The 68083-nt window shown below is 44.1% G+C and overlaps 1 protein-coding gene across 1 annotated transcript; it reads left to right on the top strand.

Annotated features, from left to right (window-relative positions):
- Positions 1 to 15295: 15295 nt before the first annotated feature.
- Positions 15296 to 54004, top strand: LOC144104945 (venom metalloproteinase antarease TserMP_A-like). Its single transcript, XM_077638176.1, has 13 exons — positions 15296 to 15379; positions 22264 to 22436; positions 22612 to 22704; positions 29306 to 29444; positions 36299 to 36441; positions 38325 to 38399; positions 38481 to 38608; positions 38697 to 38746; positions 41243 to 41351; positions 42651 to 42818; positions 46507 to 46645; positions 50034 to 50147; positions 53921 to 54004. Exons 1-13 carry the CDS (start codon positions 15334 to 15336, stop codon positions 53996 to 53998), a joined length of 1455 nt encoding a protein of 484 aa, XP_077494302.1. The 5' UTR covers positions 15296 to 15333; the 3' UTR covers positions 53999 to 54004.
- The last annotated feature ends 14079 nt before the right edge of the window (positions 54005 to 68083 follow it).

The following is a 68083-nucleotide window of genomic DNA, read 5'->3' as shown; positions in this document are numbered from 1 at the left end:
ATACGGGCGCCTTAGCGTTTTTCCTCCATAAAAACGCAGCCGCCGCGGTCGGGTTCGAACCCGGGAACTCCGGATCAGCAGTCGAGCGCCCTACCCACTGAGCCACCGCGGCGGGCTCACTAGTTCACTAGTTCAATAAAAATATACAAAATATGAGACAGAATGATGTATGTATTACCAAGGTACTGGTATTGGTTAATCAGAAACATGTGCCTGAACATGGCCTGAATTGCGAGGGAAATATTGGGCTTACCCTGTGCCCTTAATTCACAAGTTTAAAGCCGTCTCCTCAAGTATAAACCAAGGTGTTTGTCCCCTAACTTGCCTGTTTTAATCGCCCCGTTTTGTTCTGACAAACTTGACAACAGCGGGGACCTGACTATTATTTTATTCTTCTTTAAAATGCGTTGTATGTGACCAGGCAGCATGCCTGTATTGTGACTGCATTGTGACTGAAAGTCGCTTCGCATCGTGCCCCTCCCCCTCCGTTGATTTTGATTTTTTTATATGCATTTTTTTTCTTGCACCACTCTGTTTTCGCACGTGTGCGCTGCGCATTTTTCTGTACCTCGTAACTTCGACAAGTGTCTATGTCCCCTTTGTATTTTACGTCACCCCTGATTACATATCTTAGCGCTTTTGCGATTGCATGGCTTTGCCGAATTTTAGCTTTTTTATATCATCGTCATTGGTGCAGATAATGATAACGTCGCCATATAAATTTAAGAGACTGCCCGCAGCTCAGTTTCTTCAGACGACGCCGGTCAATGGCTGAAAGGTCAAGAAAGGTACGAGTGTTTCTTCACCATGCCTGCCATGGACTGGTTTGGCTGGGTTGGGAATTGAAGGCTTTCAGCGAGAAATCTATATACGCGTATTTTTGGCCGTTGCGAAGGAAATGATAATTGAAAGAAAATAGCAATAAAAAAGCGTAGCACGGAAAGAATGCTTCCAAATGAACGTACGTACTCTACATGAAGGTACTTTTCTTAGTAATCCAATACAAATATAAGTAGTATATACAGCATAGAACCTCTCTCAGAGAATGGAAGAGCTTTTTCAAGATTGATTAGAGCTTCCTGATTAGAGCAGCCGCGGAGGGGGCGAGTGCGAGGGGCCGGGAGAGGAGCACCGACATTTCAGCGTGAAAAAGTGACGAGAGGAGAGGGAAAGGCGCGAAGGCGCGGAAATTCAAATTTTGACTGCAGATAACTCAGCTTCTACAAAATGCATCTAAAAAATTCTTGCTGGAGGATATTTGTGAAGCGTCGTTCTTTAGCCTCCTAGGCACATTGCAGCTTTGTTGAAACCCCCTTTCACAGCCCCTTTAATCCCATAAGCCGCTAGCTTGTCTATGAGGGCATCGTGATTAATAGTGTCAAAAGCCTTAGTAAAATCAAGGAACACAGAACCGACGTAGTTACCTTTAACTATTTCTAACTTGCATTTGTCGATAATGTAAGCCAAAGCAAAGTCAGCGGATTAACCTTGCCGGAGTCCTAATTGCTTCGCACTGAGCATGTTAAATTTTTGTACATAATTAGTCCGCTTAAATGAATCACTTTCTCCGTGACTTTACTGAAAAATGGAAGGATAGAGATGGGCCTGTAATTAATAATAAGATTTCTACCACCTTTCCTGAAAACAGACACGACTTTACTTCTCTTTAACTGTGTGGGAATGGCACCAGATTCAAATATAAGTTAATTATATGGGTGAGGACAACAGCAATGGCACCCGCAATTGCTTTCATATCGCCCATACTTGATCTCAATGTTGGAGAGCCAAAGTCTAGTCAGGAAATGTCTATCGTATGTGCCACGATGCCGCAGTTTAAAGTAAACGAAAAGAGCAAAGTGGTGCAATGAATGGCAAATGTCACTGAACTCAGTAAAATCAGTCTGTATGACAATCACAAGGAAGAAAGTGTCCCTGAGCTATACTTACAGTATCGGTCCACACGAACTAAAAAGGGTTACAGAATATAAATACTTAGGATTATTTTCACTCCGGATTTGAGGTGGGAAACGAATATCAATGAAGTATGTAGCAAGGCTAATGAAGTTCTGTGGGGACTCAGGCGCAGACTGTATAATGCAACTCCTGAAGGGAAAACCATAGCCTATAAGATGCTAATAAGGCCAATTATTGAATATTATAAAATAATATGGGGCCCACACACTGCAACTAATCGACATAAATTGAACAGGATTCAACGACTGGCTTCAAGATACATATTTAATAAATACCACCGCGTGCACTCTCCTACTGAACTATGCAGGCGTGCAAATATTCCCCCCTTAGAACTAAAGACGAAGTTTGACCGATTGGAACTTTTATTTCTAATTATTCATAACCAGATTAAAATTAACTTACCTGAATTGTGAGTAATTTCACCAGATCAACGCTCCAGTCATCGGCACAGTTTATACATACAGCCACTTACACGGAATGATACCTTAAAATACAGGCTTTTTTTTTCAAGGGCGATTAAAGAATGGAACGAACTACCAGACTTAGTTGCCATATCTTCATCTGTCAGTGCTTTTACTGCTGGTTTAGAGGCTCTCATCTTCCCTGATATGAATGCGTCTTAGTATGTAAATTCTGTTTCTGATGCGCATCACAGGAACGTATTTTTGCCTTTGTTCACTGCATGTCACTTTTATAGATACCGCCACTGTTTTGCATTGTTGTTGTGTTTTGCACTGTTGTCGACTTGAAGCAAGACTTGCTATCTTTTCTTTGTTGTATTTTTTTCCACTCCTGTAAAGGCCCTTACTTGTGTTGACAGTATGAACAAACAAAACAAACCATGCTATTTCTCATCAACAAGAAATGAGCAGGCTTTGCACGTTTTTAAAATTTTCTCCGGAGTATATTGTCAACCTGCAAAATTGACTTTTGTAACATAATTACTGCACCGCCAAGAAAATACTTTACTTGATGTTTAATATGTCAAACCAATAGCAGCAACGAGCATCCAATTTCACTTCCAGCATGCTAAGAAAACATCAAGCCCAGACAATTGTAAGTGAAATCTGAAACGCTCCCAGTAGCAATTAGGGGACCGCTGTGTATCATGTACAATGTGAGGTCGATGCCAAGACCAGTTCTCTATGTATTCAGATGCAGGAAAAAAACTAGTAAATTTAATCGCGTTTGAGAGAACTGAAATGATTCGGATCTGCTCTAGGCTTCATGCACTGAGTGATCCGGTTCAACAATTCTTTCAGACTTCTCCTCAGGCAAATGTCAATGCTCTACTTGTGAGCGGACACTCAGCACGTAAATGAGTAGCCAAAGGGCAAAAATCTTAGTGAAGATGTTAGTTGCCTTTGTCATTTTCCTCCGGCCTGTGCACATCACGGGTACAGTCACGACTTTGACACAGCCCTTGTCGCTAAAGTGTCTGCACTGACTTTTTATTCGTGTGAGCATTCGAAACTATTTTTCTTTAGTGACGTCGTATAATTGGTTATCTTGGCGCAGGTATTACATTGAAGATTTGCTGATTTTGCATTTAAACTTATGTATAAAGTGCCGCAATTTAGCACTTGACAAGTCCAACAGCTTCCCTCAATTTAATCAGCTTCCTTGCTTTACCGTTGAGCAAAAGCTGTGTTTTAGAACTTAGCGTGCACCTTGCGGAGTGAAAAGCGCTCTGAGTATAGTAGGTTTTAATATAGAAGGTGTCAATAATAAAATAAGTTTTTCACGAGGGCAAAGACAGGACAAGAATACTGCACATTTTGCTATGAGTTCTTGCATTTACCAAAAAGATCAGCTACTGAAAACACTGAAATATGTGGTGTATTGACTTCAAAAAATAAAACCGTTTTAACCATACAAAATACAGCGAAAATATTGAATCAGTGACACAATGGATACCAGCTTTCCTGTGGTATCCATTCCCCTGGTCTGGTATTCGGCATATTTCGGGCCAAATGCTTGGGAAATCGGTTTTCGACCTCACAATGCCATTACACTCTTTGTCTGCAGATGCTCTTGCGCCATAAAAATACATCATCATCGTCATCATAAAATATTAATGAATTGTCACTTGAGGCATGAGTGGGTGCGCTTGCTATTGCCCATATGCAACGACATCGGCTCTTCTTGTAGATTTGCTCGGTGTAAATCGTATTGAAAAGATGCTAACCTCGTCATCACTCGGAAAATGGATGAAGATCAATAGCTTATCTTACATGACGAAAGCCAAAGGTCAAACCGACGGTCAAAGCCAAACCGACGAGCATGGCGGAGATTTTGGCTAAAGTTTTGCTGTTGATTTCTTGCAACTTAAGTGTCATTAATTAATAGCTTCAATATCAGTAGTAAGAAAACAGAAGTAAAAACAACCACATGCCGCGTGTGCCATCCGATCCGAGATCTCTATATTTCGCGTCCACTGCTCTACCAGTTGAGCTGAGGAGATGGCTGTCCAATCTTCTGATTTCGAGGGTAGTTATGCTCAGTGAAACCGAACCCAGACACTGTTCACCAGCGCCACGCTGGCCCAAAGCAAACGACGGAGCACTTATTAGCGCGAGCAAAACGTCGGAACGTGATCGTACCATGAGAGCGGAAACGCTGCGAGAACATTCATATGCTACTTATGGAATCAAGACTGCCAGATTCTAAGCCCTCCTTAAGCTATTGAGCAGCCAAGGGAAGGGAAAATAGGTGCCTGTTATGAGAAACACGGTAGATGCCAAGTCACCGAAACCAAGGAGCATAGGGGTTGGTTTGCGTGGGGTAGCACTTATAGTGGCCATTCCCAGCATTTAGCCGTTGTGTGTTTCTCTCTTGGTCTGTCTGTCTGTCTGCCTGTCTGTCCGTCCGTCCGTCCGTCCGTCTGTCCGTCCGTCCGTCCGTCCGTCCGTCCGTCCGTCCGTCCGTCCGTCCGTCCGTCCGTCTGTCTGTCTGTCTGTCTGTCTGTCTGTCTGTCTGTCTGTCTGTCTGTCTGTCTGTCTGTCTGTCTGCCTGTCTCTATCTATCTATCTATCTATCTATCTATCTATCTATCTATCTATCTATCTATCTATCTATCTATCTATCTATCTATCTATCTATCTATCTATCTATCTATCTATCTATCTATCTATCTATCTATCTATCTATCTATCTATCTATCTATCTATCTATCTATCTATCTATCTATCTATCTATCTATCTATCTATCTATCTATCTATCTATCTATCTATCTATCTATCTATCTATCTATCTATCTATCTATCTATCTATCTATCTATCTATCTATCTATCTATCTATCTATCTATCTATCTATCTATCTATCTATCTATCTATCTATCTATCTATCTATCTATCTATCTATCTATCTATCTATCTATCTATCTATCTATCTATCTATCTATCTATCTATCTATCTATCTATCTATCTATCTATCTATCTATCTATCTATCTATCTATCTATCTATCTATCTATCTATCTATCTATCTATCTATCTATCTATCTATCTATCTATCTATCTATCTATCTATCTATCTATCTATCTATCTATCTATCTATCTATCTATCTATCTATCTATCTATCTATCTATCTATCTATCTATCTATCTATCTATCTATCTATCTATCTATCTATCTATCTATCTATCTATCTATCTATCTATCTATCTATCTATCTATCTATCTATCTATCTATCTATCTATCTATCATCTATCTATCTATCTATCTATCTATCTATCTATCTATCTATCTATCTATCTATCTATCTATCTATCTATCTATCTATCTATCTATCTATCTATCTATCTATCTATCTATCTATCTATCTATCTATCTATCTGTCTATCTGTCTATCTGTCTATCTATCTATCTATCTGTCTATCTATCTATCTATCTATCTATCTATCTATCTATCTATCTATCTATCTATCTATCTATCTATCTATCTATCTATCTATCTATCTATCTATCTATCTATCTATCTATCTATCTATCTATCTATCTATCTATCTATCTATCTATCTATCTATCTATCTATCTATCTATCTGTCTGTCTGTCTGTCTGTCTGTCTGTCTGTCTGTCTGTCTGTCTGTCTGTCTGTCTGTCTGTCTGTCTGTCTGTCTGTCTGTCTGTGTTCGTCTGTCTGTCTGAAGCAAGTTTTGTGCCAGCCTGCACAGCTGGCCACCGAGTGGTGGGCCAGCAAACCTTTATATAAAACAGCGAACCATCTCTTCTTCCTGGCTGTGTTGAGCAGACGATTAAGTGCTGATCTGCCTATTCTGTTCGCGCCCAATTGTGATATGAATGAGAGGCCTTTAAGGTATAAAAGAAAATAAGTGGTCGACAAATTGAATTTCCTCTCAGTAATGTTTTGCTTAAAATTCCTATGCAGTCTATACAGAAGACAGATGACAAAAGATCTGATCGGGACGTTGTTTTCAGTATCGATGTATTGGCAGCCTTATCTCTCCATTGTAGACAACAGTGTATTAAAGCGGATGCAATGAATGTGTTCAAGCGGCCGCAAAGACTATTTCTTAAACTTCATACGATAACATTACCAGTCAAAACGTAGCTTCGGGCAAAAGGGACATTTTTTCTATTGTCTCTGAACTGTGACTTGTGTCAGCAGCCATAAACTATTGATAATTTCTTCGTGTTTTTTGGGACATTCTTCAACGAACTGTCAAAAATTACAAATTTCTTAGTGTTTTTTGGGACATTCTTCAACGAACTGTCAAAAATTACATTAAGATTGCTTGCTATGCTGTAAGATTTTTGCCTACAATAGAAGGTCCTAAGGTGCCACGTGCTCTTGTAGTACTCATGGGACTGTTCATCTTGTGGAATAGCCGCACGAGAGATCTCCACGCAGAGTCGCCACGTTCATCGAAGTCTCTATTGAGAGAGCAGTGTGCAATGGTGCGCGCGGTATATGCTGCGCAGGATCGACCTGCGGCCTGGCGGCTTTACCGCGATGTCTGCGTGTACCTCCCGGATATTTGATGTGCGGGCAAAGTGAGAGCAGGATGCTGATGAAATTTTGCACAACGGGTTGCGGGACGCAATCTGGTTAAGTCGGACTTCAAGGCTCTCGGTGGAGTGTACTTTCTTGCAACAAAGAAAGAAAGGAGCCTTCGTAGCGCATTTTGCGCTTGCTTGCCTCGAAGTCTGAAACACCTGTGTCCGATTGCACGTATCTCCAGAAGTTTTTTTTTTCAGAATCTCTGCGACAATGCCAGATACGCTGACACCGGCTTCTCTGCAACATGAGGTCCTTAACGCTATCGCGTTAAAATGGAGCAAGCTGTCCTCTAGCGCACTTCCTTTTATAAAATGGAATGTGCTAGAGGAGATACCATTCCGGCTTTACTCTTTTCTCTTCAGAGCGCAGCGCGCCGCACCAGTCGAGTCGCTAGCCGGCCTTTCCGTGCACCCGACCGCTCGTCCCGGCTGGAACACATTAAAGACTTCGTGCTACGAGAAGTACGTGAACTCTCGGTTCTGTCATCCCACTCCGGGCGATGTCCATACCTGGCGCCCGACCTTCGCTATGTGATCAGCGAACAAGTAGCTGAGGGCCTTCCATCAGTTCCTCCGCTCGCACTAGGACAGCCGCCCGCACCTGTCGCTACGCCCCTGACCTACGCTGCCACCGTCACACGGCCCAGGCCGCCTAGCTACCGCCCAACCTATGCTCCTCCTCCAGCGCCTGTGCCTCAAACTCCTCAAGCTTCTACGCCGTTTTTTCCGACCACCTCGACAATTCGGCAATCTCTTGCTTATAGCTAACAATTGGCCTATTTATTCCTTCTCAGGACTGCCTGCTCATGTGGCACAGCTTTTCCGTCGTCATAGGCCAGTATCCCAAGTTGCCGGTTTCTGGCCTCCTCCAAGTGAATACTAAACGCCAGCCGAGCCGCTGCAGAGTCGCCCTCATTCACCTGATCACCCTACCTTCTCCACTCGGCGCTCAACTTTTCCGCGTCGCCGCGACCTTGCTCCCATCCGTCGGCGCCCGGATCTTTCGCAAGACGAAAACCAGATGCCACAGTTCGTTAACCGAGAACTGCTCCATCAGCGAAATGTCAAAGGCCTCATTTATCTCCCGCAAATATGATCGCAGTTTCCGTTGAGGGTGTTTCTGTTCTGGCGCTTTTCGACATCGTATGTGCTGTTTCTTCCACGGCTGCATACTTTTGCTTCTCCTCGCGAAAAGTAACGACCCACTTTCTGGATTCTCGTTGCGCACAGCAAGTGCGCAGGCTATTGTGCCGTTAGCGACGTGTACGGCTCGCGTCGTTATACAGGAAATACTCTACGTAACTGTATTCATCACTTCGCCAACCTGGTGCATTGAAGTTAGCTTCGGTTGGGACTTCCTATCGTGCCATAAAACAGTCATTGATTGTGCTCTTTGTGAACTCGAGTTCTTTGCACTCAGCGGTTCCACGTCGACGGATGCCCATTGTGCTGCTTCTGCCAAAGCCGTCGTTGCCGAAGACACTGACCGGCCTGCGTGCTCTTCTGTTCTTGTGCCCATCACTTCTTACCTTCTTCGCGACGGCAACGTACTTTTTACACCATCGCCCCTTTTTATGGCCCGTAAGTACCTGCACATAGCTTACACCGTACTCACCCCTTTAGTTGGCCTTACCGCGTTGTTTGTGACCAATCTATGTACATATGCCTCCGCTGTGCGTTCTGTTGAGTGCATCGGCACCATCCAGCTCATTCATTTCATTCTCTCCATCCGCCGCGGTGGCTGAGTGGTTACGGCGCTCGGCTGCTGGCCCGAAAGACGCGGGTTCGATCCCGGCCGCGGTGGTCGAATTTCGATGGAGGCGAAATTCTAGAGGCCCGTGTGCTGTGCGATGTCAGTGCACGTTAAAGAACCCCAGGTGGTCAAAATTTCCGGAGCCCTTCACTACGGCGTCTCTCATAGCCTGAGTCGCTTTGGGACGTTAAACCCCCATAAACCAAACCAAACCAAATCATTTCATTCTCTATCGCAAGGAGAACGCCGATTCACCGTACCTCGACGTAGGTGCTTTCAGTGCGCCGATTCCTGCTCACGACACTTCGCATCGAGATGTTTTCCTTACCTCTATCTACGTCTCTCTTTCTGCACCACAACGCACTCAACTTTTCGCGCTGCTTCATCAATTAGTTCTTCCTTTAATTCACACCAACCGCCCAGAACATCGACACCGATGAGCATGCCCCTTTGCTTTGGCGCCCATACTGTGTCTCCGACACTGAGCGCCACGTTATTCAAGCGCAGTTTGACACCTTGCTTCAGAGTGGCGGGCTTCAGGCCTCACACATTCCATGGGCCTCACCCATGGTACTAGCGAAGAAGAAAGGTAGCTCTATTTGTTTCTGCATTGATTACCGCCGCCTGAATAAGATTACGCGAAAGTATGTTTACCCTCCTCTGCGCATTGATAATAATCTCGACTGCCCTCAAGGAGAGGAACTCTTCTCTTCTCTCGATTTGCGCTCTAGGTACTGGCAGGTCCCCATGACAGCCGAAGATCGACCTAAAAGTGCATTTGTGACCCCTGATAGTCTTTCTGAATTTAACATCATTCCTTTAGACCTCGGTAATGCTCCGACTACTTTCGAGCGCTTGAAGGACAATTCTGCTCGGCCTTTACTGGAAGTCGTGCCTCTGTTATCTGGATGATGTCGTGATCTTTTTCCCAACATTGTAACTCATCTGTCTTGGCTGAAGCACTTAACCTGCCTTGTTGACGCGGTCTTCAGCTGAACTTAAATATGTGTCCATTTCCTGCTCGTGAACTGACAAATTTAGGCCACGTTGTGTCAAAGGAAGGTGTTCGTACGGACACCGTCAAACTTCGTGCAGTGACAGCGTTTGCAAAACTCTCTTCCATGAATGAACTTCAACTGCCTCTCTTCCTATTTTCGACGTTATATTCGCAAATCTGCCGCCATTTTTGCCCCTTTAACTCAACTTCTCGGCCGCAACTTGGATGTTTCGAGTTGGTCGCCTGCATGGAACAACGCCTGCAACACCTTGCGCAGTCACCTCATGGCGTCACCCATCTTGCTCCACTTCGATACGGAACCTCCACCGAAGTGCCCTAGGACGTCAGTGGCATTGGCACCAGCGCTGTGCTCGCCCAGCGCAAGTCTGTATTCGAGGAATATGTAGTTGCTTACGCCAGCCGCTCCATCACGAAAGCCGTATTCAGCTACTCCGTGACGGGAAAAGAGTACTTGATCATTGTCTGAGCACTTGGGAAGTTTCGACCTTATCACTATGGCCCTATGTTGACTTGCTTGATTAGGAAATCCGTCCGGCTGTCTGGCTAAATGGGCTCTCCGTCTACAAGAATATAGTATACGCGTAGTCTACCGCTAGGGCCGCAATCATCAGGATGCTGATGCCCTATCCCGCTCCCTACTACCGGCGGAGAATGCCAGCATCTCCTCCCGAGAATCCGTTGCGCCTTCGCTCACCGCCTACTACATGCGTTCCGAGCAGCGTAAAGATCAATGGTTTGTCTCTCTTGCCGACTTCCTCTCCGGCTCATCTACGGTTCCAGCGTCCCGAGACCGTCGTTGCCAAGCATCGCATTTTGCAATTTGTGATGATTTGCTTAATCGGCGTAACTATAACTCTGATGGAAGGAAATGGCTTCTCGTCATTCCCCGACATCAACGGTCCCAAATTTGCACCTCTCTCCACGCTGACCCGGAAAGTGGCTTATAGGGAGTCTATAATAGGTACGCTCGCATCCGTCTTCGGTACTGATGGGGTGGCATGTATAACATCATCCTTAAGTACGTCTGCTCCTGCCCGGCTGCAAACGCCGTAAGCAACCGCCTCGTCACGCTGTTGGGAAGCTGCAGTCTCCAACTTTTCGGCCTCGCCCCTTCGACAGTGTTGGCATTGATTTATACGGCCCTTTGCCGTACACCGCTGCTGGCATAAACTGGACCATTGTTGCCTTTGATCACCTGACCGGTGTGCCGAAAGCGCCATGCTAACGGCTGCAACAGCTCCTGACGTGGCGTCCTTCATTTTGGAGCGCTTGATACTTCGCCACTGTGCTCCTCGTGAAGGCGTTAGTAACAGTGGACGCCGTGTTTTTGTGTGACATCGTTAAATCTCTACTCGCCGAGTGCAATATAATTCATGAGACTTGTACAGCCTACCATCCACAAACCAAAGGTCTAACCGAGCTATTTAATTGCACTCTAAGCGATATGCTCGCCATGTTCTTTGCTGCCAGCCATACCAAGTGGGAACTCTTTCTACCCTATAGTACGTGCAGTCTGCGTCACCCTCATGTAGAGCGGTCGAGAAGTCTTCAGCATGCAGTCAAAAGTGAAATTAGAAAGCAGACCATGGTTTGCGGCCAAAAAGTTTTTGCTAAGCTTGCTTGCATGTTCATCTGGCTCTACTCCCGTGAAAGTGAAGCTTTAAAAGCTGGACATTGTGGCGAGGTGTCCACTGGTATGCAAGGGACGGCATCGCTCAAGCAGCCTACACAAGGTGACGAAGTCTGTATGCCTACAACATTGCTACCCAATCCAAAGCCGGTTTTTCCCCATTTTTCTGCTTTACGGCTGACATCCATCCTCTCCTATCGATACAGTTCTCCCCTCCTGCTCTGCCTCATCTGAGTGTAAAACTGTTTTTGAACCTGCCCAGCAAGCAGAATACTGCCGCCAGATTGCACGGTCGCTCACGGCAGACACTCAGGGGCGCCAGAAACACCGCCTTGACGAAGGTCAGCTTGACACACCTTTCCCACCCGGTTCATTCGTCTGGCTGTGGATCCCCTCAAGAGCTCCCGTCCTCTCCAATAAGCTTCTTTCTAAATACCGCGGCCCCTACCGTGTCCTAGAGCGCACATCTTGAGACGACTACATTATTGAGCTCCTCCCACCGTCCTACAATCTCCGCCGAGGTAGTCGCGAGACTGTGCATGTCCAACGATCCAAGCCGTACTACGCCGCGATTGCGTTGTCGGCACCACGTGTAGCCAGAATGGATCCTGTTCTCTACGGCATCATTGTTAAGAAGAAGGGCGTTAGCCTAGCCGCACTGCCATAGCTCAGAGCGAGAGCTTGGTGACCCTGAGAGACCACGGACTGTGTTCCGCCGTCTTCTAAGCGCTCACCGAAGACCTCTCTACAAGTTTGATTAGTTTATAGCTTAAAAAATATTTGATAAGATAACAGAAGAAACAACAATAACATGCTGCCGATAGGATCGGAACCCACGACCTCCGAGTTTTGTTTTCGGTGTTCTGCCAAACCCGATAACAGAAGAAACAACAATAACATGCTGCCGATAGGATCGGAACCCACGACCTCCGAATTTTGTTTTCGGTGTTCTGCCAAACCCGCCGCGGTGGCTCAGTGGTTAGGGCGCTCGACTACTGATCCGGAGTTCCCGGGTTCGAACCCGACCGCGACGTATTCGTTTTTATGGAGGAAAAACGCTAAGGCGCCCGTGTGCTGTGCGATGTCAGTGCACGTTAAAGAGCCCCAGGTGGCCGAAATTATTCCGGAGCCCTCCACTACGGGCACCTCTTTCTTTCTTTCTTCTTTAACTCCCTCCTTTATCCCTTCCCATACGGCGCGGTTCAGGTGTCCAACGATATATGAGACAGATACCGCGCCATTTACTTTCCCCAAAAACCACTTATTATTATCATTCTGCCAACTGAGCTACGGCGATGGTAGTGAAATTTTCTTTCATAGGTGCTTTTGTGTAGTGCACCCATAGGGAAAACAGTACGTTTCGAATATACGGTGGGATATTGATATACTATATTAAACATATTTCGCATTCTACAATGCTCTAGAAATATCAAGGAAATAGATTAATGAAATCTCATGCTCGGTATTCCAAATGTATTATCAAAATTTGTCAGAAATTCCTCTCCTAAAGCGTGCTTCGAGAAGGTTTCGAATACAAGAAAAATGTATGTGCGGTTTTAGCGTCTTGTCTCTGAAATAAAAGCGCACTTTCATAAATATGAAATTGACTCCTCTCAAGAAGTAGACTTGAATTCTAACAAACGGGCTACGCTAGAACACTACAGTGTTGAAAATCGCGTTTGGGGGCAGGGAATCGTATTTGCTTTTTGACAATGTATCAAAAGTGTACTTTCATAAATATGAAAGTAGTTAATCGAAAGTATACTTCACTTCTTAGAAACGGGCAGTCCTCTAAACATATCTTCAGCACACTTCAAGCTGCCGCGGAACAATCTAGTGCTCGAAATCACGTTTCGGGGAGCTGTCAAAGCTTTTCTTTTTCTGTGGTCCTTTCGTTTATCGTAGCGTCTAGTTGGGAGTCAACAATCACTTAATTACACTACGTGTGGAGAATGAGATAGCATTGGGCTAGGAGGTGCGTTTTGGGAACCCCCTGGTGCGAAGATGCCAGTGAAAAGGACCCTGACTCGCAAGGCTGACCGACTCCCGTAGAAACACAAGTATTAGAGTGCTCGTAACTCAAGTTACGACTAGTTTGTTTTTACGTACGTGGACCACGCGAATGTTATAATTAAAAAAAAATGGGAGCAAGATTTTCAGTAACGCCACGGGTACAGGGTATCGGCACCAGCTTCTTTGCGCATGTGACAGTTCGGTTTGTAGGCGTTCACCCTATTTCCGGTTCACCCTAGAGGAAGAAGGGGACGACCGCATCGCCTTTCTTGACGTCCTCGAGAACGTACAGCCAACTCTCTGAAAACCGTGGTTTATCGCAAGCCCACTCACACCGGAAGGTACCGAAACTTTCAATTATCCCATCCCACTGGGCACAAGCGTTCATTCGATTCGGCTCTGTCTGATCAACCGCGCTTTTAAGATATGTTCAAGTCCAAAGCGCAGAGCAGCAGAAATAAACCGTTAGGGAAGACTTGACATGTAACGTCTATCCAGCCCAAATACTACTTTCACAGGAACAGAGCGCCTCTGCCCAGTCAAACCGAACTGTAACATGCACGAAGAAGCCGATACCGTGTTCCCGTGTCGTTAGTGAAAACCTTCCTGCCATTTTTTCTGACTGTGACGTTCGCGTGGTCCACGTCCCTTCAGGATAACTTCGGCAATGTATCTTGTGCGTCAAGGAACCTATTGACCAAGCTGTTTCTCCACGGTTTGTCTAGAAGATCCCCTGTCGTGTTTGTGCCACTTCATACATCGGTGAAACCGGAAAATTCAAGACGAGGCTCGAGCAATACCAAAAATGACGTCGCCCAAGGAAGAACTCGCTCGAACGCTTTAGCGGAACATCATCAGGGCACTAGCCATGTTATCGACTGGGACGCGGCACGTGTAGTTTCAAAGGAAAAATGATTGCCAAAGCGCTTGCTTATGGATTCACTGCACACTCAGTCAATACACAATGCGATTAACGGGACGCGTGGCAATCTCCCAGATATATACCTCCACTTTTTTTGAAAAGTTGCCCATATATAGCTGTCGTCTCGTCCTTGGCTTCATTGTGATCAAGACAGCCTTACGGGCGTAGAAACGTCAATCAATTTTTGAATTACACCTTTCACGATGGTATGTTTTTGTCAAGGCCGAATGCTATTTCGTGCTTGCGGGTTACATGTGAAGCTTTTATCTCTTTGTTGTACTGAAAATGATCATAGCATTAACTTGTTGTTTCCTAAAAATTCTCAACAAAAAGAAGGCTTTGCATGATGTGGGATGCTCCTACGTTATATAAAGAAATAACACAGTTTACCATTTTGTCCAGTATAAAAGGATACCAGAGGTTTGAATATTTTAATTTGTCCAGGCAAATGTCAAATAATCGACCAGATATTCCAGTCAGTCAACCTTCCGTAAGCAACGTCATGAACATCAGACTGTTATGGAATGAAAACTGCATTTACAAGCCAGGTACGATTAAAGAAATTTACAAGGTCTACATTGTGGAAAAGGAAGCAGGGTAAAAGTGAGGAGCAGGGGTAATGTGCGCGATGCCTTTGAACAATTAACCCGAGGCACAAAGTACGTTGAACCAGTGCTAAATTTCAATCTTTTGACACCAGTCAAGCAGAGGCGTGAACACTTTCGACGTAGATAGTTTCTGCGGTTTTTCCGAACGTACAGGCGAAAGTACAGACGTATAAACGAGTGATGTGAAGTTCCGGAGAGTTTGTACCTTGCAAAGGGCTCGTCTAAAAGGCCAAAATATCTGCAATTGTGATAAGTTTTATATGGTCTGAAGGATTTTGTCCCAGAGTTCCTTCACTCCATGGCTGCAGAAAATGTCAGCGTTTTGCTACTAAAGGTGCCGCTAAAAGCCATACGCCTACCGTCTAGTCTCGACAGAGCAGCTCAAAGATGGATGCGATCATTGCCATGTTTTGTCTTCTTCTGCGCATTGTGGGTATGTACAGAACTTTTGTGCAAAGTTTTCTTCAGTAGGCTTTATATCGCTGCTGACACTTGCATATGTATCGTCTCCTTGAGCGTACGGTTACTTCGATAACAGCACTTTCATGCGGGCTGTCTTATCATCGAACATATTAAGGCAGTCTATATATTCATAAGGTCACAGATCTTAGGTCCTGAATACTGCAAAAAATATTTATTTTAGATATACCGGCTTCTAAACGTTGTTCTAATTCAAGACAGCTACAGTTTTTTTCTTCTAGCATTCTTTTTGCATAGGCAGCAGCTATTCTGCCGACATCAGGCCCGACGCGCACATAAAAACGGTTTGTCTAGTCACGTTGATCCTTAAGAAGGTGAATGTGCCTGCAATTCTTCCTTAAAAAAGCTAAGATTAGAACAATGTTGAAAAGTTTTGTGGGAAATGCGCACCTCAAATACCTTCTCATCACGTGTAGCCCCATTTCCGTTTCGCTGATCGCTCACCATGCGAGCTATGGCTCCTTGTAGATTCACTGGTCGAAGTACAAACGGTTATTATTCGATGTTTTTGTTCCAAGTCCTATCTTACTGCGTAATGTGTCAGGCCAGAGTTACGAGATCTAGCCAAAACACCAAAGGCGATATGTGTTTTTGATATGTGAAAGGTGTTCATGTGACGCAGGCGCTTCTAATATTTATATGCCTTTCCCCGAATTTCTGCCTCTCATTTTTATCCTAAATGTAGTAATTGGTTGCTCACTCCCAGCTCAAAAAATCTGAATGCTTCAAAACCTTCACATGTGTACTATGCAGTGCGTGCCTGTAAGTAGCAAACCCATTGGCATAATCGACTAAAACAAGGGAGGCTGCTAGCTTGGGTGAATCTCTCCAGATTACTAGATTATTTGAGGTCAGTGCAGTGTTTAATAGAGAGGAACGTTGAATGACGTGCACCCACATTTAATTCTTTTAAAGTCAGGCTCAAAGAATATAGGCGTGAAAGAAATGTCTTCTCGCTGGGTACAAATCTGAATGGACATGCGACAGTGAAAAATGTAAAAAACAGTGTTCCAACTGCTGATCGGAGACATTTTCCTTCTTTAGAAATGCCTCATTTTAAATTATACTTGTATGTAGTGGTGCTACATTGTATATTTGTAACACCGATAAAAATACATGCCGGCGTTCGTTTTATTTTTAGTTGGCAACTCAGTTTTGCAAAACACGCAGTTGTAGGTGGCGTCTCGGTGCTGCAGAATAGTTGACAAACACACGTGGAGCGCAAGAACCCCAGACGAAATGTCTGAACAGAATAAACAAGAAATCGCAGAAAAGAAAATGTAGACCGAAAAGGGTGACACCGAGTCGCTCGAGCAATCTGAGCATTGCCTTTTCTTACTCGACTCACTAAAAATGCCCCGCGCATGCTGGAAAATTTGAGGTGGTAGCTGAGGGAAAAAAATATGCTTTTTTTCGAAGTTACCCAAAGAAAGTAAGAGATCACATGAGCCGTACATTGCAGATTTATTGTTCAACTTGCGATGATTTCAAGACAAACTAGAGCAATGAACAGAACAGTGATGATTGTAGGACCTACACCTTTTTTTAGCTCACAACAGGGGAAACCCATATATTCTTAGGGAAACCGGATAATTGGGAGACTTCGTTTTATTCAGGGTGCCAGCTCTGTCAACCTACGCTGCCACTGAAATTCTTGATTATCTTTTCGAAGATCTTACAGCCGCTTTCTCCTCCTCTTGGCTAACCTAATCATTTCATTTCAAGCCCCTCTTCTGGATCCCTTGAAGTATTGTTTTTTTCTTGAAACTAGCTGCAATATCTCTGCTTTTAGTCCAACTGCATACCGGATTTCAGTAGCAGCTTCATTTAATACATAGTGGAGTATAAGGCACATCGCTCAAATACGCTTTAATGGCTCCTTGGCGTTCGTAAATCGACAACAGCACTTAGATCCAACGAGTATTTACTTCCTCAAGCAAATACCTGCACCGTACAATTTCGGGTTTTCCATATATCTGCCCAAACATGCTTTTCTTTTACCTTCCAGAGAAGTCTACGGTATCAATCGATATAAACTATTCTCGCTTGATAAAAGACAATTTCAAGAATCTTCCACTTGCTCTTTGTTTACGACCCTGAATTTATTTTCTGCATGCCAAGAATGCCGTAATGGTAGCTAGTTGCCTAAATATCCCGAGTCCCAACAAGCTGTATTCGTAAGAGCCTCGAATCTGGCAGTCTAAGTGCCATAGGCAACATAACAGGGTTCTCGCAAAGTTCGATGCACTCACCGTTCGATCACGTTCCTATGTGACACTCGCGGTAATACATGACGCACTACGTCCGCCGCTATAGACTAGGGTGGCGCGGGTGAACACTCTCAAAGTTCAGTTACACTACACATAAATACCCCCCAAAGCAGAACACCGGACAGCCGTTGCCGTCAATCAGTTGGTTAAAACAAATTAATTTTCGGGGAAATTAAATGGCGCGGTATCTGTGTCACATCTCGGTGGTCACCTGAGCCGCACCGTAAGTGGAGGGATAAAGGAGGGACTGATAGAAGAAAGGAAGAAAGAGGTACCGTAGTGGGCGGCTCTGGTATAATTTCGACCGCCTGGGGATCTTTAAGGTGCACTGACATCGCACAGCAAACAGGTGCCTTTGCGTTTCGCGTCCATCGAAACGCGGCCGCCGCGGTAGGGTTCGAACCCAGGTATCCCGGATCACTAGCCGAGCGCTCTAACCACTGAGCTACCGCGGCGGATTTGTTGGAAGCCCATCCTACGGGAAATTCAGGGGTCGTCGGTTCGGATTCCACTGCCGGCAAATGGCTATTTTTTGCTGTCTTTGTATTACCTTTGAATTACAAAATAATTACACTAATCTTCTCTAAATAATCAACACCACGACTTAAAAAAAGACACCTTCTCTGCTCATTGGTGCATGCTCATGTATGTCATAACGTTATGTATTTTTATAACCAGCACCCCTTCCCATTCATTTGGGCTGTAGCAGGCGAAGACAACCAAAAGCACGTGCTATCACAGAACTGAGAGCCGACTCATGTAAGCTTTTGTACAATTGTGAGCCAAAAAGCTTCCTTATTGTAGGTAATTTCAGCGTTATAGTGCAATGAATATATTAAAAAACTTACGACACTTAGTGCGGGGACTAGAGAGGATTGACAGGACTCAAATATTTATCACAGAAGCCATTAGTCTCCAAAACCGAGGGCATTCAAGGAAATATGTTTGTTTAGTGGTGTTTGTCAATGTCATTATTAAAGTGTGGCAACTTTTTACCTGAAAGATAATTGATTAGAAAGTCCAAGAACACAAAGCTTCGTGCTCCCAGTAAAGTATCAGCCCCCGACTTTCTTCGTTTCTGGGACGAAACAGTGCGCAAACTCGGGACTGCATAAAGGAAGAACACAGTCTCAGCGCTGACTTACAACTGGGTGTATTTCGTGCAAAAAAGCAACCACAAGAAAAGCACAACACACTACTGATATCAATAGCTAGTATCTAAGAAAGCTGCTTTTTCTTTGATAAGTGAAGAGACGGATGGCTCAAGTATTCCCCTCCTCTGTGGTGGACGATAAAAGCTTCACACGTCTCCCTTTGTATCCGGCTGCTATACGTGAGCAGCATTTTGCGCTGCCCGAATTGAGGAATGCAACCACATGCGGTCATGTGTTTGGGAATAGCAACAGCCTTGCTATTCCTCAAGTCATTTGCATGCTCTTTTCATCTATCGTTAATGCAATGACTGGTCTATCGACATAAGTGGCACCGCGCGAGAGAGGAATACCATAGATCACTTGTCTTTCGCATTCCGCATATTGTCTCACGTGTGTTATGTTGCATTCAACCTGTTTTTGCTGACGACCACTTATTTTTTGTACAACGAGCTCAGTTTGTTGGGAGCTGAGAAGAGCAGACGTGCACGACCCACGATCTTTTCTGGCCGACGGCTAACATCATGCACATGTGGAATGGAAGCTATATTCGCTTAACTTCGTTGGAAAGGTTTGGAGAGATCTGCTTGACGCTTTTCTTTCAAAAGCTTGTAGCACACGCTGCTGATGGAGTTCATAGGGTAGACAGCGGCAGTAAGCCTTTTAGTTGTCGTCTCAACACTTTAAAAATTTCGGAGGTGGCACGACCTGTCGAACGGATTCCTGAAGGCACTTACAGCTACTCCCCGTTTCACCACCTTGGAGTGCGCAGACGAAAATATCAAAAAGCCCTTCCACGATCGTGGGGCATAAAACTAGCATAGGTGTGAATCATCGAAGAAGAGCCTTGTTTCTAGAAACTGAAGTTCGTTTCCGTTGAACACTTCTCTGGTGACCTCACAGATGCGTCGACCAGATACTTCCAAACGTTTCGAACGAAGATCTGAGAAAATAGCTTTCATTTTTTATGTGCATGGTGTTAGCCACCGGTTAAAAAGTGATCCTGGGTCGATGTATCGGTCTTCCCAGCTGCCAACAAACTGAGCTGCTTGTGCAAAAAAAAAAATAATAATAATTGGTTTTTGGGGAAAGGAAATGGCGCAGTATCTCTCCCATATATCGGTGGACACCTGAACCGCGCCGTAAGGGAAGGGATAAAGGAGGGAGTGAAAGAAGAAAGGAAGAGAAGTGCCGTAGTGGAGGGCTCCGGAATAATTTCGACCACCTGGGGATCTTTAACGTGCACTGACATCGCACAGCACACGGGCGTCTTAGCGTTTTTCCTCCATAAAAACGCAGCCGCCGCGGTCGGGTTCGAACCCGGGAACTCCGGATCAGTAGTCGAGTGTGATTCGTAGCAAAAACGGGTTGAATGCAACAGAAGGCCCGTCATACAATATGTGGAATGCAAAAGCAAAATGATCTATGAAATCTCCCTCGTGCGGCGCCACTCATTTCGGGCAAACCGGTCGATGCATTAACGACAGATTAAGAGAGCACGCAAATGACTGGAGAAATAGCAAAGATGTTGCTATTCCCAAAGACGTGTGTGCAAGTGTTTGCTTTCCTCATTTTGGGCAGCGTAAAGTGCTGCGCACGTGTAGCAGCCAGATACAAAGGTAAATCTATGTAGCCTTTATCATCCACCACAGAGGAGGCGAATGCTTGAGCGCACCGTCTCTTAGCTTATCAAACAAAAAGCAACTTCCTTTTTTACTTGAAAATGATATATGTATTGTGTTGGTGTTTTTTTCTTGTGCTTGCTTTCTGTATTTATTGCCTGCTCGCAAGAAATACACCCAGTTTTAAGTCAGCGCTTTGTCTGTGTTCTTCCTTTCTGTAGTCCCGTATTTGCACGCTGTTTCGTTGCAATATCATGAAACAACTAGCGCAAAAATCGTCCCTTTTTCTTCGTTTTTGGTGCTCTAGAAGCTTAACTAGGGTGGCAATTGTCCAACTTTTCAATTAGAGTGTATTGGTGTTGCATCCCAAGAACCACAGGTAATTGGGCCAAGATTGGAAATGGCTGGTTTCACTCAGGTCCTTTGTAGGCCCGGCCTTTTCCAATGCATCTGCAATATTGGACAAATTCGCTGTGCTCTGGGGGTGTAACCTCAAAGCGTTCGCCGGAGTTGCCCTGGAGCACAGCGCCGGAGGTAGAATGTCCTGATGCCGCAAAGCTTTGCAGGGATATTTGTTAATCCTTAGAATTCGCGGCTCTATTGTCTGCCCGATAGCGTAAGACCTCCGGTTCCGGCAGTGCTGATGACTTATGCAGCATAAGAGGGTTCTCACACAGAGGTCGTTGGCTTTGCTCCCATTCACGCTATGTGGTTGTTCCTCTACTTTGAATCAATTAGCTTTTAAGAATAAATTATTTACAACAAATTATGTCGAAACACTACAAATAAAAAAACACATTTCACTAGGCTTTTATCCGTTTCAGTGACTAACGGCGTTATTCATATATATAACCAATAGCTCAGGCTTAACATGCATCTGTCGTTCTTCATGCTGGACCTTAGTTTTTCTTCCAGCACCTTACAGGTTGATCCTTTCACCCCATATGCCATTTTCAGTTAGCCGCATTAGTGGTGTTAAGATATGCTGCTGAGTGTCGTCTGCCGACGGTCCAGTGGTTTATTTAAAATTCAAAATTGCTGCCTCTCTCTTCTTCAGAGGCATATGTAACAAGGCCTGACAGGTACTGAACCCAAGCCATTGCGGCTTCACATCGCGGTAATTTCGTCAAGCTAAAGTGTCCAGGCCGCCTCAGCATGAAACAAAACCGTGTTGGGTTCCATGCGAGATTCCTATTCCTTAAGCCCATACGAACTCGCAAAGATAGAATATACATGTGATCGATTTTATTTCAGCCTGCCTTCCTGTATTGAACTGGCACACCCCGAGGAGGAATTGAGTGATAGACTTCGCAGTTGTGTAAAGGTTGATAAGGAAACATAATCTAAACTAACTATACGATATCTAGTTTTCATTTTTTTCTGAATGGGGCCAAAGAGGTAGCGACCCTTGACACAAAAATTGTGCAGTTTAACTGTTAAGCTGGACAGAAATGTTATAAAACATTTCTGCCCTCTGCATATATTGTTGTTTTGCTTCTAGTCGTGCCCCAATACAACGTGAAGTTTTCGTTGTTATGGAGTGGTGAGCAGGACATTTTAACGAAACATCGAAGGAAATGGTTGCTTGAAATGCACAAGTCGTTCACATTTCTAAAAAAAGACAAGAACAGAACTTTTGTAAAAAGTGAGCTGTTTGTGCATTGGATGTCGAAAAAGCTTCTTAGTGACAAATAAATTTATTATTATTTGTACTAAAGGTAACGTCTACATAGCAGTGATTCTCGATTTCTGCAAAGCTGAACAATGGTCTTTTTTGCACTAATTTATTTACAGCGAGTCAGGGTCAGCGCATTGTGTACCCAAGACTTTTTCACGAGCGAAGAAACTCAGGCGCTCTAGTTCTACGAATCGACGATGACCTGACGCTCTCCCTGACCAAAGCGAGTGTGGCGGCTGAAACATTGCGTTTTCGAAGCATCCGTGAGGGCACCATTGATGAAGAGTTTGTAAGTGAAATTCTCGACTTGAAGCATGTACGTAGATAATTACGCGAAAATGCACAAGGCAATGAACAAGTGTTATACTTCCTGTGATCTTTGATTGGTTTCTTTACCAAGTTTAATTTATTTGCATTGTACAGTAGGAAATGACACCTAAAACTTTTCATTTCGTTTCTTTCAGATAAAGGGATCTGAAGTAGAAGAAAGTTTGTATGAGGATAAAGAAAAACTTGCTACCATATCACTTGCCTTGGGTGCTGATGGCGTTAAAGTGGTAAGCAGTCGAAGGATTTTATCAATGATTGGTGGACTTTCTGGACTAAAAACATTGAAAGGATTTTATTAAGTCGATGATATGGCAGAAGTGGAGGCTTTGTACGATCCTTGTTCTCGTAGACAAGGGCTGGCTGAAAAAGTTTCATATCCTCCTATGTATAAAAGGATTATCATTTTTATAAATGAATGGCACGAATGCAGCCTGAAACGGCTAACTGTACTGTTCTGATGCATTTACAAACAGCTGGCCTGCTATACAGAGTCTAACAACGGGATCGAAGATTAATTACAAAGAGGAACCATAGCTTAAAAAGTATTACCTGCTGGACAAATTACTGGCGCTGTTCATTAACATTTCCATGCAATGGTTTTCGCGTCATGGAAGAAAACGTCGAGTCGAAGGTTATATTTGGTACCTTTCTACACAAATCTTCAGATACTGGTGTTTCCAGTTTAGTTCTTCCGTTCGCTTTTAATCAATTTAAGAGTAAACGAATGAAACTTGTCAGGACCGTAAAATTGAAACCTTTCTAGCATGAGAACGTGTTTTCCGTCTGCAGAGGTTGATAAATACTTAAAGCGAGAGCTGTTAAGCTCCCGTTCCTGGTTTTCGCGTCGTCGTCGTCGTAGTAGTAATACTATGTCGTAGTCGGCGGCATAACTAGTGGGTGCGTTAACATGAAAAACACTCAGGGGGTAGTTACCGTGCAAGGAGAAGGGTATGACGAAAGCGGAGGAATGCGTAACCGGCGGTTAGTTACCATGAAAGGAGGTGAGTACCCGACAGAGGGGGAATGCGCACCCGGAGGATCGTTACACAAGGAGCAGGAAGGTATGGCGAGCGTAAGGGCACATGGGGGGGGGGGGGGGGGCGGAGTGGTTGCCATGGATACCACGCGGTGGGTATTTTTCCTGCAAGGATGAGAAGCTTTACCGCGCAAGAAGGAGAGTACGACGAGAGCGTAAGAAGGCGCAAGGTATCAGTGGTTGCCACGAGAGCCAGTGGAAGGACACTTAAGCTGCAAGGTGAAGGGTATATCACCAGCGTAGAAAAGCGGAACGAAAAGGTGGTAACAATCTGGAATATGGTTACCGTGTATGGAGGAGAATGTGGCGTGAGCTCAGGGATCGCCACCCGGGGAGTGGTTACTGTAGTAGGTAGAGGGCATGGCGCCAGCGTAGGTAATCTTAACCCGATGGTGGTTACCGCGCAAGGAGGAAGGTATGTTTAGTGACTCAGGCTATGAGGGACGCCGTAGGTAAGCGCTCCAGAAAATTCGGCCTCATGAGGTTCTTTAACGTGTACTGACATCGCGCATTACACTGGCCTCTAGAATTTTGCCTGTGTCAAAATTCGACCGCCGCGGCCGGGATCAAACAAGCGTCTTCCGGGTCAGCACCCGAGTGCCATAACCACTGAGCAACCGCGGCGGCTATGTGGCGACAGCGTAAGGCGCAAGAGGAGTGTGGTTACAACGGGAGCCACTTGAATAGCAGTAACGCTGGGAAAAGTAGAAAGCTCTAGCGAAAGCGTGAGAAAGCGTAAGCGGCGGGTGGTTGCCGTAGGATTAGGAGGGAGAATATAACGACAGCGGAGGAAAGTAGCACGGTCCATCTGCCATGCCACCCGAGGAGAGGGTTCATCGGTGGCGCCGCGTGACTGGAGCTGCGGATTGGAGAAGAGAGGTAATCGAAGAACGACTTTGGGCGGGAAAATTTAAAACAAGGGTCTAAAACTATACAGATGTGAACTCACTCTCATATTCCGTACCTCAACATACCGCAGAACATAAACAGCTTAATAGCTGTAGCTGAATCTCACGTTACACAGCGATAACAATTATGTGATATTTGTTCCATGCGAAGAGAATTTTGTTTGAACCATGGTTTAAATATTTAAACTCTGATGCTATTAATACCAAGTTTCATTTGGCGCAATTATTTGCCATTATATAATAACAGATAAGCAATGATTTGTCGCACAGCACATAAATGTGGCGTCTTTCCAGTTAAGTCGCAAGGGATACTTAGAAATCAGCAAAACCACATTCATAAAACATAAAGCAAGGAATATAAACAAAGAAGAAAGAAACACCCGGCGGGCACCGAGGAAATATAAACGCGAGACGCTAACTGCGTACCAAAATAAAGAACGGTTTCAACGGTATACACAACAAGCAAATTAACAACACGCATCACGCCCGAACATAACGCATCACGCCCAAACATATTGCGAAACTGTGCCGTAACTGTAGACTTATGTGCCACGCCAACATTATTCAATTCCTTTTTTTTATGTCGGAAATTCTTGTACGAAATTCAAAGAGTCGTCTGTACGATGAGCAGTTTGAATCTTCGTCACCGACGCAGCGCAGGGCGAAGCGAGACAACGCTATTCATGAAATAACGAAGGCTACCTGGCAGCACCATACGATTGTCAACATACAGCGATCAGGGCTTTCCATAAGCTAAAATGGTCAGCTAGAGACCAATGAACAGCAAAGAGTAACCTCTCGTTTCTCTCAGCTCAGACGAGCGCTCTTGTACCTTCGATAACATTTTAATATGTAAACTCGAAAGGCACTTGTTGATGCCTAGTTTCCTTTCCATTCGGGTAAAATTCTTGCCATTGTACACCAAGCAAGTAAGCATATGGACTTGCACGTTTGCCTTACAAATTCGACATTTTTGTAAAATTCTCAAGACATTTCTTCTCTATAGTAGTATCGTCTATACGTCAAGGTTGGGGAACACATATTCACAATAGTTTGGCTAAAGAATGCTGGCGCATACTCCACAAGAAAAGCATTAAATTTGGGTACCAATGGGCATGCATTTGTTGGTTGCATGCGGTGTGAATATCAAAAAATGAAAATAGGCTCCGTAGAATGTAGCACAGTAATTTAAATACAAACCTTGCGATTTAAAACTCCTGAAAAATATTAGTTTTAAACATACCGTTCCGGTGTAATAAAACGTAGCCAGTATAGACACGCTCATGACAGTGAAGAAAATTCTTTGCACACGCTTCTGCAGCTTTTATCGTTTGAAACATAACCGCACCTCTAGCAAATGCGTAGTTTGAAATTTAGCGAAGGCATTTTGCGAGCATGCTGTAGCGAAAAAAAAGATCTGCCTTTCGGCCTGCAGTCCCTCTTCAGCCATTTCCTATGATCCTTGAAGTATCAGCATACGTCGCAGTTAATTACTCCTAATCAAAACAGTGTTGTGAGTCGGGTGTAGTGACGGTTTAATGTGAGTTGTCCCTATTCACGGTTCTCGAACCGAAGTTAGAGCTCTGTTACAGGGCACAGACCATTCTTTTCAAGCAGAAACCCTAGGTGCTGGTATTGAAGAACGGTATTAAAGAAAAGCTCATGAACCAGATTTGTTTTAACTCATAGATCGCAGATAAACAGGATTCGCGGGATCAAAATGTTACACTGGAAATCGAAAAAAAAATATTCTCACTGATGCCTGCCAAGTGAAGTCTACAACCTTTGTTCATAAAGTTCCGAGACAGATTCCATTAAAAAAATGGGTTTAACATTGAAATCATTTGTGCAGCTCCCCTTCGAAATAGTCTCCCTTGCAGTCTGTACACAACTTCCAGTGCTTCTTGAGGTCTTGGAAACAGTTCGAAGACGCTTCTTTTGGCAGGGCTGTCAGCTCCTTTCTCGTGGCTTCTTGCCCTGCCTCTTCGCTTTCCATCCAGCGACCTTTTAGGGCTCTCTTCACACGATGAATCAAGAAACAATCGCATCGGGAGGTCAGGCGAGTATGGCGGATGTGGATGTACATTAACGCTGTGCTTGGCAAGAAATTTTGTCACGCTGAGAACAGTGTGCAGCCTTGCGTCATCGTGGAGAAGGCTCCATTGACCAGATGCCCATAAGTGATGGCGATGGCGTCGCAGTGCGTCACGCATGTGTTGGAGCACGCGGATATATAACTCCTGATTCACCGTCTGCCCTTGTAAGACGAACTCATGGTGTATGACACCTCTGGCATCGAAAAAATTATCAGCATCGTCTTTGTTAAGATGTTCTGTCGCCGCACCTTACTCGACGCCGGAGAGCTTGTGGACCGCCATTCGGCGCTCTGCCTCTTTTTTTGAGGATCGTTATGAAAACAAAATGTTTCGTATTCCGCAATGATGCTGTCGACGAATGCATCATCCTTCTTTGTCTCGTAGAACAAATCAGCGCTCACCAGTGCCCGCGTGTCCTTCCGGTCCTGTATGTGTGAGTGCGGCACAAGTCTGACATTCAGCTTTCGTTTTCCCAAGTTCTCGGCCAAAATTTGGTGGCATGTTGTGTTACTATGCCGAGAGCATCTGATAGCATACGGACTGCAGTGGTGCGGTCTTGCTGTCTGAGTTCCCTTATCAGAGTCATGTTGTTTTCCTTCGGTGAGGTTGAACGGCACCCCTGCCTTGTGTTGTCTTCCACCTACGTTCTCCCCGAAACGAACCTCTTGAACCACTCGAAAACTCACGCCCGCAATAATCTCTTTGCGGTAAGTGTAACAAAGAAGCTCATACGTCTGTGTGGCTGCCTTGACAACCTTCACACAGAGATTTATGTTTACACGCTGTTCGCGTGGACGTCCATCTATGCACATTCACTCACAGTAGAATGCGCAAACGAGTAGTGACAACAAATTTTTGTACATGTAGTGCCATCTAGCAGCTGCCACAGCAATTAATAAATTGCTCATATTAGCCGGGAAAAACGGCGCTACACATACGCTCCAAAATTTGTTTTGGGATTTATTTCTTGAGAAGAAAATAAATCAGTCTCGAAATTTCCCGGACAAATGTGGTATATTCATGACGATAAATTAGTTTCCCTCCGTTTTCTTTTGACACGCTTTTTGCCACAATTGAAAATTGGTATGGTCTGCCGATCACTGAGTAATTTGGCCATTGAAAGCGCTTCAACACTTTTCATAGTTCAGCCTTTTTATCTATAGTATTATTTATTACCGCTTTCAACATTCTAGGCACTGTGAGCAAAAATCAACTGAAGAGAAAATTCATTCACAACCCTTGGTCAGCCAATCCATTTAGGATCACCAGGATTTGTATAGAATACACTTGCCAATGAGAAAATGCCAGCATATGAACCTCATCTGCATAAGCCGCAGTTCTGAAAGTTGGTCATAGAGGGCCTTTACGACAATGTGACATGCAATAAACAGCCGTCAGGTGTTCCCTTTAAGCCGTGATTAGTTTATTCTTAAGAGTAAGCACTGTTGCCATTAGAAATTCTGCGTACCTTACAGTGGGATTTCATAGCATTGAAACAAGTAAAGAACTCTGGAGGAATCTCCCAATCTTATCTTTCTTATATTTGCGTTCCATCTAGAACGGCTGTGTCATCACTGTTTCAGAAATCATACACGGCTGCTGAGTATCACTGCGTTGAATTTTACTCCCCTCCCATCTGTCGCAAGAAAAAGAGAAGGTGCCGTCATTTTATACGAGCAACGAGCCGGTAGTGAAGTGTACATTACTGCCTTAATAAGGGCGCCAATGAATTACCGCGTCCTGTGAAGCGAAGTTTTCTTTCTTTTTTTCGGTCCATAAATACTTTAGTACATGTAGTGCGGAAACTATAGCGAGGAATTCGGGTTTTATGCTTACTGAAACATCTGGGACAAATGTTTAAGGGTATCCACTGAGGTGGAGTGCATCTGCAATAAGGTAGGAGTACTAATTGGCATCCACCCAAGCGCAGCCATAGCGTTCCGTAGTGCCTCACATCAGCACTTGGGCGGATGCCAAAGTGTAACTACTTCCTTATTACTGAAGCATCGTTTCATTTCCGATGGCAATAAAACCTTGGCTCTAGGCAGATGTGAAAATTCACAGGGTTCTATGCCAGTGCTACTTTATCACTTGTTTGTGTTAGCGGTGCCAAATTGAGGCCGATCGCTTGCATGGTGTGCTGACTCAATTTAGACAAACCTGTGTACTCTGACAGAATTCTCTGAAAAAATTATTATGTACTGGACGAATAAAAGATTTGAAGTAAAATTTTCGGCTATTATTCAGGTACGTGTTTAGAAGCAACTAATTTATAGTATTTCATGTCCACAGATATTGTAATGTGAAACTCAACATTACTACAATGATTATATTCGGTTCTGTGATCGCTAGCACTCCTCGCTGTCATAGTGACAACGTGCTATTGATAAATAAGGTAGAACATATGCCAGTTGCAATAGTACTCCAATAAAGGCTTCGAAAACTGCGACAGAGCTCTTCTAAAAAATGGCAAAATGTTTTGTCCTGTCGTTAGGACAGATTTGTCTGTAGCATTGCGTTGTTGTTTTTTGTCGCGAGAGAACTGGCTCGGTTGTTACAATAGCCAACTGCACAATACCACAGAAAATGTTATTGCTATTGCAAGAATTTTTGTTGCCTGATCAGAAAATACTACGGGAATATCCTGGTTTAAATGAAAAATTTGTGTTGTGTTTTTTGAGAGAGAGCGTACAGGGCTGCAGATCTGTTTGTGTTTCGATATAAATTGCAATTGACATGTGGTGTTATCGAAATCTTATGAGTCATGACATCTGCTTCCATTACTTAGAACGGGTTCTTGAGCCCATCAGAAAGAATTGAGCCTGTGGCGTACAAAGGCTCTCATCAAAGTGGACTCGCTCCCCACGTAGTGCACCGAATGAAACAACCTCGTGCGTTCGGCAGAGTTCTCCCTGGTCCAATTCAAGGTAACAATCATTTTTAGGTATTAAGTGCACCAAAATTTCCACCTGAAATAAGATTCCACCTTTGGCTTAAGTCTGCATTTAAGACACAACAAGCTAGTAATTCAAACAGCGTTCGCCAGTTCGCGGAGATAACATAAAAATTTAGTACCGGTCATAAAGTATACTCAAGGCATCGTCACACATCGCAGCTCATTTCCAAAATTTACACAAAAAATGTTCTGTCCTATAGCACAGTGGATCTTTCTCATTGGATTTCGTTTTTAAATTTGCCTTTATTTCGCATTTATTTTATATATTTTTGGGAAAACAATGTTTTCATTTTGATACGGGTTTAATATCATGGTTTGTTTGTCCCTTGCTACTTAAGGCAGCAGCAAATCTCATTGTCGCCTCTCTGTGCCAGCCTCTCTAGGCAATCTATGCCACATGCCTCGGTCGCCTTGTAGTGCTTTGAAAAGAATGAGTTGAAATTATCCGCTTCCTGTGTACGTTTAATTCCTCTCTGCTCACCCTTTTCCTGACCGCAGCTTTTCGAACTTTTCAGGTGAAATGGTGCGATTCACTTCGCGACGCTTGATTGGTATACCTTTAATGAATATATTGGAAGAGAAATTTTTCCGTATATGAGTTCTTCCGTTCTCAAATTTTTAGTGGACAGATGCCCTAGCACATATAATAGCCAACGCCAGAAATTCTTTCATTGGTGTATTACAAATTTTCAAGTCATGTTTGTCTTCTTTGACGAAGAAACACAACAAAATACCTGGGTCGTACTTTACGTTTTCTATGGTTTAAGGTGGCTCGTATGGCTGCTGAACGCAGGCATATGGCCAAGAAGGAAACACAGGCAACTTTTTCGGAACGTTTGGAGTGATTTCAAGCTTGAACGATTATAGCACCTAAAAAGGTTCCCAGAAAGCTGTTCAGTTTTCCTTACAGACGAGTGACTATGCACACACTGAGTCAGTTATTATTAACTCCGCTCACAGAGACCTCCGCCCCATCGAGGAACTCATTCAGAATGTGTTTAGAACATTGGAAAGCATGTACTGTCTTTGCCAAAATGTACCAGGCTGCCAAGTTTTCTTCTAACTGGTCTAGTAGAGACTTTACTGCTTACCTAAAGACCCAACTATCTTGAGAGTAAGTGAAAGGGTTCACAGATTGAAGATGCAGTGAAGGCCCCACTGCATCAGTGTGAAGCAAGTCATACAGACCCGTTACTTTTTTCAGAGAAACTATCATCCTTGGTTCTAATTATGGCTTGGAAGTCTACCGCGGAGTGAAATCACTTTCACATCTGAAAGATGATACGGTTTGAAATTTTTTGTGTCCCCAAGCTACAATTTTTGAATGTGATGATAATGCAGAGACTATCTTACAGTAGAGCAACCACAAATATCCTCCGCGGTGGCTTAGCGGCTTTGGCCTTCTGCTGCGTATCCGATGGTCGCGGCTGCATTCTATGCCGTGCGGGCCGTATCTCGGTGGTGCCGAAATGCAAAAACGGCTGTGTGCTGCGCATTGTAAGTGCATGTTAGTGAACCTGACGTTGTCCAAATTATTGTGGTGCCCTCTCTACAGCGTGCTTCTTAGTTCGAATCGCATCAGGACGTTAAAATCCCACAATCCACATTCCGCAGCCACAAGTGTTACGCTAAGCGTTGAAAGTCTCCGTCTGCCCATGGTACCGAAAACGTTCAAGTAGAACTTTTTGCTGGGCTAGTTGGTACATGTTACCAAGAAAAGAAGCGCCAACAGAGACAATAAGTAAGAAGTGACACAGACAAGCGCTTACTGCAACTTTTTGCCTTCTGGATGTTCACAGGTAAATTCCAATCCATGGCTTTGCTGTCTAAATACTTCTAGAATATCATTCATGGTGTCAGGGTATGTCGATGGGTCCTGTATGTTTAAGACGACTAGAAAATCATCAACATACCTAAATACCTTCAGGACTTTCCCTTTGTCCAGAACAGTGTCCAAAACTTCATCAACGGCTGAGAGAAAAATGTTACATAAAATAGGCGCCACACAAGAACCTATGCAAATACCTTTCTTTTGAATGTAGACCTGATTTTCAAATTCGACCACCATGGCACTTAGGTAGAATTCCAACAACGTTAGAAAACTGTCTATTGACATTCCCACTGCATTTTGAAATAACACCGCAGCTTTTTTCTCGATACAAGACTGAACGGCTAGGAATAATTCTTTGTGGGGAATTGAATAAAAAAGATCCTTAAAATTGACCGAGAAAACACTGTCTATAGTTCCACAAGTCTGAAGAAAGTCTATTACATCAGTTGACTTCTTCGTTGCAAAGGGATCCTCTACAACAAGTGAATTCAGATGTTTTAAGAGGAATTGGCTAATAAGGCGTTGCCAAGACTCGCGCTCGCTCACAATGCAACGAAACTGTACATCTACCTTATGAGTCTTGGCAGTGAAAAACATGGTTAGAGTCTTTTCCTTGCACTTACTTATAGCATTTGCAATCTTTTCCAAATCCAGGTTCCTACAGTGGGTGACTTCTCGAGATCTCACTTTTCTCGGGTTGAGACTTGTCACAGCGAAATTCTTTTCCACTGCACCGCAGATCTTTTCTTTGTAGCATCCCGGTGGAATCCCGGAATTCTACCTAAGTGCCACGGTGGTCGAATTTGAAAATCAGGTCTACATTCAAAAGAAAGGTATTTGCATAGGTTCTTGTGTGGCGCCTATTTTAAGTAACATTTTTCTCTCAGCCGTTGATGAAGTTTTGGACACTGTTCTGGACAAAGGGAAAGTTCTGAAGGTATTTAGGTATGTCGATGATTTTCTAGTTGTCTTCAACAAACAGGACCCATCGACATACCCTGACACCATGAATGATATTCTAGAAGTATTTAGACAGCAAAGCCATGGATTGGAATTTACCTGTGAACATCCCGAAGGCAAAAATTTGCAGTAAGCGCTTGTCCGTGTCACTTCTTACGTATTGACTCTGTTGGCGCTTATTTTCTTGGTAACATGCACCAACTAGCCCAGGAAAAAGTGCTACTTGAATACCTTTCTTATACAGTGGGCCCTTCGTTACGTGTTTCCTCTCCTACGGCACAACTGTCTTCCCTCGTCGCAAGCATCACATGGTCGACCTGCCGTGCCAGGTACATCGCGTTCTGCCTCAAGAAGGGCCTGGTTCCAGGTGAAGTCATCGCTCTTTTCGGTGCCGTTCGGCCATCCTACGGCCACGTAAAGCGGATGTGTAGGATCTTGCGATCGGAATTGTGGAGGCAAGTGCGGCTCCATTACGACTGTCTACGTGTCGCATGTCACACTAGAAACCCTGAATAAATCGCCGAGAAAACGTTCCGGGCGTACCGGAAGCTCGCAGCACAGGCTGTAGAATTCTGGTGCTGCCATATGCTGAATAACACACATAAGACACCTGACAAGAAGGACTGCAGTGCTGAAGTGAAGGTACTGGGGCAGGCGCAAGTCACGGAAGAAGTGAGCCGGTTTCTGGCGAAGGGGCCGAAGTTTAGCCTTGCACCTAACTCTGTGGCTCACGAGCTTCTGTCATTGAACAGGCGTGTGTCTGGGAAGGCTTCGCCGGAGAACCGTGAGAGATGCTTGTTGGACGGAGTAGACGCTCTGTCAAGGACAGCTTCGGAAAAATCCCCAGGGGGCCAAAAGGAGTTCAACACCGTCGTCACTTTTTTCAAGGACAGAGGTCTGCGGTTATTACAAGCAGACAAAGCAGGAGGTTTTGTGGTGGTGCCACCGGGATGCTACAAAGAAAAGACCTGCGCTGCAGTGGAAAAAAATTTCGCTGTGACAAATCTCAAGCCGGGAAAAGTGAGATCTCGAGCAGTCACCCTCTGTAGAATCCTGGATTTGGAGAAGATTGCAAATGCTATAATTAAGTGCAAGGAAAAGACTCTAAGCATGTTTTTCACTGCCAAGACTCATAGGGTAGATGTACCGTTTCGTTGCATTATGAGCGAGCGCTAGTCTTGGCAAGGCCTTATTAGCCAATTCCTCTTAAAACATCTGAATTCACTTGTTATAGAGGATCCCTTTGCAACGAAGAAGTCAACTGATGTAATAGACTTTCTTCAGACTTGTGGAACTATAGGCAGCGTTTTCTCGGTCGATGTTAAGGATCTTTTTTATTCGATTCCCCACAAAGAATTATTCCTAGCTGTTCAGTCTTCTATCGAGAAAAAAAAAGTGCGGTGTCTTTTCAAAATACAGTGGGAATGTCAATAGACAGATTTCTAACGTTGTTGGAATTCTACCTAAGTGCCATGGTGGTCGAATTTGAAAATCAGGTCTACATTCAAAAGAAAGGTATTTGCATAGGTTCTTGTGTGGCGCCTATTTTATGTAACATTTTTCTCTCAGCCGTTGATGAAGTTTCGGACACTGTTCTGGACAAAGGGAAAGTTCTGAAGGTATTTAGGTATGTCGATCATTTTCTAGTCGTCTTAAACAAACAGGACCCATCGACATACCCTGACACCATGAATGATATTCTAGAAGTATTTAGACAGCAAAGCCATGGATTGGAATTTACCTGTGAACATCCAGAAGGCAAAAAGTTGCAGTAAGCGCTTGTCCGTGTCACTTCTTACGTATTGTCTCGGTTGGCGCTTCTTTTCTTGGTAACCGAAAACATTCGTTTGAATATCTTGCGAGCTTCGTTCGTATTGAAAAGCGGATTTAAATCCAGCATCACCATGACTTTCGGGACGTTTTTAGACAAAAAAAATGTTTTATGACGATAATGTTATTAAATGTGCGTCTTGGTACTAGCCGACTGCTTTCCATGTATGACTGATGCGCGGTTGGCCATGTTGTGGATTTTATTTCTTTTAGCATTTCGTGCCTTCTTTCCTGAACTGCGCCTGCTGTATTCTCTCACTTTACGGGAGTATTCAGGTAAAGCCTCTCGTCTGCTCTCGGTGGATTTCCAAGCAGATTTTGGAGTTTTAAAAAAAGTAGTGTTCTACCAGCTCGCATCATGTTTGTAATCTGCAGAATGTCTTTCCTTTTCGTTTGAAAGCCTCACCAAATTCACAATTCTGTGAGAGAGTAATGAAGCGGAAATGCTGAATACGCAGCTGCCATGCTTCCATGCACCTGTTAATAAACAAGCTTCTTGAAGAATACCGTTAACTAGAAGTTCTGATCTCTTCGCTACTTGCACTATGAAAAGTTGTGGTTAGATGTTTATGTTCCCTCACGAGAAATATATGAAGAATTAGAAGGAATTTGTGCCTTTCTACTCTCATCATGGTAAATACTTACGCTCAAAACACAATGTTGAAAAACAGACCTATATTTCAGCAATGCCAGGATATTGCCGTGTTTGGCCCTGCGTTAATTTTTTTTAATGAGGAGGAGAAGGCGTGGGCATAAGGACATCGATTTCTCTGTAAGGTTGCTTTTATATATCTGGGCTGTTCAGCCCGTTGCGCTAATTTTACTTACCTCAAACCCCTTTCATTGAATGCATTTCGTTACAGAGCTGGTGGCTTTTTTCATGTGCAGACTTAGCACGAAAAGCACTGCTGCTATCTAGGTTATGCCTCCTTATGAAGCTCCTTCTGTTTGCAATATACGCTTTGTTTTGCTGGTTGTGTTCTGAGTGCCGTGTTGCAAAAGATTCCCTTATTTCCTCCTTCCCAACTTTCAGTTTTCACTCATCTACGTTAATTTTATTTATCACGTGACGGCTCTTAAAATATTCAGCTTAAACAGCTTGGAGGTGCTTAAGGCATTGTGTAAGGAGTTGTCAAATTTCGAATTTGTAACAAAATAAGCAAAACAGAATAGAGAAAATCGAGAGAATGGAGAAAAACAGCAGAGTTGTGGACGAAACGCGAGGGTAGTAATGAAAAAGAGAGGCGCAGTACAGATTAAAGGACAACAAAAAAATAAAATATAGTGAACGGAGCTAGTGTTATTATCAGTGCGTATTCACACATATCATGATTTAGTACAATTCATGATGTGGCGAGAAAAATACTATACAAAGAGGTGATATCAAAGCATGTTCCCATTTTGCTGCTTCATTTATTGTGGTTTTGTGTTTCAGCAGTACATTGTACCGGTGCACAGGACGTATTATTTGTACCCAGCGCACAAAGAAGGGAAAAGCCTGGTCACAAAGAACGCGCTAGCTATCACACTGCGTTTCGTTTGTCCAGTTGTCCTTGGTACAGCCTGCGGATCGCAAGAAGAATGTAACGGTGTTAAATAAGAGGTTTGCGAACGAAGAGGCCGGTGGGGCTTTGGGAGTGACACTTCCGTATGCAACGGTGTGTGATAGTGTGCTAGAAGGCTGGAGCGATCTGCTTGGTGACCGCTGTTACCTGGCGCAATACACCGTACGAGACTGAACAGCAGGACACCAGCAGGCTTCAGGAGAGCCCGATGTTGCGAGCAAGCGACCAGGGTAGGACGAGGGACTTGCGATAAAAAAAAATGCCTATGAGGTGCTGGTGGTTGTAGCAGTCTTTCTACGGCGACTGCGATGCAAGAGTCGGGGCGTGCTAGTTGGACAGCGATGTCGGCATGGTGTATTGAAATGCACAAAGTGCGATAGCTGGATCGACCACTGTGGCCTCACTGAATTTTGCGCTTTTCTGAAGTTGTTGTTTTCATATTACTGACCTTGATTACGTTGTGCGCCCTCTCTGGCACCTAAGATGGCGCGGAGACTGGACAAAATACAAGAAACATATCACAGAGCACGCGCCAGCTATCGCACTTCGTTGAATTCGTCACACCATCCGTGTAAATATTAACACTGATGCCTAACTATCTGAGCGCTTGAACAATCTTTAGCGCACTCTTTATTTCAGATCCCCGTCCAAGGAAATGCAACCAATCTGGTCTCCCAAACAATGTCACCATCGAAGTGTATGTTGTGTCTGACGTGAGGCACAACATAAGATTCAATACCACTGAAGACTTCCTGCTCTATATATGCATCTTTATGAATAGCGTAAGTGCATTGCTAAGAGCTCTGCTGGGCAGACGAGCAGTTCGCCTATTGAGAACTTCGTCATTGCATAGAAGCGCCCCTACTGCAGCTGCGTTTATTTATGCAGAATTGAGGTGCGCCAAAAATGACTTTCCTGCGTGCCAGCTGCACCCATTTCGCGCATTAATAACGAGCATTAGGGAAAGAAAAACTTAATAGTGAAAGGTGGCAATAAAGCAGTGCAAAGCACAAGCGCATAATTGATCACATGGTTAGACTGTGTTATAAAAACCTTCTCACTAGAATCAAGGAAACAAAATATTCCCCAAAAGTTGTATCAACATTAATTCTCCTTTCAATCTTTAAAATACTGAGGCCCAAGGAAGAAACAAAACGAATAAAAAGCAAACGAGGATGGAAGTGAATAAAAAATGGTAGGATATTCACATCGTAAATAACGCAATCTATCCTCTCGCTCCCTTCAATGACCGCGATACGTACTTACCCAGATAATAATAATATTAATTGGTTTTTCGGGGAAAGGAAATGGCGCAGTATCTGTCTCATATATCGTTGGACACCTGAACCACGCCGTAAGGGAAGGGATAAGGGAGGGAGTGCAAGAAGAAATGAAGAAGGAGGTGCCGTAGTGGAGGGCTCCGGAATAATCTCGACCACCTGGGGATCTTTAACGTGCACTGACATCGCACAGCACACGGGTGCCTTAGCGTTTTTCCTCCATAAAAACGCAGCCGCCGCGGTCGGGTTCGAAACCGGGAACTCCGGATCAGTAGTCGAGCGCCCTAAACACTGAGCCTCCGCGGCGGGTCTTACCCAGATTGCTGATTTGATATTAATTGTGCCAATACCCAGGTGTTAGTGCGAGCATTTCAAGTGAAGATTTCCTGTCAAGAATTTAAACTGCGGTTAAAATTGCTCACTGCGGGTCGTACGGTACTCCTGGGGACAAGTTGTGCTGTTTTCGGCAGTTCAACCGTATGCGTGTGCTGACAGCTACAAATTGCTTATGTTCTTTGAGTTCCATTCATGGTACCGATGCAGCGTCTGCATGGCATACGAGACGTACTGGGCTCAATTCATAATTGCATCACGTACCGACAAATATTGCAATCGGCATCAGGTATTCGCTTGACCATTTGTTAGGATTTTTAGATGAGATGCTTGAAACAAGCATCTTTCAGATGACACCTGTCTCATGCAGCGAGAAAACACGTTATGTTATCGGCAGAGAGGACAACTTGTACTTCCACAATTGAAGTGAAATTTTTATTGAAGGCACCTGGGCATCGCACTCGCAATCAGTTTTTATTATTACATGCTTGAGATAAAGGACTAAAAAGTCGCATAAGAAGGGTTTCACGATACTGATCATAACCCTAAGATGTGTCCGCCAGCGTAGTGTGCAAACTTTACAATAAATAATATTACCAGTAAGAAATGAACCGCTTTTTTATTCGCAAGCATAAAAAACATTGCTCACTTTCCCCACAGCTCCTGCTATCCCTAAATATAGCCCATAGGCCGCTTTTGGTCAGATGCATTTCACAAAACCAAAAATATTTCGACCATACTTCGCAATATGGAAATGAAATGAACGGTTCCGATGGATGCACATTTTAATGTTTCAATAATTTAAGCGGATTAAATTTCTCTTATCTTTAGTTTTTCTGGTTGCTAAGATCCGTAAACAATTGCGGCCAACAGCTCTGATTTCATCTCAGGAACTGCTACGTTTCTTAAACTCCGCAGTTGTAGGCCGATGTTAAATTGCGGCTCCGTCGGTATGACCCTAAAAGGAATCTTTATAAACCTTCACATCTGGCAAGCTGTAGAGTGGCTGGGTATTAGTATGGTTTATATGGCATCCCCTTTCATTTCTTCAGGTAAACGCTGTGTTCATGAGCATGGAATGTCCCGACGTGAGACTTGCACTTGTTGGAGCTGAGAGAAGCGATGAGGCAAGTGGCTGGCAAGAGTACAGGAACTCTTGTGGCATGAGTTTGTCTCAGTTTGTGATCATGATCTCATTTCTCTTTCAGGATAGCGCATTTACATTTGGTAGTGACGAGTTGCTAAATGATTTGACTACCCTCGATATGTTTCGCCGTTATGCAAACATGAAGAGGGAACATTTCGGGAACCCTGACATTGCTCTGCTCCTCACAGGGTTCGTACTGCACAAGCCACCGGACATCGCATCTTAATAGGCAACCAATAACAAACTGAACTCAATGATAACTTTTAACACTTTCCAGGAGAGACATTTATGAGAGCACAAGAAAAGGCATAAACCGAGACATTGCAGGTGGGGGTGTTTATTCATATGAATTCTATGAAGAGGTTACTGTTGCCAGTAGATAAATTGCACAAACACTGCACAAAACATACACAGGTGCTGTGCTAAAATGCCGGTGCAGTACTTGCGGCATGACATTCAAGAGCGTGGTGCTAGATACTTACTTAGTTCACAGTCATTCTGAATATGATACTGAAAGCTATGATATTACTTCCAAGGCGATTCGGTGCTGTACTCCCTTTGTTGAGTGATAATTCTGCAATGATCGCTGTAGCCAGGTGCAGGTTTCTAGTAAAACTGCTTGAATGTCGACATCTAAATTTTAGAAATCGGGAAAACACTTTCATATATTGCCAATCAACGTAAATGTTTCACTTCGAACAATTAACAAAGTCACTTCAGAATTGTACTTCCTAAAGTTTGGTCTATCTTAGGCTCATTCTTTGCAACACCTGCCATTGAAAACAATCCTTTTTTAATGACTAAACGAGCTATTGCTCTTTGCAAAATGAAGCACGCGCTCTCTACACGTGATTATAACTTCTTTCTGTTTCATCAGTATAATTTTGATGTTTTCAGCGTTAGACAAAGCGAGTCTAAATTCGCCGCCTAGAAGAGTTGATATGGCCCAATCATTTTCGCCGCCGCGGTGGCTCAGTGGTTGTTGTGCTCGTCTGCTGACCTGAAATACGCAAGTTCGATCGAGGCCTCAGCGGTGGCATTTCGATGAAAGCGAAAAGCTTTGTCAGTGCGTGTTAAAGAACCCCAGGTGGTCAAAATTATTTGGAACCCTCTACTACAGAGACCCTCGTACCCTGAGTAAATTTGGGACGTTAAACACTATAAAACAAAAACCAATTTCATCTTAATTTCCTGTAAAACGTTCTTAATTTATGCGCTAAGTAGTTCTGACATATATTCGGCAATATGGTTCCTTAGGTCTGAATGGAGCTAACTCGTATATCACCTTCACGATGCTGGAATAATAATAATTATGTGATTTGTACTCCGTGTCTAAAAAAATAACGGTGGTCTAGCTTTGGTTAAATCGCTGGAGAAGCGGTAGCTTCACGATAGTTTATACTGCAAAATGTTGTTTTGCTATGCTTTGGTCTTTTCTCTTGTCTTTGCAAGGTTAAACCATCGTAGAGCTACCGCTTCGCTCTCAGTTGAACCAAAGCTAAACTACGCCCTGTCACGTAAACGCTGCGTTTCGGCTCCTCGCCGAGCCAAGAGTAAATCGCGTGACCGAATTTTGGTTGACGTTGACTTGACCCTGGCTTCACCTCGATGTGATCTTGACGACTGTGATAACCTCGACTTGACCTTCACCTTTGAGTTTGACCTTTCACCTTTGCAATGGCTTGACAATTGGTCTGATCATTGGCCAATGACTGCTTCCCCACACTTATAAACTGAAGGCTTGACCTTGGCTAAGACTTGAAGGTCATGGGAGGTACATGGCGATCTCACACCGCTATTTCTGGTAGTGAACCTACCTCTTCAAATCCGTTCGCGTTTGATGTCCACCGAGGTGGCTCAGTGGTTATGTCGCTCGGCTGCTTACCGAAAGACGCGGGTTCGATCCCTGCCGTGGCGAACGAATTTCGATGGAAGCAAAATTCTAGAGGCCCGTGTTCTGTGCGATGTCAGTGGATGTTAAAGAACCCCAGATGGTCGAAATTTCCGGAGATCTTCAATGCAGCGTCCCTCATAGCATGAGTTGCTTTGAGACTTTAAACCCCCATAAACGTTACCGACCAAGCGTTTACTTTCCACGTGGTAGCGTAAAAGCGAACAGTGACGGGCATGGCTAGGTCAAGTGGTCCCCACAGAGCAAGAGCAACCTAGGAGAAAGGTGGGCTACCTGGGTCGCGTGATGTTGTCGCGTCTTCACTACCTTGCCACCGAATAGTGAGCAAACTGCCGACGGTGGATGATGGCAGATAAATTATTGATTGACCGCTCAGGAAGAGCAACCTGGGCCACACAAGGCCCATTCCTGGGAGCACAAGCCATCGCAGGGCAGTGGCGCATCGCTTAACCGCTGCACCACTGCGCCATGATGGGTATGAGGACGTCCAAGAATCTGCGAGCGTAAATTCTAGAATGAACAATTTAGCATATAAAGATGTTAACTTACTAATGCCATCGTGTCGTATCGTTAAGGCGGAGCTTAAGTTTATCCTGTAATTATTTTTTTAGTTATCAGAATATACATAGGTACCTTTTTTGGCGCAGATCTGTGGTATTCTTTTTGAACTGCTGTTGTACAACTGATGCTAACCGCGTCAATGACTGGTGGCTGCAGTTTATCAAAAATGTACATTAACAACGAACCTTTCTCGACTGCAGTAGCTTCGCACTTTAGCCACATTTTTTTTAATACGATCTTCCATACATCGGCTTTAATTGATTCTTCGCTTCAACACTTCCGGCAGGCGTTTTAATACATAAGTGAAATGTAAAGTGTTCATTGGTGTTAGTAACTCTGATGCAACGCAGGAATCGCTTACGCTGGCGGAATGTGCGAAGAGGAGTTTGTGGCTATGGCTGAAGACGTGCCTGGCTCCTATAGCGGAGTTCTGAATGCGGCACACGAAATAGGACATAGGCAAGTCGGTGCTCTTTCTTAATTTTCTGATCCTTATTTTAGTTCACCGAAATAGCGTGCGAGGGTTAAAAAGGCATCTTTCCTATATTTGATGCCTAAGTGCTGCTGCTTGTGTATCAAATAAATTTATTGGGCTGGTTGGCTTCCCCATATATAATTTTGTTTCAGTAGCAGCAATGTATTAAAAAATACTGATATTCTACCGATATCATACCACTAAGCCCTGACGTAATGTTTCAATCTCATTTCAAAAGCAGCAGTGCACAAAGCTGACCCTGGCGCCGCCAGAGCTTTCTTTAACAAGTAGGTAATCCTGAAAGGGCATGGCTTTATTATTTGGGGTATTCCTTTCAGCATGTTCGCTCCTTGATTTTCTTGTAACTTGATTGAGCGAAGCTTGGTTATGTGGTCTAAAGTGCCAATACGTTATGTCTTTCTCAACCTAGTCATTAGAAAGCTATCAACCATTCCGAAAATAGGTCACCTGTATAGATCAGTGCGCCCTTACCATATACCTAGCTTCGTAGAACGTGCTTTCTCTGCGAATATCAAGGCAGAAAAATGGGCAAGAAACCTCATGAAGGCCGCAAAGAGACATCAAATGAGAATTTATTGTGCAATTTAACGACGCATGAATCGTGCGGAGATTCCCTTTGAAATATACCAAGCTACGTGTAATTGATTTCAGTGAAGCGTACGCATGCGCCTGAAGCAGCAGGGAGTGTTCACTACAGTCACAGCGGCCGCGATTTTGTTGTCAGCGAAGCACTGTGAAAGGCCGCGTGCGGGTGTAATGGGCTTATCACCATCTGGTTCAGCCCGCACTGTTGTAGCTGCAAATGTAAACAAAATGGAGCCTGTGACGTGACGTGAAGGTCCCCAGTACACGACTCGTACTCTTTGCTCATGTGCATCCCATCTGGGATAGAAGCTGCATTTTAAAGCACCTGGCGGACAAACCCAACCTCGATGTTAAGTGTAAGGAAGTTTAAGTGAACAAATGTGGTCTCGTTGACACGATCAGGTTTTTCTGTGACTAAAATCGCACTGCTGCTAAAGCCTTTCTCTGAATTCATGTTTTCCACGTCGCTAAATGATGAACGCATCTAATAGAATGTTACCATATTTCTAGCACCAGTGAACAGTGCTTAAGTAGCCACTTCTGAAGGCTGCTGTTGTAAAACATTAGTTTCTGTAACTTTCCCAGCCGCAGGGCATTCAAGCGCATTCCAGTTTAAAAATATCATTGACTCATAGCATCTTTTTAATATTTATCAATTTTCAATAATTTTTTTTCAGCATGGGTGCGTCCCACGATGGAAGCCCACCAGACCCACATATATTCGGCCATCCAGGTTCACTGAAATGCAATGCATCTAGTGGGCATATAATGACATACGTCGATGGAGGTGCTCTTCGTTACCGGTTCTCCGAGTGCAGCAAGGACGAAATCAGACACGTTTTGCGGTAAGACGCCAGAAGTGGCACGGAAAAGAAAAACAAAACAAAACAAATACAGCACAATATGTTAGAGGATAGTACTGCTGCCGGTTCTTTTGAGGAGCGGAGTGAGGTAGAAACTCCTCCTAAAGTTCAGGAGGAGTTATCATGACGCTTTAAAAATTATCTGCCTTGAAGGGATGTGGCATATTTTTTACGTTCGTAAAAAGCAGTTTCCAGCCGTTCACGAACGGCCAGCTCCTCTCTATAGGTGCAATATGAAGGGAGAAAATGGTTTCGGAATATCTATGTTATATTTATCTCTATAGGCTGTAGTCAGGCTCGGTACCCGGTTCACGCAATACTGCCATGCTTTTTAAACACATCGGTTTTAAAACGACCTTTCATACTTGGAGATTCGAATCCGATATGTACTCCGCTTTTGATAATGAAGGCACGAATTCAAAGCTTCAGTGTTAATTAAGAAAGAAGTTTGAAAATTGTTATGTGCATGCATTCCTATGGGTAACACACTCAACTTGGGGCCGGAACTTGAGACAGCAGCGCCAATGCATCTTGCTTTCGTCACACGTCAGTGTTGGGCTACACAACACACAAGAAGCATTGAAAGCAAATTAAAGAGAACAACGTGGTATTCCACGTACACAAACTATATCTTTACAGACAACGTCAGATAGGCTGTTAAAATTTTAGAAATTACAACATACAAAGAGAACGGTTCTAACAAAATAAAACATACTGCCAGTTCATAAAAAAGTAAAGAAATGAAGTATTTTGAATACAATTTCATGGTATTAGTGCCAAAAATATTTGTTATTACATATGAAAAGATTCTGCTGTCTTCATTTTTGCGCTTTTATTTTTGAATTAGCTGATTAAATTGACAGAGGATCAATTGAAATTGTTCAGTTTACTTCAGTAGTCACATTCAATTAAAATCTATTCGCGTGGCTCCTCCTAAAGAGAACCTATGATAGCGACAGAAGTTATGATAGTGTGTTTTAGAGAAAAACCGCAGGGGAAAATGCCTTCTTTAACGCTTTAATATTGGTAACTGCAGAATACCTTCATGTTGAAAGATGGGCTCTTTTCTAATAGTTTTTAAGATAAAGTAGAGTGTCCGGGCAGGTAGTGATCGCTGATGAGGATCATGATAGTGAAATAACCAGACGAATAAGAACAAGGTCAAGCGCATATGGCAAGATCTCTGAAACTATGAATGGCAGTTTGGAAATATTTCTCAAGAGATAAGCGTTAAACAGCTGTATCTTACCGGTACTCATCTCCGGGCAGAAACGTGCAGTCTAACGAAAAGGGTTCAGCTTAAGTTAAGGACAACGCAGCGAGCCATGGAAAGAAAAATGATAGGTGTAACATTAAGAGATCGGGAGTGGTAAGAGTGGGTTAGTGTACAAACACGGATTGATAACATCCTAGTCGAAATCAAGAGGAACAAATGGGCTTTAGCAGGGCGTGTAATGCGAAGGCGAGATAAACGCTGGTCCTGAAGGGTAACAGAGTGGATTCCCAGATAAGGGGAACATACTAACAAGTGATAGAAATTAGGTGGGTGGTGGAGATTAAGAAGTTTGCGAGGACACGGAGGCCACAAGTGACAAATTACAGTGTTAATTTTAGACTTTGCCCTACATTGGGCGCAGTCAGGCTGATGATGATAAGTGTATCACGTTTCGTTATTTCTTTAAATACTTTATTAGTTAGCAATACCAAGGATGTCTAACTGATATTTCATATTCGATCTTTCATATTCCAATAAACGTTGTGCAGAAGTTTGTTTCGGCTATGATTGCACGAGTGAAAAATTGTGGCCATGGTATCCCACTATACGGCTGGGCTTAGGAATAATGTAATCATGCTGTCAATTCCAAGGTAGAATATTGGTATTCGAAGAAAGCATGTTGTTGAAGGCACATGTGCGACGCTTTTACTGCTGGTCTTACTTGTTGAAAACTTAGGTTTTCATCTCTCGCCTGTGTCCTACGTTGTGCACACTGCGTTCATTGCTGATTTGACGTCTCCAAGTAAACCTTCTAACATCACTCAATCATGAAGGAATAGCAGCAGATTTTTCTCGGCAAGTTCGAACCTGTACAGCTAAGTCTAGTTATTGTAATTACTTCTCCTTTGATAGCCCTGATCATCCCGCCTGTGATGCTAGGCTTATTCGTTTTGGTAAAAAAAATAGCTGTTCTCTCGCCTCTCTGTTAGACTGTGGTAATGAAATACGTGACCGTGTATATCTCCAAATGTCTCACCAAGAGATGCGCCTTATTCTCTGATTACATATGTAATCCATTCTGGAGAAAGGCAGCAACGTTCTCTCAATGAAAAAGGTATCCATGGCACACTTCTAAGTTGGAATTTTATGGTTGTTATGTCTGAACTTCAAAATATCACATACCTTCGCCGCTTCACAGGCCTCACTCCTTCTTAGTCCGTCCACGAAGCAGCGAATAAAGGTCTAGAGGTTCCTTTGCATATTGACACTGGAGGTGGAGGCGAAGTATTATGTCACGCTGGCCCACTCTTGTCCTCTTTCAGACCGTCCTTTTGTGTGCTTCTTCAGTAAGACTTTATAGTGTGGCTATATTTTTACTAAAATAGACTCTGTAATTCGTGGCGCTTTCATCTGGATTAGGCAGCCCTGGAGGCATAGTTTGTGGGAACAGCAAAAACTTGGTTATTTACTCGTTGTTTTTTTACGGAGCATTCTGTTGACGCACAGCGTTGACGCACGCATGTGTCTCACATTATGCGCATGCTCTGCCGTGGTGTCCGATTTAGGCCCTTTGTATAATGCTGTATAATGCTCCCGTTAAAAATTCTGCAAATCCTTTCATATCCTTGCAGTCCTGAATTTTACATCGACCGTGCCCTGCGGAGCAAGTTAAGAATATCCAACAGAAATGTTTCATAGCGTTACTAATGATTCTTTCCGGTCTCGAACATGTTCTTTCTGATTTTAAACGGTAGTACAGCGGCTGAAGCACGTCAGTATTAGAAACTAATTTTTAAATATATGTCTAATGCGCTCCTAAAGCTTCATTTTTTATGTAATTTTTTATTACATGAAATAACACATCAGAGCCCGTACCTGTTCGCTCAAGCATTAATGCTTGTATGCACGCAGGACAGTTGATCCATATATATGAAACATTTGCATAAAAACAGCGCATATCTGTATTTTTACAAGCATTTGAAAACATTGAAACAGTGAAAGATAGAACCGGACCCCAATGACATTGAAAGTGTGTAAAAGAATATTTAAAATGTGAAAAACGCGATTCAGCGCTGACATCCTATAAGAAGAATATCTCTGCTAGAAATCAAATCAAGACCTGACAGCACCCGCTCTGTCGTTGTGTTATTGAAATGTAGCAATTATTTTAAAACTTTATACGTTTTGAACACATACTGCGACTGAATAAACAAACACAAAAACACTGAATTCCAGCAAGACAATATGCATATATATCGCACGACTTCACTCTGCCAAGTCGGGTTACTAGATAATGGTTTGACCTTTCAGAGAGGCTCAACTTAGCATTGAAATTCATGCTCTTTTTGCTTTTACTACAAACGTTACCTCTCAAAATATGGTATTTATACAAAAAATCATATGGAAGCAACAAATATAGTTACACTACAATAACTTTGTTCTGTCATTTTTCAGCCAACGGGGAAGTAGATGCTGGAAGATCCAAGCGAAAAAAATCTACAGTGTTGAGAATATCTACCCGGGCAGAATTTTGTCCGCACATCAGTACTGTCACATGCTTTATCCAAAGAAAGAAGGCATCTTCAGTAAAACGGTCAGTAACGGAAGAGCCGTTCGCAGCAAATCTTTCATTCACATCTTGAGTGAGAATTGTGTGTAGAGCACTTTAAAGTAGTGTTGACACCAAATTTTCGGTAGCTTTTCTTTTTGTATGACGCGTAAGAAACTACTATAGATGGATCGGAACATGGTATGCGCTTACTAGGGACAAACATTTAAAATATGATTTCTTCTCTCATTTATTGCGGTTTCGACTTCAACAACCGAGCGAAGGGAGCGACGTGAAGGGAAGTATTGGCCACGGAGGCATGAAACACACTGCGATATGATCGCTGCTTCGTATTTTTAATTCACTGCAACGCTAAAGCCTCCCTATCACAACAATCGAGATCGCAGTGAGTGAAGAAACAGAGATTATGCAGAAGTTTGTTTCACTCCACACAGAACCTTTACTGGCCTTGAACGTTTTTACCATTGCTAGGCTGTTGAAATAAACAGTTGTTAGAAGAGAAAGAGAGAATAAACATTTATTTTTAAAAAGTAGACCGGAGCGGATACGTGGTGGGGCCCTCAGTTCAAGACTCCCAGGGCTTCCGCCGACAACTTGGCGATGGCGACTAGCGCCTCCTGGTCTTCCAGGGTGCCGCTAGCCAGCGTCACCTCCCACAGCTCCAGCGCCGTGATGTGCGGCTTTACGTGGTTCGGTTTAGCGGAGGATGTCCATGTAAAGTGCGTGAATATGCAAATTTCGCTAAACAAAAGACATGTCTCTGCGTATAATTTTAGGTGAATGCGTTGAAGGTGGTGCATATTTAGGAAAGTCAGTGTTTGGATTCGTCTTAGGTGGCAAGAGTCTTCCTGGAAAAGGTTCTTATGTGGCGGGGGCTTGAGACGCCTATTTAGGTGGAGGCTCTCTAGGCGGGTTGAAGAATTTGCTGTGAGAGTAGAGTCAGTGTGCCCAGCTCGGTTGGTGTAATCTCGAGCTACGTCATCTGCCCGAATGTTGCCATCGAGACCCGCATGTCCTGGGACCCAGGTGATGACGTGATCATGCTGGAGATAGTCGCCCAGTATGCAGAGAGCCGTGCGCGGGACACGTCCACTCGTATAGGCTCTGCAGGTGGCTTGGGAGTCTAAAAATGTGAGTGCCGTGGTGTTGCGTGTCGCTCAGTTTGGTGGGGATGGCTATTGCAATGGCTTCTGCAGCTGCTGGATCCTGTGCCGTGAAGGAAGCTCTAAGAAAAGGGGTGTTGGCATGATTGGCAGCAGCGCAAGCATATATGTGGGGCTGTGCAAGGGAGCCACATCTATATGCATAGCCGTGGTGTCTTGGCCGTATTGCCTACGGAGGCTGCGAAAACGAGCCTGACGGCGCGGGGCCTCTGACTCGAGGTTCGTGTGGCGAGGGATAGGGCCCATGTAAAGGCGTGAGCAGAGGGAAGAAGTGAGTTGAAACAACCTCATTTTTGCAGGCGGATAGCAAATAAACAATCATGCATAATGAGATGTCACGCATCATGCATAATGAGATGTCATGCATCATTCGAATGAAGTAGGCGTGCTTCCGAAATATTCCTTTAAGTGTGCTTGGCAATGACGGTGAACCTGTACCTTTAGACGAGCTAAGAGCGTTTAGTCTTTATTATCCATTTATTGGCAAGAGCTCTTATTAGTAGTCCAATGGGATTTTTTGTGGTGGTACCTAATTATTAGGACACTTCATTTTCTTATTTCAGATAATTGTAGATCGATGTAAACATTTGTGAAGAAAATACGGTGAGATTAAATTAAGCAGCATTGAACTAGCGTCCTGGTGTCCCAGCAGGCGTTTTGAAAATTGTATTCCGTGATACCATATAACTGAAGTACAATGTGATACTTCGGCCTCTGATTAGCGCAAAACAAGCGACACCTGCCGTAGTGGCCTGCGCAGCCACTCGCCAAACTTGTGGTTGCCTTCCGAAAGACGATGGCACAGCGGTATCTAGCCTGCTGAACTAGGTTGCGCAGCGGTAGCTGATAAATGCTGCGCTCTGTAGGCTGCGCGATAATAAAGAAAAATTAAAACTCTTTATCTTCAAATATGGTGACTTGGCAGTCACATGACAACTGTAAAATCCCCAAAACTATTGGCGCCGCATGGAGGTTGTTGCATCACAATGGTCATGACCACGCTGAGTTGTTGAGCGCTTTCTGTCTGCTTCTGTTGACCGTCTTTTCTAGCGCAGCAAACTCATTTTCAAAATGGACATCCACCAACTAGCGAAGCTTGCCGCCCTATTATAACGAATAAATAATTAAGCACGCCCAGGCATTCTCTAGCTCTGCTCTGTACCTTGCCGGATGCCATGATCACATCCGGAGCAGCTTGTAGCACTGTCAGGGGCGCTGGGTAAGGTTGTGAGCAAAAATATGTGTTGAAGAAACTACTGACCCCCGTCTCCTACCATGTTATGTCAAGGCGTAATTTGTTCCAAGCACAGACCATGGTAAATAACTTTGGGGGTGCGGGTAAAATATTCAAGGTGACCACCTTAACCACTTTCTGCTATTATAAGCTGGAAACAAAGCTTGTTGGTTGAGTTTTTAATTCTATTCCACGGCTACAGCGGAAGACACGAGACGAAGCAAGAACAGCACTGTGCTCTGTCGTTGAAGCTGCAAAAAATGCATTTCTGCGTAACAAATTCCGGCCCTGTGCTTTGCCAAAAATGGTCGGTGTTTTGAATACCCTGTAATATAAAATAGACATACATATTGGTAGGCAACCACCTTAAGTGCTTATGAATATTTCGTTTGCAGCAAGAATGGTTTCTACCCAGTAGGCCTTGGTATGGTATTTTGTGAATCTGCACTTTGTTTTACCTTTTCTTGATTAAAACTCCGCTTGCACATTTCTACTATACTTCCAGGTACGTCGAAAAAACTCAACTGGGAAAACTCAATATATACATGATTATTTTCGACCCGTGTCATAAGTGTCTTAGTGGTTATGATGCTGGGCTGCTCACCCGTAAAACGCGGTTTTGATCCCGGCCTCGGCGGACGCATTTCCTTGGAGGGTAAACGCTAGAGGCTCGTGCATTGTGCGATGTCAGGGCACGTTACCGAACCCCAGGTTGACGAAAATTCCGGAGCCCTCCACTACGGCGTCTCACATTGCCTGGGGTGCCTTTGACGTTAAACCCATAAAACCATTAATTTACACCATGATACCTTGTTTGTATGCAATTTTTATGTCTAAAAAACTATTATAACTTTATGTGAGCAAGACACATTTACACCGAAAATGAGACAGCGGTTCTTTAGAGCAAAGATACCGATTGAAACCTTAAGCACAACACTCCAAAAAAGTAAATATTATTCCTCCCGCAAAACACGTTATTTTATAATATATTATTATCGCTATTTGATTAACGCAGGATGCCTTCAGAAGCAGATACTGCAAATTACGGTGCTGCGCACACCTTCGCAATGGAAGTGAAATTTGCGTTGTGGAACGAATGCTTGATCTCATGCGGTGCGGTTATTTGAAGGTAAGAGAATTAAAGTTCATTTTTCCGACTTATGTGTATATAACAGGCTTTCATGTGCAAAAAGTAGGATTCCTATCAAGAGAGCCGGGGAGCCACATTTACCCACTATGAAAAGAGCAGTGGTCCGTACAATTTGCACTGTTCTAATAAATTATTTCCGCAGTTAAGTTTTCCGAAACGCAACGTAAATCAGAGATTCATTTCAGAGGGTGCATTTAACTAGACGAAAAGGAGTGAGCTGTTAGTTAATTTGAAGCCCAAAAAAAATCCAGCCTCACTGAAACAACCTCCACGGAAGATTGTTTTATTTGTCAGCTTGTTTAAGCTGTCGGGAAGACGACGAAGCAGCACCGATTTGAGGCGAGATTCTAACTGCATTTACTCGGCCTTTCGCATAAACTGGTGTTCTCTCCATAGGAACGCTGTGGTTGTTAGCCATGTTCCGAGAATCTGCCACAGAAGGGGCTGGCCTACTATAATATATTAATGTTCCTATATATGCTCACTACATGAGCAGACTTGTGAGTAGCTTTGCTATTTTCCTGTGCAAAGCTCATTGAACTTATAAAGAAAAGGTGCAAATCTGCCGAGCTCTGAGCAGCGGGTATAGCCGCTGCTCGCTTAATCCACTCAGTTTTGGCGGTCAAACTCATTTCTTTTTGAAGAATGCTGGTTGAGCGCAACGCATGGTGGTAATGCGCCGGCATCTCTGGAACATATTTCAATAGGTTGTCAGCAAGTAAACAATCATGTATAGTAAAGTCTCGCACATCATTCGAATGAAGTATGTGCCACTCTCCGTGTGGAGTGGTGGCAACATCAGTTGTTTACGCCCCAAGGCACCTTTGCAACGGTAAAAGAAAATCTTTTCACGCATGCGTATTTCGGAGACGAGAAGTAAAACATTTCTATTGAAAATGTCCGCTCTATCAGATCAAAATAGGTCGTGCAAAGGACAGGGACCTTACCTGAAACACTAAACTGGTGCCAACAGTTGCGTGTGAAGCGGTGCGAAGGCTTTGCCTTCTGGTATGCTCATGCATACTTAAGAGGCAAGTGCTTGTGTTTGATATGAAAAAGGTAAGTTGGTGAGGAGAAACCAAATGGGGAACTAAAGATCATGCGGAAAGGCTTTAAACAACCTGTTAACGTATATGGAATAACGACATGTGGAGGAGAAAAACTTTCAAAATCTACACAAACATATGTGACAAGTGCATTTGCATTTCTTTCTCATGTTACCAGTAGCCTTCGTGATCACGATGCGCGTTCTTAATTCTGGATTACAAACCCAACCATGTTTTTGTATTGTGCGCGAAATATTTCTCCTAATCTGAGATAAATAATATTAAGCTGTTCAATAATTCCCTTCATTTAAAATATAGTTTCAAATCTCATAGGAATCTCCTGAATTATGAAAATAGCTCACTTCGTGGCCGCACACCATAATTATGGCTCAATATTTATGCTTTTTGTCACTGGTCACTGAGCGGATTTCTGCGCGCGAGTACGCGCTGACAGCTACTGATTCACATACAACTTCTTCCTTTTTTGAATTAGGCGAAACATAGGGATGGTAAGCCAAAACGAGTATAAGTTGCCGTTTGCTTCCTGTTCTGTATTGGCGTTTGTTTTCGGCCTTCAGTTCATAGAATGCCGTTGTGATAGACAAATCCACAAATTCTGATTAGTGCAATCTTTATGTCTCAACTCCAACCTAAACCGGCCGTACAGAGTAGGTGCAGCGTTTTGCATGATGGTTATAAAATGCCTGCATTACGTAAAGGCTGCTGCGAGTTCTTGCCGCGGACAAGTCCTTAAAATCAATCCAATAACTTACAGTTAGTTTTCCAAAATTTTAATTTCTACACCTCGCGCCAACGTCTGATGCTTGTCTATCGCGGCAATTCTCGTTTTCAGCTTCGTAGGATATCCGTGTTGTAACCTGTGAGCTTCTGCCGTTGATTGGCCAAAAACTACAGAGATATTCATGGACGAAAAAGGCGATAGAGCTGGCGTGCACGGCCGGATATAGAGCTTACTTCTCTTCACTCTGTCTCGATTGTTGCAAGCTGGCGAAAAGCAGGCAGCAAAATATAGTAAATAACAAAGCCAGGTTGGCCGGCTGGCACTTCCGGGGGCTAAGCGGTGTAGCGGCCTGTAGTTTTTTTTTTTTTTCCCCGAAGGTGTGCGATTTCAGGAGGAAAACTCGAAAGGCCGTCTTTAATCGCCAACAACTTGAGTGCTACATAATCTATATCGAATATTTGCGCAGGAAGATGAAGGACGATTCTGTACCTATGAGTATTTAGGCCTTTTTTACCCTTCTTTAAAGCCCTTACAGGGACCCTTACGCTACTGTTTCATTGCTTCTTTCAAACAACTGGAAGGCAAGAGCAGGCCGCTTAACGCTTTTCAAGCTCGTAGTGTTCGTGGTCATAAAAGAGGAGAGGTCTCCCGAATGCGGGCATTACATATGGGAGCAAGAAAGGCGTCGCCTCTCTTACGTCCCTGTGTTTTTCCGCGCTTTGTGTTTACCATGGATCAGCCGCTAGCCCGCGCCCACACCTGACTAAGTTGCTCGGGCTCGAGAGGTTGTCCGGAAAGAGCAACCTGTGTCGTTCAAACCCCGCCGATGACAGCGCCTTCCATCGCAGAGGCAGTGAAGCGTTGGTGCACCACTGTGCCAGTAGTGGTATGAGGACTCTCGGGGATCTGTTAGTGTACAGTAGAGATTGTTCGATCCCCAGTGCCGCCGGGTACCCACCGGTTCATTAATGGGTACAAGCATTCATCGGGCCTGGTGCTCGGCTCTTCTAGCATGAATTCTTGGGAAAAGGGCGCTCGACCAAACTGCTGCGCTCAGTTCGGGGATTCGTGCGCTGTTGGATTCCTGAAATCCAGCTTGTGCGGTATTCAACCGATGTCGCGGCGCTATGGGCACATCAGAACGAAGAGGTCAAGTACGAGAAATAGCCGAAATTAAAAAGAAGCACGTGTGAACTCAATGAACTTGGTTCATAATGGCGACCGCTCAAGAATTTCTGTTGTGTCCCTCAAGAGAGCGCCATTGAGCTTTTTTTATTTGTTATTCGAAACTTCACTTTGAAAATACACTAAAGCATTGTTAGGACTGGAATGGCTATCTAAAGTGAGAATTCAGAAACTTAAATAGTTACCACTGGGATTAAAATACTAACTGTAAATTGGTCAAATAACGGCGCAATTCTAGCACATTTCTCTCTTGAAGACTCCTTTCGTTGCTTTTATCCATTACTGAGATAGATGCTACCTAGAGCTAAAGAGAGTAAAGATCAGAACTAAATTCGCGCTGCCTGGACGAAATATTTACCGCTCTATTCAATTATGTTCGCTTGAAGACAAAGCTCGTTGAGCTCAACAAAGCAGTCGCCAGTAAGGCTGGTTGCGTTTTTTAAACGGCCGGTACGATGGTTCCCACACTGACATGAGTGGCGTCAGTGTCGTGGTTATCACCTGATCGGCACAAACTTCGGGGCGTGGTTGGTGGGCAAGCTTATTTCCACGTAAGAATAAAGAGAACGTTGCAAAGCGCTCTGAATCTCTTGCGTTAGATATTGCTCTGTAGGATTAACAATCGTTTTCACAATTTTGTCCTTATGGAGCACATCATTTTCGGAGATAAAGTTAATGTCTCCAGTTAATGAAAAAAAACTGCATTTATTTTCCCTGAATATTCTGCATCGTGTTTCTAACAAAAAAAAAAAAACTGGGCTCACATTCCTTTCTTCCAGAGATGCTTCCAAGGCGTTTGCAGAGACAAGGCGGACATTGAGCGAAAAGCTCAAGGAAGACCAATAAATAAATTTTAATGCTTATTTACGCTTCTTCCTTGATGCGCGAGAGCCTAGACCTAGTTGGAAAATTAGGCGGGTGCTCTGTGCAGTTGCACAATTATCATGAATGTCAAGGTTTGTAAGTTTAACGTAATTTAGATATTCAACACGGCCATCGCAAAAATCTGTAAACTCCCACACTTAGGCCCACTGAGCCCCGCGTTTTTAATGCATGGACCCCAAGGGGGGTTACAGCACTGGTCTCATCCAAGAGTTCTAGACTCAAATGGAAAGGGAGTTGTGGGCAGTAGACGAAATATCGATTGACGGTATGCATGATACATCATATGGAACATCAAGAGCAATATGCAAACGACACAGGATAAAAAACGAACCGACTGTCGCTTTGTTACAGCAACTGTAGACAGCTGTATGCAAGTAATCTGGTCAGCTCTTATGCGCGCGAAACGATGAATATCTTTAAAATGGCATGCCGGCTGCCATTCGCTAATTGCAAGCACTTGCGGGACGTTGCGATGGGTCTCGAATCGGAATTTGTTTAGCGTATGCAAATGGGGACGTAACGCAGCTTCAACAATAATGGCGTCATCTGGGATTTGAAGCAGGGGTAGTTTTTTCAACAAACCGACGATTCTAATTAGACCTAGGAGCGGCATAGTTGTAAAAAAAATTTTAAAAAAATATATCGGATTTATTTCTCACCTTCTTTGGCATAGGCGCGATGAGGAGAATCGAAAGCTTGTTGGCCGAGTTATGGCTTCTGGAAGAAATCAAAACCATAGCATAAATAATGAAATCGCTTCGAAGCTGGAGGTCAGGCTTCAAAGCGCCCTACTATGTCAGAAGCGCTTTTTTGTACGTTGATGGTCCGGCCGTGGCCTCCGCGATCAGCTCCGGCGGCGCGCCATTGCTCCGGCCGTCCCATTCGCACGGAGAGAGCGTAATGCGGTGTGACTGCTCCTCTCGCCGCACCGTGGCGCGCGCAGCCCAAGGCTCGCTTTCCCTGATGCGGACGGGCGCAGAGGACGAAAACGCAGTTTTCGCAGTCTGTGTGCGACGCGCAGTAGAAAATTACCGCACAGCACAAGTAGCTAACCGGTGCAATTAGGCAATTACTTTTTTTTTAATTTTGACGCAGACTTGGGACCGGGGTGAGGCAGATCGTCATGAGAGCGTTCGTTTCACAACACGCAGGCAATTTTCTTTATTTCTGTAGCCGTGCATGGTTTCAAAACAAGGAACATTTTACAGTTGAGCGGAAAGGATTATTCTGAAATTACCTGAAATTACTTTTGATATATAGAGATCAAGGAGTTCTGTCAGTTTTCCTCTTGAAATGGTACAAATGTGATTTGTACTTACATGCGTGTAATATATTTAGCTTTTAACGCTTGCAGATGCTACTGAATGCATTGTCCCACTCAAATGTTGGGCTTCCTTTTTGTGGATGGCTTTTTTGTGACGAGTTAAAATGTATCATATTATACCCCAATCCTGCTACAGCCTCTAAAGAGGCTAGCAGTGTCCCCAAATAAATAAAAGCCTGGAATGCATAAGGTTTTCTTACGTTGTGTATGGTTGGAACTGAGGCGAATTTAGTCTCGTTTTTTTTTCTTTCGTGCGCGGCAAGCAAAAAAGAGGGTTTAAAGCGCCGAAGCTACAGCTTAGCACGAGGACAGATAAAACCATTTGAGGATAAATGACATCTTATTTACAAAGACAAAATCGGAGCCATATTGTTCGGCATCCGTTTTTACATTGTGTTTTTTTTTAAACACGGAACACTTCCCTGTGCAGTGGCTTGCAGGCCAGCTTTTTGCGGTAAGCAGCCCTGTCTGTCACAGTAGCGCCGACGTTGGCTAAGAGTGGCCTCATGAACTTATCGAACACTACAGATAGTGTGCTTGCGGCGTGGTCATCCCTTGCTGGGAAAACGAAACGGGGGCACTGCTCTGTTCGAGGCAATAGCAGTTCAGCTGCAGCTGCTGACGCACGTTGCTCTTTTTTATGTGCGGCAGGGCAATGTCAACAGCCTTAATTCTTAACGGTCACAAGGACCGTGACAAATTCTGACTTTGGGAATGTTAGCCCACCCCTTGATTGCAGGTCAATAAGCCCCATCAGCACGGGTCTGGGTCCATCCGACTGGTGGAGGGCAGGGCAGAAGCTGCATATGTTCTCCGCTTCTCAACTGCTATATAAGCGATGCTGGCATTTGCTATGGTTGATGGGGGCCGCCGCACTGAAATAGAACTTACCCATATTAGTATATGGAGCTACCCATTCTGCAGTGTATTCCCATTTGTGAGAGCACAAAAAAAAACAACTTTTGGCACTAACCTATAAAAAAGTTCCGCAGAGCAAATTTTAGACAGCATGTAGAGACAAAGCTTGTGCATAAACCGAATATGACATTTATCATGTCGCCACTCAACGTGCATTCCCTCAAAATTTTCAAATTTTGGGAATTGATACCACTCAGTTGTTATAGCCTTGACATAACGCGAAATGATCGCTTTTTGTGGCACTTCACATGGGTGGAGTAGGTGAACGAGTGTGCACTCACGAGGCATCGCTTTCAGGGTTGTGAAGAGCTCGTCAATGTGCATCACAAAATCTTCAGCTCCCGTGAACCTGAAACAATAATATGCACACTATTGATATCAGCCAAATATATGTATTAGACAAATCGCTGTTGGCTGCAAAAGAACAGCACTAGTAGTCCAGCGAGACAGCCAAGCGTAAGCTCTTGAGAAACATTTGATTCAAGATATACCTGGCTAAGGCAACTTGCGCTGTCTCGGTCGAATCATGCGTGGTTGCCTGTGCTGTTGCTTCAGCCAGAACATCAAGTTCGGAGGACGTCACATTCAGGGAGGCACCATGCATACTGCAATACATGTAAAACAGTTAGCATACTACTAAGCAGCAGCCACATAAAAGCAAAAACTGCTTGTAACACAATGCCCATCGGCACAGCAGAACTTTTGTGCTCGTGTGCTCTGAACTGAAAAAAATTCCAGTCAGCACGCAGGCTACAACACTAGTAGCTGCTCGCATCATGAAATCTTAGTTGTGCAAGGGCCTGACATGTGATAAGCTTTCTGTTTTGAAACAAGAAACAACCAGTTCACAACTATGAGCACTCGTCCCGGAGCTCAAAGAACATGCACCTACCTCAAAACAGTCTGTCCGTTTTCAACGTTTGAAGCTTGGGATGGGCACAGGCTGCCAGTCCGCAAGATCCTCTCCAGGCTAAATGTCACGGCTCTTGCGTCCAGACAGGCGTTTCCGCCAGCCATATGCCGAAAAGAACTGAAGAGGAGCTCAACGGCGTCGCTCGAGAAGTTCGTTGTTAAAAAATAAAAGAAGCCGCTCTCGAGAAGGTACTTAATGCATATTACCGTAGATTTGCTTGACAGCAAGATAGCTTCGTAGGTTTCAGCACTAAGAAACATTTTCTCGCTACTTTTACAGGCATTGTAGAGAGTTTCGATGTAGTCTGGGAACTCCTTCTCTAGCCATTGTAGGCGTTCGTCGGTAGCGCAAAAAAAAAAATGCATTTGGTCAGGCTTTCTCTTATGCACATGTGCTGTTCGGTTGGCCACATTGTGGATGGAAACCCACTTCTGCATCATCTTCATGCATAAGCAATGTTGTTGCGTCTGCGTTCCTGAACTGTTCTGCCTTAGGGTGGTAACTGGGGTATTCTTTCAAAAAAGAAAGCGCCGAGATAACTTCATCTGAAAACAGCCGGACTGCTCTGCCCACTGCTCTGCTCTGCTCAAAAATAGTTGGCTCTATGTGCTTTTGTGTCAGGAATCGAACTGGTTTCACAATCTCGTTTTTTTTGAAGGACATAGAGCTGCGTCACGAACTCTCCAGTTATTGGCTGACTGCCATCTGTCATTTCCCTGTCCAGAAGAAGGCTTCGCACGTTTTTTATAATGTGACACTGGTCAAAGGACAAGAATAGGCTTCTTTCTGGATCACATGGATGACTGACCACTGGATTGAGGGAGTCATTTCCCAGGTGGCGCATCATTATGACATTAATCTTGTGGTTATCCGTGACGATCCGGACGACGTAGAGGCCACAGTTTTCAACTTCAGCGATCACTTCTTTGGTCAGCTGATACAGGAGCTTGCCACTTAATCTGTTAGTGAAGAAAAAGCCGCAAGGGATTTTGTACGACGTGGACAGGCCTGTTTCAACGAAACACAGCACCTTGTTGGCAAAGCACGATGTTGTTTACATTCTCTCCTGTCCCAGCGTCTTCCCTCACAGTTTGCTGACCAAAAAAGCAGTCCATTTTACGATCGTAGATGTATTTGGAGCTTGTAGCCATTTCATCCCCAATAATTGAGGGAAACCGCGCTTGCTCTTTCAGCTGCCCCACCTCTTGCTTTAGGCGTACGTTCTTTCATTAATGGTGTGATCCCACTTTCACTGTTGGATTTGCCAACATAGCGAAGTAGCGTGTTTTTAAGGCAATTTCAACAGTCCTCTGTTGCGTATGCAACGGTATGCCTTAGCGGACAGGTAGTACAAACCTACACATTCCCGGACAAAGTCTGGAGACCACACGGGCCGTTGCCTTGACGCATTGGCGATCTGTTCCCCTAGGCAGTCTTCTAAGCAGAACTGGGCTGTGCCGACCTTGTCGAAACACTTTCTCAACGCCGAGTGGAGAGTGGGGTTTTCAAAACCACTAAGCTTGTTTTTTAGGCGGCTGTTTTCTCACTGCAGTCTCCCGATAGCATCTGCTTTCCTGAACAATTGCGCTCTCATTCGGTTTATATTCCTTGAATCCGACTGCTTGCGCGGAAGAACGTCATCGGTAGTTTGCGTTGCGCAATCAAGTGCCTCACTAGACTGCTGTAACTCACCGACTGCATCTTGTGCACTTGGTTTCTCATATCCTGCACCTTTAAGACTTGCTTTTTCATCACCTAATAAGGGTGCATGAATCGGGCCATCTTCATACACTACAGGAAACGAGCAGGCAAAAGTTGCCGAATGGCCTGTGCTTTTTTCGCGACCACAGGCTGAACCAGCAGCTTTATCAGGGACGCTCGATAAATTTGATGCCCCTTCTGGGTTTGGAGTAGAATTCTGCGTCAATTGTTCCAACTTACGTCTTTTTTGTGGCTGTTGTGGCTGCATGTAGCTTGGGTAACCGACGAACACGCTTGGAACAGCATCCCGTTTCAGGCGCCGCAGCTTTGTGGACCCCAAAGTATAATTCGAATCTAAAAAGTAAAGGCTGCAGACGACACTGCAAGAAGACTTGTCATTTGGGACAAAATCTTTTCTTGATTTGGCCTTCAGCTATGCTTGGCGGCGATCATCATTCGCGGGAAATTCGTGAATACTTATTCCAAGTTTTTTTTTTTTCGGTCAGAGTGGCAGAAAGGTACGCAGCAGTACATTTATCTGAAAAATACAGAAGCAGATAGGATTGTGGTGCAAAGCTCATGACAGAGAACCGATGCAGTTTTCATCACACAACAAATAATTTAATGGCGGGATCACACTAGCTACACGAAGCCACTCGCACCTACCGGGAACACATGCAACATAGCGAAACAAAGCCCAGCAAAAAGTTCTCGCATCAATAGCAAAGAAGCAGAGCTCAGAACTTCTGACTCTCGTGGTGACATATAAACAATGCACGAGCGCTTATCGTAATTATGTTGTTCGAGCCAGAGAGAGCTTCGCTGTAAAGTAGCTGCCCAGTACTTTAAAAATCGAGTGAAAGGCACAAAAAGCTACCTGAGTTTTGTCATACAGCGCGGCAACTTTTGCAACACACACAAAAAAAAAAACATTCAGCACGCTGGCATGCAATCTGGACGAAATGTTGCGCGGTAAAAGCCTCGGTTGCCCCAGTCGGCTTTTAGACGAGCACTAAAGCTGCATGCAAAAGCAATCCGCAACGTTTTAACAACGTACACTCGCCAGCAGAAGTTTACGGGACGTGGGTGTGCGGGAAAAAAATTCATTCCGGCGAAGGCACGCAAGCCAGTTGCCTGAAACGTGTGAAGCAACTCGGGGCCCACATGCTTTTTCTTCTGGTAAAGATATCAGGCTACTGCGTAGCCAGGTAAAGCTACAATAACCGTTTTTCGAAGAAATCACGCCCCGCAAATTTTTGCTGCCAATAGTACCTCGACTTCTTGTAGCTGCAAGAAGGAGTCGAAAGAAATTGACTTCGTATTCACTCTTGTTCTGCGTGAAAACCTGCCAACAGGGTTGATGTCGCCACTGAAATTGGAGGCAGTGCCGTCAGGCTAGCGCCTCCTGAGCCTCGGGCTAAGGTCGCCACCTCGCGGCGTGTTACGGAGTTAGCATAATTACACTTCTCCGCTGCGCTACGCGCCGAATGGGACGGCCGGAGCAACGGAGCGCCGCCGGAGCTGATCGCGGAGACCACAGTCCGGCGCTTCGATTGGCGGCAGTGTCGACAGATTGCGCACCAACAAGGTCTTTCCTGGGATGAAGGTATACTCCATGGCATAAGTCGTGTGCATCACTATGGAAGCTAGAGTTCTCTCGTCCAATCGGCGCTTTGGGAACACAGCAAATAATCTCTCAAATATTTGATAATTATGACACTCTTTCAAACAATAAACACAGTAATCGACAAAGAGTTTGTACTGGTGTTCTTTAAGCACAGAGAAGGATCCAGTGACAGCTGGAATTGACAGGCAAAGCCCCGCAGGGAGACAGCTCAGCGGAGGCTTGCTGCAAGGTAGTTATGCGCCGCCATTTATAAACATGGAGTCCGTAGAGCCGGCTCTGTCTCCTGTGTGCTGCCTGTCGAAAGTGTGCTCTTTCCTCAATCAGACGAAGCATTTAGCTTGAAACGTTCTTGAATGGCTTCGCATCGAGTGCGGATGCATCTCAAGTACAAATTCACTCCTCGAGAGGACAGCGACACTCCCTCACGTCAGGGAGCGAACGCATACTAATTGGGCATTGCCGACGGAGAAGGCGGGCAGAATGTTGTCGCCGGAGAAACGTTTTGGCTGCAGAGGTCGTGAGCGGGCAAGGAAGCTGGACGATTTTGATCGGAGCGTGTTCCAGCGAGCGGTACACAGCCCTTCCAGAAAGAGGAAAACCAAACCGTTGCAAAGCTCATTAAGCGTTTCAAAGAGGACGCCAAGCTAGCGATCGCTTGCATGACGAGAGTGCGCCGGACGTTGAAGCAGCTCATGCGCTGCTGATCGAAGCAACGCACTTGACGCAGTCTCGCTGCCGGTTCCTGCGCCAAATAGTAGATTTGCGAGGTCAGCTTAGGAATTTTTTTCTCCAACGAAACGCGGCTCAGTGCCAGCCGCAGGCTAATTCCAGTGTGGATTGACGGCACCATCCTATATGAGCATGAAGCACGTCGACCAGGATTGTCTAATGGTCTTCAAAACCCTAGCGGAAAAGGCCGCAGATTTAGTGCGACGAATTGCGTCAGAGAACGTGGTTGCGGCAAAGGCTCGGATGAAGTCTTCCAAGCTAAGAAAAGCTCGGGCGGCTTCCACTAGAAAATGGGCGGAGACCACTACGAAACATGGCTCACCCAGGAATTGCTTCCGGAACTAACACCAGAAAGCATTTTACTGATGAATAACACGCCCTATCAATCTGTGAAGAACGACAACGTGCCGCGCATAAGTAGTCTAAAAAATGACACCGAGGCTTGGTTTTGTATAGAAGAGTGTTGCGGGGAGCAACTACATGATGAAAGATCAATCAATCAAAGGAAGCTTTATTTAAAAATTCAAAAAAAATTGTACAAAATATTTGGACCGATAGCCTACATGGCTAGTGTCCGGTCCAATACAAATCAAGTCATTGAGGCATTTAGGCAACCACATAAATATGTAAAGTGAGAGAAAAATGAAAACAGCGAATTAACACAGCAAAAGCATCCAGTGTCCGATCGCATGCAAAAACAAGGCATTTTGGCAAACGTACAAGGAAGGTGTACACCGGCATTTTAAGAAACACAGAAACACAAAAAGGAAATCACATGATTACTTGATTATGCAAGAAATATAATTTAGAAGATAGTTTAAAATTTCTGGCAAGCTTTATTTCCAATGGCAATGTATTCCAGACTTTCGTCCCAATGAACTCAATCTCTCACCGTATGTGTTGTGATGGATCGGAAGATTAAAATTACCATTGGCAGCATGTCTTGTGTTGCGAACAGGCAAAGTGAATAAGCTCATCGGGAGTGGAGAGTTAGTTGTTAACATGCAGTTTACTAGAAGGGAGATTTTGTAGTCGCGTAGGGCGGAAAATTTTAGTACTCGAACTTCTTCAAACAGACTGTTACTTGGATGATGCAATGGAGAATATGTTATAATCCTTAGTGCTCGCTTCTGTAACCACTGCAGAGGTGTGAGATAAGTTGAGTATGTGTGGCCCCATGATTCGCAGCAATAACTCATATGACAATGAACGAATGAGAAGTACACGCTTCGTAATATGTTGCGAGGAAAGTATTGTCTAGCCTTAATAAGGACGTAGCAACCAAACGCAGCTTTATTACAAACGCTGTTCACTTGATTCTTCCAGTTAAGGTTATTCTCAAAGATAACACCAAGATATTTAAATGAAGGAACTGATTCGATTATACAATTGTTCAAGGAAATCCTAATATGGTTAAAATCAACGTTTCTTCTTCTTGTATGGAAGACGACATATTTAGTTTTCGCAACGTTCAATGTTAATCTATTGTTACTGAACCAGTTGGAAACAGTCATTAAATCCTGCTTCATGTCGTCTTGCATCGCAGAAACCGATTTACCTGTGAATATGAGGGCCGTGTCGTCTGCATACATGAGAACCTGCGAAAGTGAGACTGAACCTGGAAGATCATTTATATAAATGGAAAACAGTAGAGGCCCCAGGACAGATCCTTGAGGTACTCCGCATTTTATATAGCTATATGTAGATTCAAGGTTGTTAATTACCACTTTCTGTTGTCGACCTGATAAGTAACTGGTGAAAAATTGCAGTGTGTCATCAACAATCCCATAGGCGGCTAGTTTCCTCAGTAATATTGGATGTGATACAGTGTCGAACGCCTTCTTCAGGTCTAAAAATATACCAATTGCGATTTCGTTTTTATTAAGAGCTGAATTTATCAACTGGGAAAGCGTTAGAACGGCTGTAGAGGTCGACCTGTTTGGGACGAAACCGTGCTGCTGGTGACAGATGATGTTATACTGTGGACTACGTAAGCGCAGGTGGTGGCAATGCTGGGTAGACTGAAACGCTGGGGGTGCTGATCACCTCATCGTACGCTTGCCGCCCTACCACTTCCCGCTGAACCCGTTAGCGCTTGTCTGGAGCGACGCCAAGGCTTTCATGGCCAGTGCGGAAGAGACGCTTAAGATCGAAGACATGCAGTCTCTGGTTTGGGTAGGCACCAGTCAAGTGGCTGCTGAGAGATAAGCGAGTTATGTGCAGCGTGTTCTGAATCAGGAAGACATGCTGAGGAAAGCGGATCACATCACTGACTATGTTTTTGACCAATGACTATGTATTGTAATCAGCCTGGAGGAGGAGGATGCAACCAGTAATGCTGATGCGACTTTTCATGCGAACCACGACGTGTCAGCCCCTCTAACGGGCTTACGTATGCAAGCAGGACACATTCAGGACTGCCGCACTGAGAGCAGCGAAAATGAGAACTACAAGGTCTCTGACGAGCTGTGACAGATGCCGTGGTGGAGAGTTCCGGATTCATTTTGATCGCTTGTGCCTTGACATCGCACAGAACACATGCGTGTTTCTGCACTTCGCCTCCATCGACATGCGGCTGTTTCGGCCTGGATTCGGCACAGTTTCCTTGGGCAGTGACCTCAATGGAGTGAATATATGTAGATAGATGTTGCAGACGACAGTTAAACAACATTGACCTAAAGAAAAAAAAACTGGTTGCGGAAAGTCACTACAAAAAGAAAAAAAAATGTCGGCCAGGCCCTTTTCAACGTGTGAACGTGACCACCTCTTTGGAAACTAAACCAAAAGCGAGAAAGACGAGAGCGAGGCTGCTTAGTGTGACCAGAAGTGAGCGCCCACACTGGGGGCGGGACATGTTTAGCGGGCTATCCGCTCCGCTGATTCTGCTGGCGTTGATATGGAGCAGCGGCACAAGCACGCAAAAATTCCTATCTGAGACACTATTCAAACACCCGAACCTTGACATACGCCTGTTTTATTTAAGCGGCTTATTGTGAGCAGGTAGCAGCTCTCATACCGCTTACTCTCCAAATCTTATATTTCTTAACTCGGAGAGGCGTCGGCCGCTAAGCTGTGGCGCTCCTCACTTCGTTGCCGCGAAGCGGGCACAGCAGGCCCGCAGAATGATCTGTTCCTTTAGCCTGCCAATTGATGAGCTGTTTTATGAAATCGTGTCGCCGATATCCCGGGAGCTTAATTTACAGGTGTACGGGGGTGGGCTGTATTCATTCCAGTTCCATTTGCCAATGACTGTAGAGACGTGCTTTGATCTGCAGTCTTGAGCCTTTTGTGTATTTCCACTTGAAGAACGGTTAGAAGGGCTAAAGTAGTCTTTTGAAAGAATGCTGCATAGCCTAACGCGACCAACATGACCACCGCTTAAATGCTTCCATCGCGTGGAATATACATGCGCTGAGCACTAAGTACAACTAATAGGACATTTTCAAATTAAGACGTTTCACTGAGGATGCAAACGTTCAGCAAACAAAAAAGATCTGTCAGAAGCCACTCGCGTAATTTGAGAAATCTTACGAAGCGGGCAGCTGCATGATGCATCAAATGTGAAAGATGATCTAGGTTAAAACAGTAGATCGTCGAGTAATTAAAGCAGTACCCATCTCGCGTGGTTTCTACGAGGTTTCATATTTCCAGCAGCGTGAGGTTGTGTAAAATCGCTCAGCTGCGCACAACTTTGGAAAAGTGGCACAGAGAGCGTGAGCTCGTTCATAGCTGATAAGGTGCAAGCTTGTGATAGTGTGTAGACTTGCGTCTGCCAAAGAACACAGACATATGAGGTACTTGTTGTGTTCATGTTTTTCGGTTCTATCTTTTCTCAGTTTGAAGTTTAGTTTTGCTATGTGAGCTTACATAAACGAAATCAGCGACCTGCTTTTAACGTTTAACATTATTTTTTGAAGGCAAACAAAAAACGAAACGGCGCCTGCATGTTTACTCTGGTTATTATACCAAGTATACAGATGAATAATCGACTACTACACCCTTCGCCATTCCTTATAGGGTGAGCCACTTTGAGACGTTAAACTCGATTAAGTCTTTTATACACTTCCAGTTGTGCCCAGAACTAGCTGGAGCCAAACACAATTTTCTTATGTTGGCAGCTGTGCATAGGCTTTAATGATCTGATGTCCTTGCAATATTGTCTGTGCGTGTTGCACAGTGATCGCTTGGGTGCTTTCAATAAATGCCATTGTATTAAAAGCGTTTCTCCTATACTCCGAAGTTACAGTCGAATGTGGCTATGTTCTGAAAAGGCAGCTGCTAGCGCCATGAATTAAGTGGCCATCCACGCGGCCTTGAGGACGATTACACGCCGCAATATGGGCAGAAATATAACCGGATGTCCCTACAAACAATCAGAGTCGTTTTAAGGAGGCAAGCGTTGTATATGTATCGGAATGACGAGTCCGTACTAGAGGCGCCCAAAGAAGCGGCAGCAAAGCAAGCGACAAATAAGGCCCCCTGGACTGGCTGTGCCCGTCGCAGCAGCGCCTTGCATAAAAGTCATACTTGCTGGCCGCGCCTCGCTCCGCCGCCGGATTACCTCTCTTTTTTCCACCGTGGTTCAAACGACAGGAGTCGTTTCGTCATCGCAGAGTTCTGTGACTTGAACTTGGACTTCCACGTCATTCCTGTCGTTTTTCATTTTTGTAAGCGTTGCTTGCAGACATGCGGTTTTAACCTTTCTTTCATCAATACTAAAGCTCACATAGCTGGAAACAGGGTGCTGCGCACTGTCTCATCCTACAGATACTTTACTGCAATGGAATGCAACATGCTGCGAGTGCCACAAGTAGTGAGTGGCGAAAACAGCACGCAGTTGTGATACGCTTGCAGATTCTCTACGACGTGCTCCACGGACAACTCCCGGTCTTTGCATCGAGGATATTGTTATTGATAAACGTTTGAGAGAGCTGTGGAAGTTAAGGAAATTGGTGAGGTAGGTCGTTTTATTTCCTTAAGTGCGCACTAAATTAACGCTAAGGCAACTTCGCCTATGCACCACTGCTGTTCTGGCATGACGACAGCAGCAAAGCGGGGCTGTAGGTTTACAAATGTGTGCTATTAGCATCCAGTCAGTACAGCCTAAGAAAATATTACAGGAGTGACCGATTTATTTTTCAGGCGTTCATGCTGCACGGCAACGGCCACGGCGGTGTTTCATTGTCTGACGTTGCATATTCCAGTGTCTAGGTGTGTTTAAGAGCTTTTGGTGGCTTGTTAAATTGTTATATAAAAACTTTTCTGTTACCTTCATGCCCTAATTGAAACTCATGTTTGAACAGCAAACCAATCGACATGTGCACGAATGAGGTGTGGAGAGATTACGAGCTCACTCTCTATGTGTAGTCGCATGGTGCAGTTATGTTTCTTCATGCCCGGCGTGTAAAAGGGGGGAGTGACATGCAAGGCTATCTCATGAGAATGTGGTAAGAAATATTTTCCGCCATTCTTTTCAGACTGACTCAAAAAGTAATGAAAAACTTCAACTCATGATGACATATATATTTAAAAAGAAAAGCAAGCAACGCGATCTGGCTGCTTTTCACCGTATATTGCATAGCACGTAGGAGAGCTAACATATGAGAAAAATGTATAAAATTGCATGGTTGCTTTGAAGCGAGGCATTATTTTAAAACTGCTAGGTGCTGACCATGCACGTGAAGTAAATTACGTCTGCTTATAGATTATATGTGATGCATTGCACCCTTGCGTTTTGGTATATAGCACTGAAAGTTTTAAGGTTTTCCTTATTTTTAAGCTCTTCTCAATGTGCTTCAGGAGGAAAACCAAGGGACTGGCTTCCTTATTCATGAACTGTTTTTGACGTTCATCAGCCCTTGCTTTACATTTGCGAGGCAGCAGACTTTGTAAATGTAGGTAAGAAAGTCTAGAAACATATTGTCATACAGAATCATCACTGAGAGGGTCATTGGCGATGTGAAGAAGTGCAACATGCTCGAAGGAAGCTAGAGGCTGTTAAAATGGCTGTTTCGTGCATGAGATTATGATATAAAATTGTTAGTTTTAATATGCGAAGTAAAAAGTTGTGCTCATATTTATTTGAGGCTTTTTGGCATCCCGAATGTCTTTGAAACGGTTTCCAAACGCCTATTGACATAAAAGATATGCCGCAGTTTTAATGCCAAAACTGAAACGGGATGAGAAAGCCTTCTGGAAAACCTAGAGAAAGAAATTTGTAAAAAAGCTGAAATAAACTCGGATCAAGGTTCTTTGTGCTCCAGAAAAGCAGAATCAAAAATTTTGTACGATGTATCATTATTTGAATTATACTATTTCTAATTCAGATCTCCTGCATTAAATTCATTTGCTGAATGCTGCAGAAAATGTGCTACAAAAGTTTTTGCAGGGCAGAGGCTAAATCAGATGTTATTGCCACATGACAAGAAGAGTTTCCCGGTACCAGCTGTGAAACTTGGTCATTTCAATCTACAACAAAAACGTTACAGATCAACGCAGCCGCCCACATTGGAAGAATGCGAAGCATTGAAGCCCCCCCCCCCCCTCCCCCTCGACGCTCGTCACCTATCTTTGCCCCTCTTTTAGTCCTTTGACGTTACCTTATGAATAATTACGTAATTAATATATGTCAATCAACCTTTTTATTCTAATCAATATCACTCATCAAACACATTTCAATCCATTTCATATTGTTCCGCTATTCTGCCGTCCTCGGCTGTTTTCTCATCCAATCACTATATCGAGGTCTGCGCTATTTCGATGTTTTTTTTTATATTAATGGCTGCGATTAAGGAAATAACTATTCTATTGTCATCAAATATTTTTCGGCCTCATTCTCACATCGT

This window comes from Amblyomma americanum, chromosome 9 (genome assembly GCF_052857255.1).
Source record: "Amblyomma americanum isolate KBUSLIRL-KWMA chromosome 9, ASM5285725v1, whole genome shotgun sequence".
In the NCBI taxonomy this organism is placed as follows: domain Eukaryota; kingdom Metazoa; phylum Arthropoda; class Arachnida; order Ixodida; family Ixodidae; genus Amblyomma; species Amblyomma americanum.
Note: the sequence above shows the minus strand (reverse complement) of the source record. Positions and strands in the feature narration are given on the sequence as shown.

Bases quoted from the DNA above. Each gene is read 5' to 3' on its own strand.
- LOC144104945 (XM_077638176.1), top strand. From the start codon at position 15,334: ATGGATGCGATCATTGCCATGTTTTGTCTTCTTCTGCGCATTGTGG. The intron at 22,437-22,611 runs GTAAGTGAAATT...CGTTTCTTTCAG, and splicing joins GCACCATTGATGAAGAGTTT to ATAAAGGGATCTGAAGTAGA. The intron at 38,747-41,242 runs GTGGGGGTGTTT...GATGCAACGCAG, and splicing joins CATAAACCGAGACATTGCAG to GAATCGCTTACGCTGGCGGA.